The 70,297-nt window shown below is 55.5% G+C and overlaps 1 protein-coding gene across 1 annotated transcript; it reads right to left on the bottom strand.

The window, feature by feature from the left end:
* Positions 1-978: 978 nt before the first annotated feature.
* Positions 979-40,736, bottom strand: LOC132507987 (maestro heat-like repeat family member 5). Its single transcript, XM_060127746.1, is given in 22 exon segments — positions 979-1,076; positions 1,229-1,303; positions 1,511-1,636; positions 2,027-2,174; positions 2,417-2,572; positions 3,133-3,270; positions 3,272-3,310; positions 6,961-7,104; positions 7,773-7,893; positions 8,355-8,406; positions 8,409-8,491; positions 23,818-23,897; positions 24,671-24,793; positions 25,414-25,517; positions 25,520-25,556; positions 29,830-29,882; positions 31,397-31,664; positions 32,838-32,866; positions 32,869-32,916; positions 32,919-32,981; positions 34,097-34,278; positions 40,696-40,736. Coding segments are annotated over 22 exon segments (2,208 nt in total).
* Positions 40,737-70,297: the final 29,561 nt, after the last annotated feature.

Here is a 70,297-nt window from a genome sequence, read left to right on the forward strand (position 1 = left end):
TGGAGGGCGGCCGGCTGGGGTCCCGAGAGAGTCACCCTGGGGGGAGGCCCTAGGGAGGACTCCGGCAAGGGAGGGTCTCACAGGCAGGGAAAGGGCCCACCTGCCCATTGCACAAGTGGAAAGACCAAGACTGGGAGGGGAAGGACCTCCTGAAGGTCAGGTGGGTCTCCAGGGGCTCCCTGGGAGTCGGGGGACCCTTTCTAGACTCGGCCCTCCAAGGGGTCTTGGAGGAAGGTCTTACTACCCATTTTACAGATGGGACAGCTGAGACTCAGAGAGCTGAGACCCTCGCCTAAGGCCACACAGCTCATCCAGGATGGGCCAGGCCCACCAGGAAGGTCTGCCTCTGGGCCAGGCTGGTTCCGCTGCCAACCCCGGGTGCCAGCCCTGACTGGATTCAGGAGGCTAGAGATGGGGGTGGAGGGAGACCTTGAGTCGCAGGAGCTGAGGGAGACCAGCCACGGGGCCTCTTGCCCACCGTCAGCACCGCCCGTGACTATGGAGCTCTAAACCAGAGACAAGCTGAATGCCGTCGGAGTGCCTCGGTGAATGGCTGCACTCGGCAGGGAGCGCCGAGGGCCAAGGCCGCCCTGGGAGTGCCCTCCCAGCGCCCAGGACGCTGGCAGGCCGTGGCTTGGGCTCTGGCCAAGGGGAGCCCACCTGATCTCCATGAGGGGAGGGGTTGTCATTTGCAGGGCGCTGCACAGACTTCCCAGTTTGTCTCTGGGGGACACGGTCTCCCCGGCCTCACCCAGGCCTGCCAATGTCCCCTGGGGCTTGCCCGGTTCCCCTGGGGACCCACGGAATGGTGGGCAGGCAGCGTACAGGTGTGACACATCTTTGTTGAATCTAGATCTTTCTTTCAAATGGAAAAATGTTATGCAACCAAGCGCTGTGTGGACAGAGCAGGGCTGCCTGACACGGTGGGCCTGGGGCTGGGGGCGGGTGAGCAGGAAGGTGAGGGAGGACGGCTGGACGTCAGCGCGGTCCGGCTGCCATCTGCTGAAGGAAGGAGGACTGCCTGGTGGCAGGTTCTTGGGTGCTGGGCTCTGGGTCATTCTTAAGATCCTCAAAAGCTCCAGGAGAGGAGGGAGAAGTCAGAGGTGCCCCCTGTGGTCCGTCTGCCCACAGCCCCGCCCTGACAGGGCAGCGCCCTCGTTCCCACCTGGGGTGCAGGGGGCAGGTTGGCACCCAGACCCCACCTCCTGGGCCTTCCGGGCCTGGGTGCTCCCCTTCCCCACCCCCTCTCAGCCCCGCGTGACCATCTGGGACACGGCCTGGGGGTGGTGGCAGATGGTATAACCTGTGTGACAACCAGGAGCACGCTGGCCGGTGGAAGGGGGCTCGGACCCGCTCCTGACCCCTGAGGCCTCGCCCCCTCGCCGCCTTTCCTCTTGCCAGTGGCCCTCGAGCTCCAGCTGCAGTGGCGAGGCAGGCGCCGGGCGGGCGGGTGAGCTCAGGGCGCTCAGGCGGGGCAGGCCCGGGGTCCCCGAGCCCGGCCCCCGCTCACCCACGAAGAGCGCTGCCCAGGTCTCGATGTGCCGACAGCGGCTGTGCAGGCAGCCGAGGGCCTGTGCCAAGGGGACGCTGAGCCCCTCCTGGCTGTGGCTCATCTGGGGAGCACGCCTGTCACTCGCTGGGGCCAGAGGGCTGGGCCCGCACAGAGCATGGACCGGAGCCCCAGCCCCGGGGAGCCCGGCTCCTGGCCCCCCTCCCCTCCCCTGCCCCGCTGCGGCCCCGAACCAGGCAGCTCCAGAGGAAGTGGCTGGCGCCGAGCTCACCCCCCAGGCCAGCATGCAGGAGAGGGCGTGCCGCAGCCGCACCGCGGTGGAAGGCGAGCTTGGCCTGCTGGGGGGACCGCAGGGGAGGGCCCGGGCTGCGGTAGGGTCTGAGGAAGCCGCAGCGTGGGCGCAGCCCCTCCTGGGCTCCTTCCCGCTGCCTGTGAGGCTGCGCTCAGCCCGCCCACCTCCCTGGCCGTGGCACCAGGCCCCGCTTAGCCCCTATTGGCTTGGACACTGGCCGCTACTGTCCATCTCCCGGGCCTCTGGGAGCTCCAGGAAGGCCAAGCTGCGTCTTAGTGGCCTGGCGTGGGGCACGGGCTGGTACACAGTAGGGCTCAGCCCATAGCTCAGCAAGTGCAACGAACAACCTGAGCCCCGACTGCAGGCCAGGCGCTGGGGACACAGCAGTGAGCAGGACAGACAGCGTCCTGGCCACAGATGGCACGGCCACGTGTTTGCACGTGTGTGTGAGTGCACGTGTGTGCACATGGGGAGGGGCAGGGAAACCAAGGAGGGGGCCAAACCTGCTGCCCCAGGGAGCACCCCCTGCCATCTACAGACCCCCGGCCCCCTGCCCCCTGCCACCCGTGGGTCCCCAGCCCCGCCAAGGCGAAGGCCCATCGGGAGGCACTGACCGTGACGATGGCCCGGCAGCTGTCCTTCAGGTGCAGGAGCAGGGCCACCATGCTCTGGTGCACCTGGGTTCTCAGGCCACTTAGCTTTCTGCCTGTCATTGATGCCACCAGCTCCCCGAACAGTGCCATGGCCGTTGCCTGGACTCCATCCCTCTCCTGCAAGGCAGAGGCTCAGGGCCAGAGCCAGACCTGCCTGGGGCTCCTGACCCTCCGCTCCGTGGTGGGGACGGGGCTCAGTCCCCTCAGCGGGACCCTTTCACCTGGGCTCAGGGCTCTCAGGGACAGGGCTCCCGGGGAGGGTCACAGGCCATCCTCAGGGACCTAAAATCGTTTCTCTCTCATGCTCACAATCACATCCTGACAACCCGAGTGTCATGAATGCAGCTGGGGGGGGCGGGGCTTATCCCTCTAATTTCCCAGTGAAGGAAAATCTGCCATTGCAAACGTGCTGATAGGTCAGGAAGGTGAGGACAGGTGGGTTGGAGAGACTGGATGTCGGCGCTAGTTCAGCCCCATGGAGAGGGGCGAGCGCCACCTGGTGGCCTCCAGGCTGGCCCACCTGCGCCGGTGCACACCCAGGGAGCTGCCCTGGACCTCCACCTCCCTGCCCCAGCTGGACCGTGGCCTGGGGTCCTCCCCGCCTTCGAGGAAGGGAGCGGGGGAGGCACAGGAAGGGCACGAGATGGGGGCACTCGCCCCTCCCTGGGCGCACTCACGTCGTCGGAGAAGGAGTGGGCGTTGATGGCGATGCCAAGGCTCTGGGCCTTTGTGCTGTGTGCGCCCAGGCGGTGTAGCACGTCCGTCACGGTGCCCATGACGCGCACCACCACCGGCTCGCTGCTGTGGAAGAAGCCCGTCGAGGAAGGGCGGCAGCAGTCCACGGAGCAGGCGTCCCTCGGGGAGGTGGGGCCAGTGGGCAGTGGGACCCCTGCCTCTGCACACACCCCGCACCCCAGCCCTGCCGGGTAGACCCAGAGCCAACACAGACTCTGCCCTTCCCAGACCCCCATCCAGGCCTGGGCACCTGCACTGTTCCCTGCACCCTGCTGGATCCCGCCCTGGCTCTGCCCAGGAGGGAAATGAGCTCCGAGCCCTGGTTTGTCCTCTGGGAGCTGTGGACAGACTGCGGACAGACTTCTCGCCTCTGAGCCACTGGGGGTCCTCCTGGGGTTAGGGGAGCATTAGCCCCGGGCTAGTTGGCTCCCAGGTCCTTCCTGTCCGGCCCCGTGCTGGCCAGAGGGCCCCCACCAAGTCCTGGAGACCACCCTTCCCTTCCTCCGCCCCACCCTGCCTTTACCCCCATTCCTGGCCTCTCCATGGGTCAGAGAGGGCCTGGGGGGCTGGAGGAGACAAATTTGGTCAGGTGGGCACACACTGAGGTCGCTGGCGACTCACATCCTGGGGAGCTGGGTGCACCAGTGGTGGCTTCTATGTTGCAATGACCATTTCCCATGTTTACGTTACTTTAAAAGAAAAAGCTAAGTTCATTTTCAGCCCATTCTTTCTGCTCCTCTTGTGGGCAGGATGCTCATGAATTGTCTGGATGGACATGTCAGAAAGGGACACGTCAGCAAATGGATGTTTCCCACCATCAAGCCCCTTATCAATGACTTGTGCAAACTAGGCTGATTTTACAACCTTTAAGCAAATTTTAGGCAACTTCATTGGCTTCCTCAGCTGTGTTTAGTTTTACAGTATTAAATTCATTTCAGTGACACACACTTTCTGAGCACCAGCTGGGTGAAGCCAGGGTGCTGAGACCCAGGTCTGGCAGTGGACTGGACAGGCAGAATGGATTCTAACGGGAAGGACCCAAAGTTAAACACACAACATGGCGTGTGTCAGTCAGTGACGAATGGTATGATACAGCAGGGCAGGGGTGGGACCGACTGGGGTGGAGGTACCAGCAGAGGTGGTGGTTATGAAGGGTTTTAAAAAATTATTTTATTTTATTTATTTATTTATTTATTGGCTGTGCTGCACAGCATGTGGGATCTTAGATCCCCGACCAGAGATCGAAGCCTTGCCCCCTGTATTGAAAAGCGGATTCGTAACCAATGGACCACGAGGGAAGTCCCTAAAGTTTTAATTTTAAGTAGGATCAGAGCATTTGTTACTGAGAAGGTGAGAGCTGAGCAAATTCTTACAAAGAGGTGCTGGAAGAGCTTTCCAGCAGAAGGAGCAGCAAGTGCAAAGGCCCTGAGGCAGGAGCACGCCTGGGTGTTTGTGGGGTTTGTTGATTGGCTGAACGACCTTACTGTTTGGGGCTGGAGCAACTGGACGGGTGGAGCCTCCATCACCTGAGATGGGGGCTGCAGGAGGAGCCTGTTTGGGGTGAGGGGTCCGTTGTGCACAGGTTGAGTTTGAGGTGCTGCTAGAATCCAAGCAGTTTGAGGGTCGAGGCTGGAGTTCAGGTCCGCGTTTGGGATACAGGTTTGGGAGCAATTGGCCTATAGGCGGTACATAAAGATTGGAGGATACCACCAAGGGAGCAAGTGTAGACCAAGGAGAACGGCGGGAAGGGGTCCAAGAACAGGAGGAAGAACCGGTGAAGGTGACACGGCACCACCTTCGACGTGGGAGGAAAACCAAGTGAGGGAGGGGTCCTGGGGCCAAGCGGACGGAAAGGTCACCCAGTCACGTGTGCTGACGGGTCCACTGTGGGGAGGTCACAGGTGACCTGAAAGGGAATGGTTTCAGGTCAGCTGTGGGTGGGAGGCGTGCTAACTGGAGTGTGTCTGCCTTCCTTCGATGGCTACATTTGCAGCGTTTTCAGTTGAATTATTTCATTAATATGTAGGCATGACATTGGTAGCATCTTCTAAAAGCAAAATAGAATTTCTAACAAGGACAGACATGGCTGGGCGCCGGTCCTGAAAGCAGCATGCAGATTTTCCATGTGATTGTCCCGTGACTGTCGAGTAGCTTTTAACCTAGTTGTCTGGATCCCCTCCCCCGACGTGAGCAGTGGGATTGGTGGAGGGGGCCCTCCTTCCGCCTGCCGAGCTGGCCCCCTGTTCCCTGGTAAGAGGACCCCTTTGTGGCAGGGGTGGACTTCCCTGGCCTCCTCGCGTGACCACTGGAGCAGGAGTGAGTGATCAACTTGCAGGTCGCGCCTCAAGGGGCAGGGTGTGCCTGCTGGCTGGAGTGGGCATGGTGGTGGCCGCCCAGGCCCTGCAGAGGAGGGCAGCACCCAGAATGGAGCACAGCAAACGAGGAGCCTGCTCCCCTGGGGCGTGCAGAGCAGGACAGCCACAGCGGCGGGAGAGAAAGGCACTTCTACCGTGTGTAAGCGGTCGGTTTGGGTCTTTTGCGTGTAGCTACTCTCCGGTCTCCCAGTGCACACACCGGCACCCAGTTAGTGCGATTTGTGTTTGACGGTAGACAGAAGTGGACAGTCCTGCGGGGCCGTTTGTTCTCATGGGCCCCAGCGGAGGGGGCCTCTCTGGCGTCTAGGGCAGCGACCGCGGCCCCTCCGTCAGCCCTGGGGCCCGCTCCATCCCTGCCCCGTTCAACGTGTCCCCACAGAAGCAGGTCTCCTTGGCCGAGGGGCTCAGGGTGTGTTGTCTCCCCCAGCCCTGCTGCGGCTGCACCCCCCCTCGGGAACCATCCACCTTCCCTAGCCCTGGCCGTCCTGGTCTGGTAGCCCCCTCTGCTCTGTCTTCTTTGTTCCTGCAGGTCCACACTCAGTGCGGAGTAGAGAGGAAGCACATAGACACTTCCTACTGATTGCCTGTCTGGGAGAACACCTGGGGACAGGTGTCTGGATGGCTGACCACTGACAGAATGAATGAATGAGTGACAAAGCAAATGTGAATAACTGATTGAGTGAAGTGAATGAATGAAAGAAATAATAAAAGAATGACTCATAAACGAAGGACCCAAGGAACAAGTGGGTGGGTGGATGGATGGATGGACGGATGGATGGAGGGATGAATGGCTGACTTTATGAATGGATGAGTGGGTGGATGGATGGATGGAGGGATGGAGGGATGAATGGCTGACTTTATGAATGGATGAGTGGGTAGGTAGGTGGATGAGCTGGGGGGCTGTAGATGGAACGGCCAGACCCCCTAAGGCAGCATTGCAGGCCTTCCCTTCTGCCTCTTTGGCAATGTTCCAGCTGTTCATTCATTATGGGATGTGGGTTGCACGGTGATGGGGGCAATCGGGAGGGGGTGAAGCTGAGTCTGCAATGACCGGGGGTACCCGCCCATACGATTCTCAGGGGAGGCTCCTGTCTGCGGGCCAGCCTTGGGGTGCCACCTGGGGGGCTCCTCCTAGGTGCTTGGAGGTCTGCAGGAGCGCCCGCCTATTCCCGGGTGTGGTGGAGGCAGCGTCCTTCGGGAGTAGATGCCGCACCCCTCCCGCGGCCCCGCCAAGAGGCCGTCACCAGCGCCATTCTGCAAGTGAGGAAACCGAGCCCCAGCAAGGTGATTTTGTGTCCCTAGAGCCGGGATTCCAACCCAGGGGGCCTTGTCTGCACCCCGCACACCTGGCCGCTCTGGGGGTTGCTCCAGCCACGGCTCCCCTCACCCTCTTACCTTCTCTGGGTGGAAGAGGATGTTTCCCAGGACCTACAGGCTCAGCACGCAGACCTCAGGGCTGGGGTCCCTGAGGCTTTGGGCCAGCATGGTCAGGGCGGCCTGTTTGGGGAGCACCTCCAGCAGGGCAGGGCTGTAGAGGAACTGGGTGGCCCCCGGGGCAGGCGGGGCAGTCCTGGCATCCTCTCCTAGGGGCCTTCATCTGTGTCTGGGAGCAGGGCTGTAGGACCAGGGCCTGGCAGGTGGTTTGGAGAGCGTGGCTGACCTGCTCCCTCCGGGTATCTTGCTTAATGGGTATTTGAAACCCACCTCCAAGCTGGTTCGATCCTTCAGTGTATAGCTGGGGAGACTGAGGCCCAGAGGGGGAAAGGTCCTTGTCTGAGGTCACACAGTGAGGCTGGGAGCAGCGTACATCAGCAGCCTGGCTCGTGGGGCGCTTGGGGACAAAGCCCCGTGGAGGGAGGCCCAGACGTTCCTCACGCGGGGTGGGGTGGGAGAAGCACAGGCTTTGATTGGGGTCTCCTTCTACTCTTTCACTGCCCTTTTGGCTTCACGGTCCCAGGGGTGGGACCTCGAGTCAACAGGGAGCAGGGTGCGTGGAAAGACAGTCCCCCCAGGCTTCAGGCTGAGGGGGCGCTGGGAGGTGCGGACCCAGACAGAAGCCCCCGCCCGCAGGCCCCAAGGAGCTGGAAGCGGGAAGGGGGGGTGTGAGGAGTTTGTCGGGCAGGTGAGGTCCTGGTGTGGTTCTGGCGGCGGCTGAGGCAGCCGGACGAGGGGCTCAGGCTGTCTCTGAGGGGCTCCCCTCGCCACACGCAGGTCCCCGTGAGGATGACGATGGCTGCCCTCCTCCCCCGCTGCTCCTGGCTCTGCAGGCTGGGTAGCAGCTGGGTGATCAGCGCCGTGACTTGCTTGCAGCGGCTCTGCACCATGGCCCTGGGCACAGGCGAAGGGCAGGGGCAGGGCGTGGGCTTGCGGACACAGCCCCGTGTCCCCCTCCCCACACACCCCAACCCAGGGGCCAGAGGTGTTGCTGAGCGTGGGTGGGCACATCTCTCTTCGACCGTTTCCTGCTCCCTTTGCACCCACTGGCCGCCCACTGGCTGCCAGGCCCGGGCTGAGCATGGGATGGACAGGGGAGCAGATTTGGCCCTTGTCCCCTAGGAGGCCTCAGGCCGCGGAAGGGGCCGGGGGAAGACGCCTGCATCCTAGGCTTCCAGCGTGTGCACGTGAGACGGGGGTGGGGCGCCCGTGCTTTCCGTGCCCTGCGTGCACACGCGTGAGTCCGTGGGGCTGTGCTCGCAGGCAGGCCCTGGAGGTACGGAAGTCCACAGCCTAGCCTTCTGGGCAGGGGTGACCCGCGCAGTGTCCTTCCCCTGGCCCCACCCTGCCCCTACCTGGCGAGGAGGCCCATGCCCTGCGGGTCGGTGTGGGTGGTGGCGAAGAGTCCCAGGCTCCCTGCAGCTCCAGGTGGGCGAAGTCCTGCCAGTGCCCGGTGGCGGGCAGCAGGCTCTTCAGCGCCTCCAGCGACGTGCTGCGGCAGCACAGAGGGGTCCCCAGCCAGCCTCGCCCTTGGGGAGGGTGCCCAGCCGTCGCAGGTGGAAAGGTGCCTTGTGGTTCCCGTCTGCACTCAGGGCCCGGCAGCACTGGGGCCTCCCGGGGGCATCTCGTTCCCGGCCTCCTTCAACAGAGATGTCGGGGCGTGGGATGGGTGTGCGCCCGGTGGCGGAGCTGGAGACTGGAGGGGGCCTCCTGGGAGGGGCGGGTCCAGGGGGAAGCTCGAGACAGGTTTGGCACATGGTCAGTGTGAGGTGCCCACAGCTGGCTTTCCAGGGCTGGGGCTGAGGGGACAGGGCTGGAGAGAGAGCTAGGGGACACCGGGGACAGGTGGCTTCCCCAGTTGCAGGGTGGAAGGGGCCCCAGCAGAGCCTCGATGGACCCTGCCGTTTAAAAGTAGAGCTGAGAATGCAGAGGGGTCCCGGCAGGGCAGGAGGACCGTGGGGGTGTGTGTCACGGGGGCCCAGAGGAGGGTCCACCTGCAGCTCCTGAGGATGCGGGGAAACCAGGTCCACCGGCCGCGTGCTTGTGTGGACTCAAGAAAGAAAGCTGGACCCGGAGCACGGCGGGACGGGGTGCGGGTCAGGGACCGTGCTGCCCGTGCCCCGTCCGGGTCACACAGCCTGGCCAGGCGCCGCGGGCTCCAGACCTGCACGGTGGTGTCGAGCCATGGGCTCTGGGCTGCCCCGGGCCCTGCAGGCAGTGCACGGGCGGAGGGCCCGGGAATGGCCCGGTGGCCTGTCTCCCTGCTTAGCCACCCCGCGCCTGGTGGTGTCACCTGGACGTGTAAGCGCCCCCAGAGTGAGGCTGTCAGCTTGGACCAGGCACAGCTCTGATCAGATTTGCAAATCCAAATGAGAAGGGATGAAATGCCCTCTGTGAAAGTCCCCAGTGGGGCCGACTCAAATGTCAGCTGGCCTGTCATCTTGGCCCAAAGCCGTGCCGCTAAAAAGAGGCTGCGTTTTCCGGGTCACTGGCCTCAGCCAGAGTGATGCCGGTTGCAGGAGAAGGCGGCTTCGGGCACACTGGCATTTCGTCTGCTCTGTGATGACTCTCGGAAGCTTCTGGTCCTGGGGCACGTTGGGCATCTCCTCTCACGGTCGCTGTGTCCCCGCACCACAGCAGGGCTTCTGGAAAGATGGCATTTGGCTGATGTGGGCATTCTTGGGACTCCCTTGCTGACTCTCGGGGTGAACAGCATCACTTGTGGGGCCGTAAAGCCTAAGACCATCCCCAGCCCAGGACCCCGGGCAATGCACAGGGACTCTTGTTGCCTGAAATCCATGCAGCTCCTTGACCGACAGAAGACGGAGGCCCTCGGGTCCGAGCCCGGCCATGCAGGACTCCCCTCCCTTCCTCCTGGGGTGAAGCCGTGCTCTCCTTCAGCCTCACCCCAGGGATGCCTGGCGCAGAGCGACTCTGAAGGTGAGGGAGGGCGGGAGGGCGGGCTGCAGGGGTGCAGGGAGCCTGCGGGGTTCACACAGGGCTAGGGCTTCCTGTGCACCAGTGCCACGGGACACGGACCGCTGTTGTCCCGGGGGGATGAGGAGATGGAGCGTGGCCCTTTCCTTCCCTCCTGGTGTCCCCCAACTGACGTGAGCTGCAGGAGGCGGCTCTGTCTTCTCATCTTTGTACGTCGCCCCAGTGCCGACCGGATACTGTCATTTCCGCCGCACGGAGCCCCCTGTAGCGCCCCACTGCTCTGGGGCTGAGCCGTGGGGTCACCTCCTTCCTGTCCCTTCCTCTTTGGGGTACCCCTGCCTGGAAGGCTCTCTGCCCTCCTTTCCCCACCCAGTGAGCTCTAACCATCATTCAGGTCTGTCCTCAGAGGCCTCAGAGGCCTCTCCTTCAGCCTCACCCCAGGGATGCCTGGCGCAGAGCGACTCTGAAGGTGAGGGAGGGCGGGAGGGCGGGCTGCAGGGGTGCAGGGAGCCTGCGGGGTTCACACAGGGCTAGGGCTTCCTGTGCACCAGTGCCACGGGACACGGACCGCTGTTGTCCCGGGGGGATGAGGAGATGGAGCGTGGCCCTTTCCTTCCCTCCTGGTGTCCCCCAACTGACGTGAGCTGCAGGAGGCGGCTCTGTCTTCTCATCTTTGTACGTCGCCCCAGTGCCGACCGGATACTGTCATTTCCGCCGCACGGAGCCCCCTGTAGCGCCCCACTGCTCTGGGGCTGAGCCGTGGGGTCACCTCCTTCCTGTCCCTTCCTCTTTGGGGTACCCCTGCCTGGAAGGCTCTCTGCCCTCCTTTCCCCACCCAGTGAGCTCTAACCATCATTCAGGTCTGTCCTCAGAGGCCGGGTCCTCAGGGAACCGCATGCAGGGGGCGCACCCCAAGGTCATCCTTTGCAGAGGCTGTGCCTCTCCTTCAGGGCACTCTCCAGGGTGTGTCATGCATCACCGGGCTGTCACTTGACCCCACCTGCATTTCCATGGGGCTGAGCTCCTGAGTGCAGGGATGGCTCTCTGGTGACTGAGCACGGTCTGTGACACAGCAAACGCCATCCGTATTCATGAAATAACGAGAGCAGGACACACAGGACGCTTAGCAAGTGTGGGCCAAAGAGTACATAAGCCGTTAGTCCTTTCCCTCCTCTTTTCGACCAAGAGCTGTGGGGAGCACAGAGTGGGAGGGGGACCGAGGCTGAGGCCAGGGGCCAGGGAAGGAGGCAGGTCCGAGCAGGGCCGTGGGGACTCCAGACCAGGGCAGAGCACCAACCTTCCCGTCTGTCCCTTCCTGCTCAGGAATCCCTGCTCAACCCCTGGGAAGTCACAACCCCCATGGGTCCGAGGAATCAGGAGGTCCTTGGGCCTGAGACCACGGCACCCCAACTGGGCAAATCGAACAGAAGACGTTTGGGCTGGGGTCATGATCTAACCCTTAACTGAGGTCCCAAGTGTTGGTCACTTGCATAGGGTCACCCTAGCATAGAGGCTACCCAGTCCTCTGCGGCGCCTGACCCGCACAACACCTGGGGAGGGACCAACCCCATCGCACAGAAGAAGAAACCAAGACCATGAGATGGAGAGACCAGCTCAGAGTGCTCACAGTGGGGTTAGGAGGAGATCTTAGATCTCAGATCCAGGCCCCAAACAGCATATCATTATTAACTGCTTATTTGTTCCTTGTCGACTGCCAAAACCCAGGACTACGAACAGTGTTTTAAATAAAAGAGCTTTAAATTACACTTAAAGCTTTAAGTCGAAAAGAGGACTAATCAGGAAGTGAGAAACAAAAGGAAGCACCCCCGTGCCACAGTGAGAGATGACTGAACATTAATTTTATGTGAGCTTCCTGGCAGCCAGGGCAAGAAGGAAAATATGTTGGATTAGACCTATAAGTGGATGAAGGGAGTGTCTTTGAAATGAAGAGAAATGAGATGTCCCATTAGAGTTAAAGAGATTCAGCCCATAATGGATGAAACGAGAGGAATGGGAAGTCCTTTGTGGGGCAGGGTGGACATTGCCTGGAGGAGGACCTTGCTGAGAACCAACCAAAGCAGGAAACGTCTCTAAAAGAAGGGGTTTTGTTCACCAGAGATGCAAAGGAAAGGGAGAGTCCCAAGGCAGGGCCGTCCACGCTTGCTCCTTGCCTGGCAGGAAGCCCTGCCAGACCCTCACCTGTTGCTTCCAGGGGCCGGCACAGCTCAGCAGGACGTCAGGAACCTCAGAGGCCCAGGACTGGTCTGACTCTGCCTTGAGACTTGCGTGGCTGCCACAGGTGTCCTGTGCCACCCTCATGCTGCCGGGAGCACCCACAAGACAGTGGGCCTCTCGGTAGTGAGTGCCCAGATCCCTCTTCGGCCCCCGTCCCCCTTGTCGGTACCACCACATCCACCTAGTGTCAGACCTGGGGCCACAGTGACGCGCCTGGGTGGTGCTGCCCTCTGAGGCCCGGGAGCGGCTGCTGACCTCGTCGCTGTCCTTGATGGCTGGCGGACATCACTGCCGATTGGCCTGCTGTGCTCTCGGGCCCCTTGGGGTGGTATCCGCATTGCCGTTGTCCTCTGGGCAAGGGGCCCAGGTCCCATCCCAGCTCCAGGGAAGGTGTGGGAGACAGTCAGAGCCCCACATGCCCCTGGCCAAGGCAGTTGTTTCAGGGGTGGGCCTGTGAACTAAGCTGGGCCAATTAGAGCCAATAGACATGCCCAGGATGGGAGTCTGTCCTGTGGTTGCTGGGGCCTCGCCCTTCTCTTCCGGGAGGACCCGCCCAGAGAAAAGCCAGGACCTGCGAGGTGGGAGGGGGGAGGGCTGAGGCTGCTGGAGCATCTTGACACAGCTGAGCCTGAGCAGAAGGCCCCCTGGTGCTCCCCGTGAGGTGACAGCCATCCTGTTCTCTGGGGGAGCCCTGTGTGAGACAGACATATGTCCCTGCTCCCCGGAGCCCCCATTATATGGGGCACAGATGACAGCTGTAGCTGGGATGGGCTGGGGGAGAACACAGCAGGGAGGGAGGAGGGCTGCTGTTTTAGAGAAGATGGTTGAGAGACCACAGGAGGTGAGGCTACTGGGGGAAGAGCACCCCAGGAAGAGGGCGCAGCAGCTGCAAAGGTCCTGAGGCAGGAGTGTGCTGGGTTTGAGAAACGGCAGGAAGATGCTGAGGCTGGAGCAGAGGGTGTGCATGGATGGTGGGGGCTTGTGGCAGGAACTGAGGTCCTGGAGGAGACAGGCACCCAGCTGAGGAAGGACCAGTGGGCCACTGGAAGGGTTGGGCCCTTCTCAGAGTTAAAGGGGGAGGAAGCAGGGAGGGTTCTGAGCACAGGCGAGGTCTGACCTGACTTAGGGGTGGAGGGCAGTGGGAGGGTGGTAAGGGGGAGAAGGGGAGGCTGGACCTCATGGGGCGGGGGAGGGAAGCTGATGGACCAGGCAGTTCATCATAGCTTTCTCCTAACGCTCCTGTTTCTGGAAGGGGAACTTTTTAACAGTTTATTAGGGAAGATTCATGCATTTTGCATGGTTGATTTGAATAAAAAAGGAACTTGGTGCACATTCGAATTCAGAAGCAATATGAGAGAAGTGACAGTTTTTTTCAGTGAGTGTCTTGGGGAGAGCTGTTAAAACTGACAGCTTGTGTGAAGCTCATCATAATACCAACAAATGAAAGGAGGTCGCCCCGCGGCTTTTAACGTCTCGCTTAATGGATTTCTCCAGATACGCCGCAGTGCAGAGGAAGGCAAGCCCGCCGGCCCGGGCCATGACCCTCCCACAGGGGGCCAGTCCACACCGGTCAGGAGCGGGGTGGGGGGAGGCTGACAACTGTCCAGCGCATCCGAGCGAAAACGTGCCGGGGTCCGGCGCCCTGTGCAAGGGAACCCGGAGGGCGTCTGCCTGCAGGGGCCGAGTGGTGGCTGGGCAGGCATCCCTGCCGTCCTATGGGCTCTAGCTCAGCAATGCACAGACATTCTGTGTGGCTCAGAGGAAGCCTCCTCTCCGGCCTCTGGCCTCCTCACCTGGCCTATTCCCGCTCAGCCTTTAGGGCTCGCCCTACAGTCACTTCCTCCTGGAAGCCTGCCGTGGCTGCTTCCTCCTAAGCCTGGGTTTCCTGGGGTCCAGCTCCCCTGGCACCAACCTGGGTCAACTTAGGGGCCATCACTGGTGTGTGCAGAGCTTTTCAGTGTCCTTGTGCCCATTTTGCACGTGAGGAAACTGAGGACTGGAGACAGGATGTGCTCTGATCAGGGCCCTGCCTCGTAACGGGGAGATGGTGCAGGTCAGGCCTGCCTAGTCCCATGGCCTTTCTGCCTGGTCGGGGGGAAGCATGGCCCTGCAAGACTGGGGGAGGCAGGGGGCACCGGGGCTCTCCAGTGTCAGTGACCATGACGGCCCTCTTGTTTTCTTTGTTTCTTTGGGCCTGAGTGCTGGGTGGAAGGGGCTGGAGGGGCAGGAGGGACCCTGGAATGATGGGGTGTGGGCAGGGAGGGCATAGTTGGGGGGTTTGATGAGCTGCAACCCCCAACTTTCAGAGACACCCCAGGGAGGCTGCCCTTGAGCACTGGGGAGGCCACACCAGTCCCATCTGACCCTGGATGAGTGGGCTCAGAGGACTCTGGGAGATTCCAGAGTGAGGTCACCACCCACCTAGAAGTGGCATCTTTGCAGTGAGAAGGGCCTGAACTCAAATCCCTGCTCTGCCCCGTGCTGACTGGGTGACCTTGGCCAAGTCACTTCACCTCTCCAGGGCAAAGCTGCCTCGAGGGGCTTAGGTGAGATGGTCCCCAGGAGCGAGGGTGCACAGAGGGCCAAGGCTTCTATTCTACTCCCTGTGGGTGTCTGTCACTCAGTTGGCACCTCTGTACTGGGCACCGTCACGGTCAGGCAACGTCCCAGGGTACTGGGCAGAGACAGAACCAGTAAGAATCCTGGGCGTGACCCCCCTGGGGTTTGACTTGGGCAGCAAACAATGGTGCGTCAGACACTACCCCACGTGCATAAAGCAGGGCGGGAGGGGGCATGGCAGGAGGGGGTACGGCAGGAGGATGCATCTGGGCGTCCTCGACTGTAAGCAGGGCAGTCGGGAGGCCTCCGCTAAGAAGGGGGGTGCCTGCGGAGACCTGAGAGCAATGGGAGAGGCTGCAGCTCTGAGATGGTGGTCTGCGTGGCGTGTTCAGGGCCAGTGTGGGCGGCGTGGCCTGAGCAGCGGAGGGCAGGAGGACAGTGAGGTCGCGGGGCAGCCTCACGACTTGTTGGGTGCAGTAAAGGTTTTGACATGGGGGCCACTGGAATGTTTGGAATGGAGAAGAGACGTGATCCGACCTAGTTTTAAAGGGCCACTCTGGCTGCTGGGACGGAGGGGCTGGAAACGGGCCAGGACGCGCAGTGAGAGCTCGTTATGTCCTAACTACGCCTGGGCTTAGGTGATATTTAAACCAGGGGGCTGGAAGTGGCCACCAGGGCAGGGAGTGTAAGTGAAGATGGGGCCTGAGGCTCAGCCCTGTGACCCCTGCGTTAAGAAGCCAGGGGCACAGGAGGAAGCAGCCAGGAGGCTGTGCAGGAGCGGCTGGGCTTGTGGGGGAGGAGCCAGGTGAGGGGGGGCTCCGGAAGCCAAGTCAGGAAAGTGTTCCCAGCCCAGGAATAAGCCCACGCAGACCTGGTCAATTGATTTACAACAAAGGAGCCAAGAACATGCAATGGGGAAAGGACAGTTTCTTCAACAAATGGTGCTGGGAAAACTGGGCAGCCACGTACGAAAGAATGCAACTGGACCTCTATCCTACAGCACACACAAAAATTAACTCGAAATGGATTAAAGACTTGAATGTAAGACCTGAAACCATAAAACTCCTAGAAGAAAACCTAGGTGGTAGCTCCTTGACGTCAGTCTTGGCAATCATTCTTTTGGATCTGACACCGAAAGCAAAGGCAGCAAAAGCAAAAATCAACAAAGCGAGACAACATCAAAGTAAAACGCTTCTGCACAGCAAAGGAAACCATCTACAAAATGAAAAGGCGACCTAGTGAATGGGAGAGAATATTTGCACATCATATTTATGAAAAGGGGTTAATATTCAAAATACTTGAAGCACACACAACTCAATAGCAAACACAAACAAACAAAAACTCCCCACACAATCCGATTAAGAAATGGGCAGAGGATCTGAATAGACATTTTTCTAAGGAAGACACACAGGTGGCCAACAGGTACGTGAAAAGATGCTCAACATCACTCACCATGAGGAAAATGCAAGTCAAAACCACAATGAGGCATCATCTCACACCTATTGTCAAAACGACAAGAACTAACAAGTGTTGAGAAGGATGTGGAGAAAAGGGAACCCTTGTACACTGTTGGCGGGAATGTAAATTGGTGCAGCCGTTATGGAGAACTGTATGAAGATTCATCAAAATACTAAAAAGTGAACCACAACGTGATCCAGCAATCCCTCTTCTGGGAATTTATCTGAAAAATGCGAAAACACTAACTTGAAGAGATATATGCACCCCCACATTCATATCAGCATTATTTACAATTGCCAAGACATGGAAACAACCTAATTACCCATCAGAACATGAATGGATAAAGAAGATGTAGCATATATATATAATGAAATATTATTCAGCCATAAGAAAGAAGGAAATCGTGCCATTTGAGACAACATCGATGGACCTTGAGGGCATTAGGTTTAGTGGAATAGGTCAGACAGAGGAAGATAAATACCACATGATCTTGCTTACATGTGGAATCCAAAATGAAAACAAAACCCAAAGCAAACAAACAAAGACTCAGCTCATATCTACGGAGAACATGCTGGTGGTTGCTAGAGGTGAGCAGGCAGAGGTAAGCAAAATGGTGAAGAGGGTCAAAAGGTACAGACTTCCAGGTATAAAATAAGTTAAGTACCGGGGACGTAATGTACGCACCGCGACCGTAGCTGTTAACGCTGTATGGTATATTTGCAACTTGCTAAGAGAATAGCTCACCACAAGGACAAAGTATCTGTAACTATGAATGATGATGACTGTTAACTAAACTTACTGTGGTGATCATTTCACCCCACCACCCCTCCCCCCAAAAAAGAAATAAGACAGAGAAAGAGTTCCTAGGAGTGAGAGTGGTTGCCATGAAGACACAGAGGAACCTGAAAGCATGTCAGAAAGTGACAGAAGCCAACCTGAAAAGGCTACGTATGGTATGATTCCAGCTCTGTGACATTCTGAAAAAGGGAAAACCATGTAGACAGTCAAAAGATCAGTGGTTGCCAGGGGTTTAGTGGGAGGGAGGGATGAATAGGCAGCGCACAGGGGGTTGGGGGGCAGTGAAACTAACCTGTATGATGCTGTAATAGTGAATGCTTGTCACTCACTGTACATGTGTCCAAATCCCTAGCATGTACACCCCCAAGAGCACACTGTAATGTAAACTATAGACTTTAGTTAATAATAATATATCAATATTGGCTCATCAATTGTAGCAAACATACCACACTAAGGCAAGATGTTACCAAGAAAGGAGCCTGGCAGGGGAGGGAAGTACATGGAACTTTGCACTTTCTGCTTAATTTTTCTGCAAACCTAAAACAGCTCCAAAAAAAGAAAAGTCTATTTAAAAAAATGGAAAGAGACATACAATGCAATACTAAGGAAAGGAAAACGGGTGTTACTAGATTTAGATTAGAATAGACAATCAAGATCGAAAAATCTACATTAATATCAGGGTGGTGGAAAAAGGTCTCCAAAGACTACAGGCAGCATGATACTCTTTATATAAAATTATTGAAACTATAAAATGTTTTTAAGAATATGTTTAGATGCAATCTCACTATATAAAAAGAAAGCAAAAAAATGAGAGTGGATGAGCCAGGGGGATGGAAGCAGTGACGGTGGGCAGCCCTGTCCTTAGATGTAGTTCATAACTAGGGCCCTGGCTTTTGTACGGGTGACAGCTTCACAAGTGTGCATTCGATTACTGAGAAGAATCCTTGCTCTAAGTAAAGAACTAAATTAAAGCAGGCCGTGCATAGAGCCGTGATGGACGAGTGTGACAAAGCCAGGATTATTCCTAGTCCAGCTTTGAGGGCCAGGGCAGTAAAAGCAGTTGCCCGAGGGTGAAAGAGGAAAAAGAGAAAACGAGGAAGCTGGGCAATGATTCTAAAAGTTATGTAGAAATGCAAAGGGCCAAGAATGGCCAAGACAGTCTTGCGGAAGGAGGAGGGGGAGGCCTTTCTGGATCAGGGGAGGTGAATTAATATAAAGTTGTAGGAATGAGAACCTTGGGTGTTGGCCTAGGCACAGACAAGCAGAGCAGTGCCGAGCAGGGAGAGCCCAAAGGCAGGTCCTTAGCACACAGCTCTTTTTTTTTTAAAAAATGTATTTATTATTTTATATTTATCTTTGGTTGCATTGGGTCTTTGTTGCTGCGTGTGGGCTTTCTCCAGTTGTGGCTCGTGGGCTCAGTAGTTGTGGCACGTGGACTTAGTTGCTCTGCGGCATGTGGGATCTTCCCGGACCAGGGCTCGAACCCATGTCTCCTGCATCGGCAGGCGAATTCTTAACCACTGCGCCACCAGGGAAGTCCCTCAGCACACAACCCTTGGCTGCAGGGAGCAAGCACCCAGAGCTGCAGGAACAGGGTGGGGAACTCGATAAAGGATGCTGGACGTTTAGAAGAAACTGGAGCCCGATTAGCACCTCCATGATGTGGGTGGTTGGAGGGTGAATGAGAAAGGCAAACTCTAGGATTTTTATAAGGTAATGTCTGAGAATGAATGATGGAACTTGGAACTCCTTTTCATCAAAGGACCTAGTAAGGGAGCGAAAGGAAAGCTGCAAAGTGGAAGAAGATATTTAACATAGAATCAGCTGAGACCTTGTATCCAGATTACTGTACATAAAGAATTCCTAGAAATCGATAAGAAAAAGAGGGACGACCCAACAGAAAAATGTGCAGGATACCTGAACAGGCATCACCAAAGACGCCGTTCCAATGGCCAAAAAGGGCATGAAAAGATGTACAACCTCCTTATTTAATCAGCAGAGTGAAAATTAACATGGAAATATGATTAATACTACCCACAAGATTGGCTGAAATTTTGATGGTTGACTAGAAAGTTGATGTTACGTGTTCGTGAGGAGGTAGAGCAACAGGAACTCTTCAAAAAATACTGTGGGAATGAGAGGTGGGTTAAGTACTTTAGAAACATTTTGCCTCATATGTTAGTGTTGGCGCCATGCCTACACTATGGAAATTGAATGCAGATGTGCCTCAGAGCACATGTATGACCAAATTCACAGCAGCGTGAACCACAGACCTAAACCCAAATGTCCATCCATAGTAAGAAGGGTACCTGGTGTTCATAGGACGGGATCCTACACAGCCACCAAAATGAATGAACTCCAGCTATATGGAGCATATCGGGAGGAGGCTTAAGCACAAGATGTTGAGGGAAAAAGCCAGATAATGAAGGAATACTGGAAGGGCTCATATCGCACCATTCTGTTTATATTTTAGGACACGCCACCATTATTTCACGCACTACTAAGAAAGAAAAGGTATCCAAGATGGGAGTCTAATAGGGGCCCCACCAAAAAGGTTGGACCCCAAGGGCTGTGTGTACAGTGTCAATGTGATAAAGCAAAACAAAAGGAAATAAAACCCCTGCCTTGCAGAAAGAACAGCGAGAAAACCGGTGTCACTGAGCACACTGTGGGGGAGGAGGATGGCGCTCCTGAGAATACAAACCACAAAACCCACTTTGGGGTCTGAATAGCACCACCCTTGTGCCCCCCACCAAACACCCTCCAGCAGAGACTTTTAAACTTGAAGCGGTCTCAGGATAAGAGTGCCCCCCGGGGGACTGAGAACCCTACATCATTCCAGGTGTGAGGCACCATCAATATAAAATGTGCTCCCACTTCATAGATGTTGATGTGTGAAAAATGTGCTTCTTAGAACTGAGGAAATAAGGTATAAATTCCAATACAGATAAAACTGAACTATAGACCTGGGCAGCTGAGGACAACGGTGGCTGCCTGGGTCCCCCCCCCCCCGCCCACCTCTCAAAATTTCCTTGAAAAACAACACAGCAGGAAGAAGAGAAAATTAAACCACACAATGTGACCTCAGAGAACACCCAGACTTCAACACAGTACAAGCAGAAGAGAGCTCTGCCAGCCCCGGCCTGCAGTCTCTCACACTCCCACCCCACCCCTGTTCCACCATGAGGCTCTGTGGCAGATAAAAGGAGGATGAGAGAAACTATGGAGAGGGGAGGAGACAGGACTTGGCAACAGGGCTCAGAATTGATCTAAATCACCTTCAGGAAGACAAAGTCCATCTTAAGTCTGAAAATATGAAACAATAAAGAAGAAAGACACCAGCTAAACCAGAGCACTGACCACAAGAAAGGGACTGAAAAGAATGTTCATTTGAAGGGCGGCATTCAACACACACAGCTTTGGGGAGAAAAAAAGGGCAAAAAAGAAAGAAGTACCCTTTGAAATTGGTTGGTGAAAGGTAATGGCACAAAAAGGAAAAATTTAAGGTCCTACAAGAGAAAAAGGACACCCCATACTGGAGGATACATAATCCTTTCACCTACCACCAAAACTAAAAATCTGCTAAGTTACCTGGACTTTGGTATACTGACAGAAGAGGGTGCCATTGAACTTGAAATTCTACAAAACAGTCTAATAGTGTTGCATATAAACAGGAGAAAAATTAATAGACCCATAGAGTTACTGCAAAAACCCCTGGAAAACAAAAGCACACATCCAGGGCTTCCCTGGTGGCTCAGTGGTTGAGAGTCCGCCTGCTGATGCAGTGGACACGGGTTCGTGCCCCAGTCCGGGAAGATCCCACATGCCGTGGAGCTGCTGGGCCCGTGAGCCAGGGCCGCTGAGCCTGCGCGTCCAGAGCCTGTGCTCCCCAACGGGAGAGGCCATAACAGTGAGAGGCCCGCGTACCGCAAAAAAAAAAAAAAAGCACACATCCAATGAGAAAATTCCTCCCCTGAAAAACAACCATGATTCAGATAAAAGTGTAAGACAGCACCCCACATGCAGGCCAATATACTCAAGCAAGCCTTTAAAGATATGAAAAACCACCTTGAATTATAAATGCAAAAAGGACCAAAAAAAAAAAAGCCTCTAATAAGAAAGGAAAAGAGAGTTGATTGAATTCAGAAGTGAAAAAAAGAATTCAAGGTGCTCAAGAGAGAGAAGACTCAAATGAAAACTAGAAAGGGGCATTGAGGAAAAGTAGAAAGACCACCAAGAGAATAAAGATGAAATTAAGAGACGTAAAAAGGGTCACAGAGAAAGTAGGAGAAATGAAAGACAGGCAAGGAAAGACTAGCATTTGAATTACTGGAGTCTCTGAAGAAGAAAAACAACAATGGAACAGAACTACTATTTAAAACTATAACCAAGAGAGAAATAGGTGAGGGAGATAAAGAGATACAAACGTCCAGTTACAAGATAAATAAATCACAGGGATGAAACATACAGTGTTGGGAATATAGTCAATAATAATGTAATATTTTTGTGTGGCGACAGATGGTAACTAGACTTATCATGGTGATCATTTTGAAATGTATAGAAATATAGAATCATTATGTTGTGCACCAGGAACTAACACAGTGTTGCAGGTCAATTATACTTCAAAACAAACAAACAAACAAACTCATAGAAAGAGAGACCAGATTTGTGGCTACCAGAGGTAGGGGTTGGGGGAGGGGGAATTAGATGGAGGTGGTCAAAAGGTATAAACTTTCAGTCATAAGATAAAGAAGTACTAGGGATGTAATGTACACCATGATTAATAGAATGAACACTGCTGCGTGTTATATATGAAACTTGTTAAGAGAGTGAATCCTGAGTTCTCATCACAAGGAAAAAAATTTCTTTTTCTTTTCTTTTGTATCTAATGCCATGGTGAATGCTCACTGAACTTACTGAGGTCATCATTTCATGATCTATGTAAGTCAAATCATTATGCTGTACACCTTAGACTTATCCAGTGTTGTATGTCCAATTATGTCTCAATAAAACTGGAAGAAAAAAATTACAACCTAGAGAACTTTCCAGAAACAATAACAACAAAAGACTTAAATCTACATATTCAAAAGACTCACCGGGTACCTGGGAAAATTAACACAGAATGATCAATTCTGAGACATTTCTTAGTAAAATTGTTATATTTCAAAGATAAAGATAAAAGTTCCAAGGTCTCCAGACAAAAAGATCAAATAACTTACAAAGGCAAAAAAAAAAAAATTTTTTTTTTCATCAGACTTTTCAAAAACAAAGCAAGGCAACAATTGAGCAGCATTAAAAAAATACTTAGAGGCTTCCCTGGCAGTCCAGTGGTTAACACTCTGTGCTCCCAATGCAGGGGACACGGGTTTAATCCCTGGTCTGGGAAGTAGGATCCCACACGGAGCATGGCATGGCCAAAAACAAAACAAAAGACAAACAATAAAAAAACTTAATAAAAGAAAGTGTGAACCAAGGACTTTATATCCAGCCTAACTGCCCTTCATAAAAGAACCTAGGGTGTTCTGAATCCATGAACCTTCTTGAGGAATCTCTCAGAGGACAAGCTTTGTCAAGCTAAGAGATGACTAGAAATCTTTGGCAAAGGGACTTCGGGTGAGTGTGTGTACTCAAAACAAATGGAAGGAGGAAGGTGGATGACTACACTGCGAATTTTGAAGTGTGCAAATGAAAACAGAAGGAGAAGGGACGAATAATCTCACTGGTTGTTATATGGGCAGTGGATGGGAGTTTAAGGATATCAATAAAAATGAGTAAACCAGATATTAAAAGGTTAAATAAGAAAACAAGGGACTAAGGGCATTAAAATAGGTTAGGAGTACAAACATAGCAACTAGAACAAAAATACAACCCTTCCTAAATTAAAAAGACTACTAAAGCTCAAAGAATACACATCTCATAGAAAAAAAAAACAGCAAATAAAACACGTGCAATTACAAAATATGATGACAGAGTTGAGATTCAGCATAGCCGTCATATCAATAAATGTGAATGGACTTAACTCACCTATTAAAATAAAAAGAGTTTCAATTTGGATTACAGATCAAGACCAAACTTTATGCTATATATAGGATGATACCTAAAGCAAATGGATTCTGAAAGGTTAAAATAAAAGCATGGGCACATCCATACTGGGCAAATGGGAAAAAATAGGAGAGCAGAGGCAGTGATGCTGATAAGAAAATTCAAGCCCTCAAAGCATTAACTGTGACAAGGCAGGGCACTTTTTAACGCTGAAAGTCACAATTCATAAAGAAGATATAACACTTATGAATATGGGCACCAAATAACATTATGAACCTTATGAAGTAAAAACCTTATGAAGTAAAAACTACAGGAGATGGAAGGATACGTAGATAGAAACACATTAATAATAGGAGACTTTAACACACCATTCTCAGGACAAGGCAGATCAAATGGACACAAATTAAGCGAGGAGGTAGAAGACCTAAACACCACAATCAGTAAAGTAAATCTTACAGGTATATAGCAAGTCCTACACCTGATAATAGGAAAAAACACCTTTTCAAGTGCCCATAGAATCTGGGGTCTTACCATGAATGACTGCTCTGACCTTGAGTGTCTGGGTGGGTCAGCTCACTCTGGGGAGTGGCTGTGCCCCAGTGGCTCTGGCCTCCATAAGCTGCCCACCTCCCACCTACTGTGGCCTGCACTGGCTCAGGTCCCTAGCCCTGCCCAGTAGGGTGTTGCTGTCTGATGTCTCCCCGCTCACTGTCCTGCTGGTACCAAGCCTGAGCTGTGAGGCTGCTGTTTGATGCTGAGCAAGGTCCCGTGTGGGGTTGGGGAGCCTACCAGAGGCTGGAGGTGATGTGGATGGCCTGGTGGCGAGTCGACGCGCACAGCGTGTCCTGGGGCTCCTTCTCCATCAGAAGCTGGAAATCCCAGGTGAAGGCTGAGTCACTCACACCTGGGCCTATGTCACTTCCGCCACCAAGTCTCAACCCTGCCTAAAGACCTTGGTGCCCCGCACCCCTGTAACCCCCAGGATTATGCTCTAGACCCTCACCTACCCAGGTGGGTCTCTGTGGCCTAGCCCCCACTTAGACAACTAGAGCATAGACTTTAGAATAGACAAGTCATGTCTGAATCCTGGCTACCCCCATACGAGTTGCATGACCTTGGGCAAGTCTCCAAACTGCTCTGAGCTTCTTTTATTCACAGAAAACATGATGTTGTTGCCCTTGTGTTACACATGAGGCAAGGAATGAGAAGCAGAGTGTCTGAGTCCCAGCAGGGGCTCAGTAAATGAGAGCTGTTATTATTTTTATTATCACTATATAATCGTCCATCACTTGTGTGTTTCCTCCACTACCCCAGGGGTTCTGTGAGGCCAAAATCTCTAGTAACTAGTGGTGTGAGCTAGGTCAGTGTTAGCAGAATGGACGGCGCTGGCCTTTCTGGGTCTCAGCCACATCAGCTGTGCAGCGGATGTAACTGGCCAGCTCAGGGTCCCTGTAGGAACCAAGTCATGTGGGGGCCATGGATGTGCTTCCAGGTGTGAAAGCCTGAGGGGCTTGTACACGCTCTAGAAATCCAATCAGCCCAACCTTTTCCAGTGGGTGCCTCTCATGAATGTTGCTCCTCTGAGGGAGGTGCCCCCTCTGTCCCGGGAAGCCCTTCCTCTGCCCCAGGACCTTGCACTCACCATCAGACACTCGAAGAGCTCAGAGACCTGGGAGAGCTCGTAACTTTGGGCGCCCTCGTTGCGGCTGACAGCCCCCACCAGCATGAGGATGGCCATGAGGAAGCTCTGCTTCAGGGTTTCGTCCTGGCAAGGGGTCAGGTGGTGGGGCAAGGGGGCGGGGTCAGGGAGTGGGAACACCAGAGGGGCAGGAGAGCCACAGTCACATGTGGCAGCAGGGCCTCCGCTCAAGGGGGCTCAGCAGAGGCCTCCAGCTCTGGGGCCATGTAGCTGGGTGTTTTTTTGACGCGGGAACCAGTGATTCTGTTTAGCAATGCGAATACGTCGATGATGGTTAAGCATCAGGAGGTGCCTGTAGGAAGCTCAGTGTGCAGCTTCTCGTGATGTGTGGCCACCCCAGGCCCAAAGGCCTCAAGCGTGCGGTGGTCTCACAGGCTGCATAGCCCCTCAGAGTTACCAGGGTGGAAGCCCCTGGTGCAGGGTGTAGAGTCAGGGGACTGTCATCACAGGCTGTGATGGGCAGTCACCCGGACTTCCAATTCCCCCGAGTGAGAGCCCAGGGTTTTCTTTAAGGGGGGCGGTGGAGGGAGGGGGTCCTCACGGAAGCCCATGAAGCCTTAGGTGGGAACGATGGAGTAGGAGCCCAGGGTGGCGGGGGAGTGGGGAGGTGGGCTTCAAGGCCCTGGAAGGTCTGGAATTCTCAGACCCCGGTTCTGGCGGGCTCTGGGGGCCACGGGGGGTCACACCCAGGAGTTGTAGTGGAAGAAGAAAACCATCCGTGACAAGACGTTGTCCACCCACGGGAGGATGCGGGTCTTGGCCTTGTCCGCCCTCTGGCCACGGGCCAGGAGGTGATGCTCGCCCACCTCCACCGCATGTCCTCCGAGTTCTGGGCACAGAACAGCAGGCGGATTCTTAACCACTGTGCCGCCAGGGAAGTCCTCGTCCACATTTTTGCATGCATTCTCAAGTTCACTTCTCTATTTCTGCTCTGAATTTTATTATTTCATTTCTGCTGCTTGGTTTCAGTTTTTTTAAAAATTTAATTTAATTAATTTATTTTTTATACAGCAGGTGCTTATTAGTTAGCTATTTTATACATATGTGTATATATGTCAATCCCAATCTCCCAGTTCCGTTTAACTCGCTCTTGGTTTCAGCTTAACTTGCTCTTCTTTCTCTAGTTTCCTCAGGTGGATTTTTGGGAGAGAATGAGTCTGCCTAGTACAGGTTGTTTCCAGTTTGAGGCTCTTATGAGTAAGGCTGCCGGGAACATGCCTGTATGTGTAATTTTGTATATGAATGTTTCATGCCTCTGGGGTTAATACCTAAAAGTGGAACTGGTGAGTCATAACTGTATAAGACAATGTCGATTTTCCAAGGAGGTTTCACCATCCCACCAGCAGTGTGAGTTTCCCCGCCAGCATTTGGTCGAGTCTTTCTCTTTCCTTTGAGCTCTGTCCTGGGTGGGTAGTGGCAGCTCCCCGGGTTTTAATTGACATTTCACTGAGGATTCAAGATATTGACTGTTGTTTCTTTGGCTTTTGGTCATTCATATGCCTTCCTTTGTGACATACTATTTAAATCTTTTATTCACTTTTGCAATTGGTCTGTTTGTCTTTTTCTCCCTGATTTTGTAAGAGTTCTTCATTTATTCTGAATACAGTCCCTTGTCAGATATATGTCTTGTGAATATTTTCTCCATGTCTGTGGTTTCCCTTTTTTCACTTTCCTCATAGTATTGTTTGATGAGCAGAAGCTTTAATTTAGATGAAATCGAATTAATCTATTTTTTTTTCTTTTTATGATAAGTGCTTTCTGGGTCCTAAGAAATATTTACCTATCCCAAGGTTGGCGAGATTGTCTCCTGTGTTTTCTTCTAGAAGTGTTTTCGTTTTTTTATATTTAGGTCTTGGGTCCATCTCAGAATTAATATTCGTGAAAGGTTAGAGACAGGCATTAAAGTTCTTTTTTCCCCCTAGATACGCAATTATTGTAGCACCACTTGTTCAAAAGACTCCCCATTGAATTGCTTTGGTACCATTGTAAAAGAAATTAATCGACCATACAAGTGTGGTTTTATATTGGAGTTTCTATTCTGTTCCATCGATTTATTTGTTTAATCTCTGTCAGTTCTCACTGTCTTGTGGACTATAGCTATATAGGAAATCTTGAAATCAGGTAGTGTAATTCTTCTAACTTTGTTCTTTTTCAAGATTGTTTTGGCTATTCTAGGTCCTTTGAAATTTCCATATAAACTTTTAACTTATAGATTATGTTTAATTCTATAATAAAGTTAGTTGGGATTTTGATTGGCATGGCACTGAATCTATAAATCAATTTTGGGAGAACTGACATCTAAACATTATTGACTCCTGTTATCCATGATCATATAGCTCCATTTATTTAGGTTTTCTTTAATTTCTCTTTGCAATGTTGGTAAAGATCTTGAACATATTTTGTTAAATTTATCTGAGTCTTTTATGTTTTTCATGTGGCTGTGTCATTGTGTTTTTAAACCTTACTTTCCAATTGTTTGTTGTTAGTATATAGAAATTCAATTGACATTTGCATGTTGATTTTGTATCCTGAGATCTAGCTAAATTCAATTATTAGTAATTAATAGTTCTAGCATTAAAAAAAAACTTTCGTGAGATTTTCTGTGTATGCAATTATGTTGTCTGCAAAGAAAGATGGCTTTACATTTTCCATTGCAATCTGTGTCTGAGTTCCCGTTCCTCATACCTTACTGCGCTGGTTAGGACTTCAGTGCAACGTTGACCAGAAGTGGAGAGGGTGGATATCTTTGCCTTATTCTGATCTTAGCGGGAAGGTGTTCATTTATTTGTGACTAGGTATGTTAGTTGTAGGGTTTTCATAGATGTCAGTTTCCTCCTATTCCTACTTTGTTGAGAGCCTTTCTCCTTGTGATATTGTGATTTATAATAAAAATATATATTTGGTCTTCATCTCTATTTTCATCTGGCACAGAACTTCTAAAACCCTTTCCTAAGTGATTGGAGCAGTAAAGGTGTCTTTTGTTGTTCATAACAAGCCCGGTTCCACTTTTGGAAAGCCCTTAGGTAACCACAGGATGGGGGCAAGTTGTCAGGGAAACCAATCATGGTTAGAGGGTTGGAACTTTCATTCACTCCTCAACTTTCAGAGAGGGGAGAGGGGCTAGAGATTGACTTTAATCACCAGTGGCCAGTGATTTCATTAATCGTGTCTATTAACAAAGCCTCCGTTAAAAGCCCCAAAGGACTGGGATCTGAGAAATTCCATGCTGCTGAACATGTGTGGACGTTTTTGTATATTGCCGGATTTATTTTGCTAATATTTTGTTAAAGACTTTTGAGTCCATCTTCATGAAGGATATTGGTCTGTAGTTTTGTTGTAACGTCTTTGTCTGGCTTTGGTGTCAGAGTTGTGCTGGCCTTATGAAAACGTTTTGGAAGTGTTTCTTCTTCCTCTATTTTCTGAGAGAATTTGGATAGAATTGGTATTACTTCTGCCTTAACTTGTGATAGAAATTTAACCAGCAAAGTATCTGGGCCTGGAGTTTTCTTTGTGGGAAGGTTTATAAAATATGACTCCAGTTTCTTTAATACAGGACTTCTCAGACTTTCTGTTTCTTCTCGCGTCAGTTTGGTAGTTTGTGTTTTCTAAGGAGTTAGTCTATTCAATCGAAATTGCCTAATTTATTGGAATCATATTTTATTACCATTCCATATTAAAGGATGTGCAGTGATATTGTTTCTTTGCTGTTACTGAATATTTTTTATTTTCTTGATCAGCCTATCAAGGAGCTTATCATTGTATCAATCTTTTTGAATAACCTGCTTTTGGTTTTATTCACTCTCTACTGCTTGTCCGTTTAAAAAATTTCTTTGATTTTTACTCTACTTTTTATTATTTTCTTCCCTCTACTTACTTTGGGCTTAATTTGCACTTTCGGGGATAGTTTCTTAAAATGGAGGTTTAGGAATTAGATTTTATACACTTTTTTCTTTTCTAATATAGGCATTAAAAATATAAATTTCTTCTAAGCATTGTTTTTTGTTGAACCCCACAGATTTTCAAAATTTCATATTGTGTTTTACTTATCATTCAGTTCAAAGTATTTTCTAATTTCCTTTGTGATTTCTTCTTTGACCTGTGGAGTATTTAAAAGAGTGTTGTCTAACTTCCAAATATTTGGAATTTTTCCAGATGTATGTTTGCTATCGTTCTGTAATTGATGTTCTGGGCAGAGAATGTACTCTGTTTGATTTCAGTCCTTTTAAATTTATTGAAACTTGATATATGGCCCAACAAATGATCTATCTTGGTGAATGTTCTATTTACATTTGAAAGGAACGTCAATTAGATCAATTTGGTTAATTACGTTGTTCAAGTCTTCTGTGTCCTTGTGATTTTCTGTCTCATTTTTCTATTAATTACTTGTATTGCTGCTGCTGCTGGTGTTATTTCCACTAAATGCCATTTAATTACTACTATTCTGCTGCTACTATACGATAATAACTAATGTGGGGAGTGAGGGCTTCCTGTCTGTCAGGCACAGTGCCAAACACTACGTGGATTATTTCCTGTCATCTCACAACGAACATTTGAGGTTGGTACTTTTACCCCCATTTGACAGACGAGGAAACTAAGGTACGGAGAGGCAAAGTAGGTCATCCGACACGCAGCTGTGATTGGTTGAATCTGGACTTAAACCCAGGTCTGCCAGGGTCCCATGTCCTTTCACGTGGTGTGTGGCCGGAGATGGGCCAGCATGACGCCATCCTCGGCTGTGGCAACTTCAGTCCACGCCGACCTCTTCTTTCCTCCCTTGGTCTCAGATCTGGCCTCTGCATCCTCTCTGGGCCCCTCAGTCACAGATCCAGCCCCCAGGGTAGGTGGGAAGGACACTTACTCTGTGCCAGGTGCCTAGAGACCAAGGTTCAAATCCCAACTCCACAGAGACCAGTCCCATGACTGTGGTCAAGTCCCCTCCCCTCCAAACCTGTTGCTCATCTGTAACAGCCTCGCCCTGCCTCCCCCTCTGTCCCCTCCCTCCCCCTCCCTCCCTGATCTCCTCCCTCCTCCCGGGGCTGAGCGGGTGCCTCCCATCCCCCATCATCCCGGCAGAAGGGCTTGTGGCAGAGCTCCCTCCTTACTTGGGCCAGCTGCTCTTCCCAGCAAGCCTTCTCTCTCTCCTTGAAGATCTCCTCTGTGGGACGGAGGACGGGTCCCTGGAGGCCAGACCTGATGTCCATGGCCAGGATTGGGTCTTGGGCTCCATCTCCCCCATCCCTTGGAGACGACTGATGTCCTGCCTCTGCCTATTCTGGCTCCATTGGGGAGGTGAGCTCAGAGGATGGCGAGCCAGAATTGGGCTCAGGGTCCAGAAAGCTGGTCTGGAGTTGTGGCCCTGCCACACTTGCTGTGTGACCTCAGGTAGGTCACGTTCCCTCTCTGGACCTCAGGCTCACCAATGGTAAATGGAGGGTTCCCTCTGGGCATGGTTGCTTGGGATGTACTTGGGTCCCCTCAAGGGTGGGAAAACGAGGCTCAGAGAGGGGCACATTGGGAGGCTGCAAGCTTTTACGGAACTTTGGAAACCCAACCTCAGGGGGAGCGGCTGCTTCAGGGATGGCCCTGGGGGTTTCGGAGGTCACCCAAGGCAAAGAGGGACCTCCACCCAGCCTGCCAGCCCCAGGCACGGGGTGCAAAGCTTAGCCAAGAGTCCACACTCCCAAGCACAGCCTCTGAGGCCTGCCCGCCAGGCTTCCTTGTAGAGAGCAGGGCCTGCCACCCCCCTTTCCTCCCCCTGACCTCAACCCCTCGCCGAGGCTGCTGACCAGCTCCTCCCTAAGGCCCTGAGGTGTACTCACACCATTCCCTCCTCAAACTCCTACTCATCCCTCAAGGCATGGCTCAGACTTGGCTGCCTGCTCTGGGAAGCCCTCACTTATGGCCACCGGGGCCGCCCGGTACCTCCCCCGCTGGGCAGAAGGGAGCTCAGCTCATGTTTGTGAACGGATGAATGAGTGAGGGATGAGAGTTGGCGCGTGCCTGCCCGGGAGGCTGTGAGCTCCTGAGGGCAGAGCCGGGCACATGACAGGCGCTCCGTGTTTGCTGTCTTGCATTAGCTGAGCCTCATGCTGGCAAGACCCTTCCCTGTAAGTCCTCTCTGGGGGCCCTCAGAGACCCCCACTATCCAGGCGGTCCTTCCAGTGGCTCAGAGGCAGCGGCTGCTGAGGAAACACAGAGACCTGGACCCCACAGGCCCAGGATGTGAGGCTGGGTGACCCAGGCCCGTCGCACAGCCTCTGTGAGCTTGGCCTCCCCGTCTGCCGGTGATCCGGGGAGAGGACCACATGGCAGGGCAGGCCTGCCTCCTGGGCTTCCTCGCTCCGTCCCGATTCTGTCCAGGCCTGTTGTCGAAATACTGACAGCGGGAGCACGGGCTAGTGGGGATGGGCAGTCGGCTAGCCGCTGGTGCCCTACCCTGGGAGTCCCGAAGTGGCCCAGGCTGGCCGAGGGGAGATGGGCTGCGGGAGTGCTCGGGCCATAGCCCATGGCCCTCTGGCACGGGGATGCTTCACTGTTGCACAGCCTGTGTGTGTCCCGCGGATCAGCAGCCCTGCACGCCCCCTCCTGCTCTCTCCTCATGACCCCCCCTCCCCCTGCTGGCCTAGGAACAGAGGGTGGCCAAGCCCAGGCCCTGAGCACGGGACATACCGTTAGAGGTCAGGATGCCCATCACGTAGAGGAGGTTGCGGTGCGGGAGGACGCCCGACAGGACCTCAGTCTCCAGGTGCTGGGCCACCAGCCGCCAGCAGTGCCTGCCAGTGGCCACCAGCACGTTGCTGGCCGCATCCCGGTAGCCCTCCTCCAGCTCCCGGGTGCGGGCAGAAAGGAAGAGTGGTCTGGTTTGGTGGGCAGGACGGCTACCATCCACCCGGTTTTTCGATAGAAAACTGAGACCGAGGAAGGCCGACATGCATAGCTGGCAGGTGAAGATCGGGTCCAATCTCAGGCTCAGAGCTGCACGTGCCTGTCAGCATCCCCGGTCCGCTGACTGGTCCAAGACCCGTCATCATTCTTCTTGCTTCTGAGCCTTGGCTCATGCTGTACCTCCTGCCTGCCTTACGGTTCCCACTTGCCCTGTCTATGCAAACCCTAGCCCTGCATTTGTGGCATCTGAAAGTGAGGGGGTCTCTGGTCTCTCCCCACGTGATGCTGGTCCCTGTGATGCTGTTTGATCATCCCATGAAATTGTTATATCATTTATAAATTTTTAAAAATTTATTTATTTGTTTTATTTATTTATTTTTGTCTGCGTTGGGTGTTTGTTGCTGCGCGTGGGCTTTCTCTAGTTGAGGTGAGCGGGGGCTACTCTTCGTTGTGGTGCGCGGGCTTCTCATTGCGGTGACTTCTCTTGTTGTGGAGCACGGGCTCTAGGGCACGCGGGCTTCAGTAGTTGTGCCACGTGGGTGCAGTAGTTGTGGCTCGCGGGCTCTAGAGCTCAGGCTCAGTACTTGTGGAGCAAGGGCTTAGTTGCTCCACGGCAATATCTTCCCGGACCAGGGCTCAAACCTGTGTCCCCTGCATTGGCAGGTGGATTCTTTTTTTTTTGCGGTACGCGGGCCTCTCACTGTTGCGGCCTCTCCCGTTGCGGAGCACAGGCTCCGGACGCTCAGGCTCAGCGGCCATAGCTCACGGGCTTAGTTGCTCTGCGGCATGTGGGATCTTCCCGGACCAGGGCTTGAACCCGTGTCTCCTGCATGGCAGGCGGATTCTTAACCACTGAGCCACCAGGGAAGCCCCTCCATTCATTCTTTTATTCACTCATTCATTAAAAAGCCAGACAGAGCTTTCCCCCAATCATCTACCCAACCATCCATCCCCTGTGACTTTAGGCAAATCATTTCCCTTCCCTAAGCCTCAGTTTCCTCATCTCTGGGGATCATAATAATCTCATCGAGAGACTGTTCAGAGGATGGTGCACACGTATCCGTCCACTTTCCTCCCTTCCCCCTTGGCTCATTGGACACATGAGATTGACTTGCCCCAAATCATGGCGCTGCTGTCTGGAGGAACCAAGGTTTGATCCCCCTTTGGGGTCCAGGCCTTCCCTCTGCTCCCCACGCCTGCCCTGAGTGGCCCGAGCAGCTCCCACATCCAGGTTGTCTACAAAGTAGTCATGATGGTTTCCAGCACCAGATTGGGGTCCCCGTGAGCCACGTTCTTGATTTTTCGATGACGTACTTCAGGTGGAGGGGGTCTGAACTATTCAGGTCCCGGAGCGTCTTGAAGCAGATGGTTAAAGCAGATGGCAAGAAAGTGTGAGGATCGGTGTGCTGTAGGAATGTCACATTGTGCTAACAGGGCTGGGTGGGCAGCGAAGGGGTAGGGCTGGGAATGGGAAACAGTGATCTGAAAGGGAGGGCTGGGAACTGAACACACTGGGAAATCCTGGGCCTCCTGACTGTTCTGTCAGTCCTTCCGGGGTTCAAGGTAAGATGAGAAGCAAGAAAGCAAGCAGGGAATGCATCCTTGTTCACCCATGCGTATTTCCATCCATTCACTGATTCATCCTCCTTTTCATGCATCCATTTACCCATTCATCTATCACCCACCTATCCATCAATCCATCCATTAATAAACGTATCCATCTATCTACCCATCCACTCATAAATTCATCTATTCATCCATCTACCCACTCTTCATCCATTTAAAAATTCATCTACCCATCCATCCATTTATCCATCCATCCACCCATCCCTCTGTCCCTCCATCTATTCATTCCTTCATCCTTTCATCCTCCATCCAGTCACCCAACATTCAATGATGTTCATTCACTGTGTGGTCATAGGGCTGTGTGTGCGGCTTAAAGGGGAGTCAAGGCCCAGCTCTGTTCTGAAGGAGCCTCCAGCCCAAGGGAGCCCTACCCAGTATTGGTGGACTTTAGGGAGTTATTACTGGGGAGTTGTATAAAAGGCCCTGGGCACACAGAGGGGGAGGGGTGATAAATCCTGACTAAGGTGGAGAGTCGGGACTGTCTTCTCAGAGGAGGTGGCACTTTAACTTGGCCTAGAAGGATGAGGGCAAGTCATCCTTTGAATGAGGGGAAAAGCATTCCAGTGAGAGGGCCAGGGGTAAGCTGAGGTTCTAAGGTGTGAAAGGTGCTGAAGGAGAGTGGAGGGTGGTGGGTGAGAGAAGGCATTTTGGATGGTGCCTCAGGAGACATGAAAAGGCCAAGGAGGATGGGCAGGAGGCTCTGCTGAAAGCTGCACTATGTCCACACCTCTTGACACCCCAAGGTCCCAGAGAGTGGACTTCCTCTGGCCCTCGTCCCCAGGACTTCTTTGGGTGGAGGGACTGAGGGGGTCTGCTGGAACCTGACTGCCCTGCCTGAGTCCTGGGGCCAGTGGTCACCTGCGCTGTAGGCTTCCTCCATGAGTGTCTTGTGTTCCTTGGGCACCAGGGCGGCCTGGCTGCTCTGTGACTTGCAGAGCAGGACGGTGGTGGGCTGCATCCATCTGTCCCTGGGGGCAGAATCCTGAGGCACATTTATGTAAGACTGGTTCTTCGTGGATTCAGAGATGTGGGAGGAGATTCTGAAATGGAAAAGGGGCTCCTGGGTGTGTGCGCCTGAGTGCCCTTGTGTGTGTTCATGGATGCAGGTGCAGTAGATGCTGAGAGCCACCTTGGTCTGGATCAGGCTTGGCAACAGTTTTCCATGCACCCACCCTTCTGTTTAATAGACTGACTGAATCCTGGGAGGAGGGCAGGGGTCTGGAGGCCCAAGGGACACGGTTGAGTGGGCAGCATCACCTGTGGGCCTGGTGGGGCCTTGTTTCCCAGCAAGTGTTGGTGGGACAGACATGGCTGGCAGGAATTAGAGGGCTCAGGGTATGGCAACCCCTCTTAATACTAATATTAAGAGGGCCAAGCCCTCTTAATATTGAACTATGAAATGTGTGTCAGATAAAGTCACTCAGAATCCTCCCATGGTTTCCCACTGCACTCAGAGAAAAACCCAAAGTCCTAAAAATGATGAAGATGACACTGGTGCTTCCATCCAAATGGAGTCACAAGGAAAAGATTCACCCTCCTGCCTTACATAACTGGAAAACTGGAAAAAATATACAGAACCATGAATAACAGATATTAGGCAGAAAGCAGGGCAGGACAATGATTCCTGATGGATGGAAAACCAGCGAGGCTGGCCCCAAACTGCTGCAGCTTTTGCTGCCTGAAAAATTTCTAATTTGCAGTGCAGGCGGGGGGAGCCCAAGAAAACCTAGTGGTCTACTTGAGTTGAGGAAATAGAGGTGGAAGTCTGGGGAGGCCAAAGTGGCCAGAGTGTGCAGGGAAGAATAATAGCAGAGAGCTGCCTAGGGAGGGACTGTGAGCTCTGGACATTTTCAGAGCACCCCCTGCCCCCCAAGTCTTTCTCTGCATGCTGATCAGTACACGTGTGAAAAGAAAGCACCCGAAGGAGCAGAGGAAACAATTCTTGGAGTTTACACAGTCTGAGAGTAGTTCCTGTTTTCATCAGCCAGAGTGGAAAACCTTGTAATTCATAGGGCATTGGTCAGAGTACTATGAATGGTATTATCTCAATAGTGGGGAAAAATTTCAGCCCTAGACAAGAATGCTTTGGCCTGCCCTTATAAAGCTTAAAGGAATGCCTCGAAAGGACCAAATTGTTTTTCAATAATTTAGTTATATGCCAGAACAAAGCTCAAGAATATTTATAAAGTACAGGAATATCCAGTACCCGAAAAGGTAAAATTCACAATGCCTAGCATTGAATAGAACATTACCAGGCATGCAGAAGCAGCAAGAAAATATGACCCATTATGAGGAGAAAAATCAGCAGATCAAAAACAACACATAAATGACACAAATGAGAGAATTAGTAGGCAAGGACTTGAAATATTATTATAGTTATATTCCATATTTTCAACATGGTAGATTAAAACATAAGCACACTAAGGAAAGACATGGAAAATATAAAAAAGCTGAAAAACACAATGCTTAATATTAAGAATACACAGAATGAGTTTAACAGCAGATTAGACACCATAGATGCAAAAATTAGTGAACTTGAAGACACAACAGAAACTATCCAAAAATGTAACACTAATAGAAAAAAGATTGAAAAAAAAAAAAAAGAAGGAACAGAGCATCAGTGAGTTGTGGGACAACTACAAAGGGCCTATCTGAGTCCTCACAGGAGAAGAAAAGAGGACAGAGAAATATTTGAAGAAATAATATCTGAAGTTTTCAAGTTAATGAAAACCATAAACCCACAGATCCAGGAAACTCAGTGAACCACAAGGAAAAGAAACATGAAGAAAACTACACTAAGTTACATTGAAATAAAGAGGAAATCTTAAAAACAGCCAGAGGAAAAAAAGATACATTTTATACAAAGGTATAAAGAATGAGAGCCATAAGATTCAGAATTAGTTCTTGTCAGAAACAGTGCAAACCAAGTGACAGTGGAGTAACATTTTAAAATAGAAAAGAAAAATAGAACAAAGAAGAGATGGGACAAAGAGAAAACAAATCGCAAGTTGGTAAAATAGAAACCAATAATAGAAAGAGAGATGGGAAATCCCCAAGCATTTGGAAACTAAATAACATATTTTAAAATAAGGCACAGGCCAAGAAGAAATCAAAAGAGAAAGTAAAAAGGATTTTGAACTGAAGGAAAATAAAAACACAACATATCAAAATGCATGGGTGCAGCTAAAGCAGTGCTTAGAGGGAAATTTATAACATTAAAATTTATAGTACTAGAAAGGAATAAAGGTTTGAAATCAATGACCTAAGCTTCCATCTTAAAAACTAGGAATAGAAGGGCATATTAAAGCTAACACAAGAAAATAAAAAGTAGAACAGAAATTAATGAAATAGAAAACAGGAAAACAATAGAGAAAATCAACGAAACCAAAAGCTGATTCTTTGAAATGATGAAAACATTTTTTTTTTCTGGTATGCGGGCCACACGTATTTTGATAAAGGCAAAAAAGCAATTCTATTAAGAAAGGATAGTTTATTCAACAAATGGTGTTGCAATAATTGGATATACACATGTTAAAAAAAATCCCAATTTATACTTCACTACATACATAAATTAACTCAAAATGGATCATAGACCTTAAAGTAAAACCTACAATTCTAAAACTTCTAGAAGAAAATATAGGAGGAAGACTTTGTGACCTTGAGTTGGACAAAGATATGTTGTATATGACACCAAAAGCACTATCCATGAAATAAAAAATTGGTAAATAAATTCATCAAAATTAAGAATGTCTGCTTTTCAAAAGGCAGCTATAAAAAAGTGAAATGATAAGCTTCAGACTTGGAGGAAGTATTTGCAAATCACATATCTGATAAAAGACTATATCTGATATATACAAATAACTCACCAAACAAAACAAAACAAAACACAAACAACCTAAGAAAATACAGGCAAAAAATTCAAATAGACATTCCACTAAAGGAAAAAAGCAAATGGCAAATAAGCCCATAAAAACAGCTCAACATCATTCCCCATGAGGGAAACCAATTAAAACCACAGTGGGATATCAATACACATCTACTAGAATGGATAAAATAAGAAAAATCAGAAAATACCAAGTGCTGGTGAGGATGCAGAGTAACTGGGGTCTCCATCATTGCCAGTGAAAATCCAAAATGGTACGGCCCGTGTGGAAAGTAGTTTGGTACTTTCTTAGAAAGTGATACCTACATTTACCATCCAAATCAGCTATTCCACTCCTAGGCATTGACTCAAGTGAAATGACGACTTCACACAAAAATCTGTACACGAATGTTTAGAGTGGCTTTATAATAACCCCAAACAGAAAAAATCCAAGTGTCCTTCGACTGGTGAATGCATAAACAAACTGTGTTACATTCACAGAAATACTACTTAGCAATAACAAGAAATGAATGTATGTAAATAAAAAAGAAATACTGTAAGTAAAAAAAAAAAAAACAAGAACCAAAGAAATAAGAACAAAAAGGATCCCCTCCACCTCACTTCCTTCTGCTCTTTCTTGCTAACCCCGTCCACCCCAGGTACAGTGAGCTCCTGAGGCTCCGCAACCCACCAGGCACACTTCTGTCTCAGGACCTTTGCACTGGCTGTTCCTTTGGTCTGGGGAACGTCCTTCCTTCAGAGAGCTGCTCGGCTCAGTCTAACACCTCCTTCAAGACTTTGCTTGATTGTTTCTTTCTTGATGAACTTCTTTAAAATCTGACCCTCACCCTGCACTCTCTACCCTCTAAACTTGTCAATTTCTTTCCATATCCCTTTTCACCTTTTAACATCATATAACTCACTGTACCATGTCTGGTTTATTGGCTGTCTCCCCCACTGAAATGTAAACCAGGGGCAGGGCTCTTCATGTCTTGTTTCCAGCTGTGTCCCCAATGCCTGGAATAGTGCCTGGTATGCTTAGCAGGGGCTCAGCAAATGTTTGTGGAACGAATGGTAGAGCGATGTGTCCAAAGCAGCCATCAGCCCTGCCTGGATCTTCTGCGGACAGCCCTGGGACAGCCCTCCCAGCTCGCTCGTTTCCTGGTGGTCTGTCCCCTGCAGCCTCCACACCAGGATTAGCTGCCCGAGCCCTCTCCAGCTGACCATGGGACTTTGCTCTCCCCTCTGCCCAGAGCATGTGTCCTTCCTCCTTGTCCCTTTGTGAGGCTGATGTGAAGTCAGCCTTCAGCCTTCCTGACTTGGTAAGAGCATCCTAAGGTGTGTCTCCTGGCTCCCCGGCTGACTGATGGCCCTCCTTGGCTCTCCCTGAGCTCCTTGGAACCCTGGTGGCACCACTGACTAACCCCTGGTTCTTTGCCTTCCCAAGTTTCCCTGGGGATGTGCTGGCTGTCCTGGGTCCCCAACGTGTCCCAGGGCAGGCCCTGAGTAAAGGTCGACTGAGCGAGTGAATGAGTGGATACTGCTGAGAGCATGCTCCTGGGAGGACCTTCCTTGAACAGCGGGACTGTCCTCCTCCCGTCCACCTGGAGCTGCGATCAGCAGTCCTGCCTCCTTCAGCTCCCTTCCCACGTGGTGTCCCTGCTTGGAGTGGGGGCCCCTTCCCCATCCCTTGGCCATGCCCAGCCTGAGGACCCTCCCCCCCCGCCATCTGCCTCTTTGGGGACCAGTGACCGTGTGGCCAGGCAGGGGACACTCCCGGGGTTGCCCGAGATGTTGCTTTCCTGCACGTCTGAGCTGGTGACACAGAGGACTCAGCCCTGACCAGGGGACTTGCTGGGATGAAAGCGTTTATAAAGTGCAGGGAACAGAGACTGGGTCGGGGGGGCACTTGGCTTGGGGGTGGCTGACGGGCTCTGTAGTCCCCGAGCCTGCACAATGCCCTGAGTGGCATCCTTCCTGCCGCCTCCACTCACTCAGCGAGTATTTAGCAAATGCTTATGGTGTGCCGGGCACCACTCCAGGACCTGGGGGTTCAAAAACACCCAGGACCTGGGGGACAAAAACACCCAGAAACTCCTTCCCTCGTGGCACTTATGTCCCAGGGACAGTGAGAAGGACGAAGGTCAAGCCGGCCAGGGAGTGGGTAAGCTGTGGAGGTTATTTTCAGCAGGTCAGGGAGGCTTGGCCGTAAAGTAGGCACCCAGAGTGGGTGCTGGATGACTGAATAATTCAGTGGTGAATGAATGAAGGCATTCTGGGAACAGGGCAGCTCGCCCCTGCCCGGGAAGGATGGGTGCGTCCCTTCCCGTCACCTCTGCCCCGCCACCCACCTCACCAGCGCCTCCACCGCCACCAACGAGGATGGCCGTGTGTTGGGGACTTGATCATGTCCACACTGTCCTCACACCAACCCTGCGGGGTGCTGAGACACAGAGAGGTTCAGTGACCCATCCCAGGACACACAGCCTCTGCGGGACAGTGCACGTTCAGATCTGCCCAGCTCTAAAGCCTGCATCCCGGGGACGTGGCCACCGGGGCTCAGTGCACGAGCCCTGCTGGAAGGCCCTTCTTCCTACAGCCTCTCAGAAAACCACTCACTCCCCTGCCGCTCCTAGTGGGCTGAGCCATTCACGCAGAGCCTGGTCTCCCTCTGCGCCCAGGAGGGGCCTCGGGCGGGTCAGTGATGGCCACAGCCACAAGCGAGACCCCTGTCTCACCACAAACACGCATCCCAGCCCCACGGCGACCAGGACTGGATGTATTTTTAAAGACAGAAAAACAGTAGGAACGCAGTTAGCAAACAGCTGCAGGAGGAGCGTTTTCTCGCCATAGATGTGATGCAGGATGTGCCGGGGTGAGGGGGGAGACAGGCCTGACAACGCAGGCAGAAGCAACAGTGCAGAACAGAGGAGCTGCGTTCAGAGGCGGGTACGGGCTGCTGCCCTGGGGACAGCCACAGGGATGGGAACACAGGCGGGAATCCCGCCCTGGAATCCCCCACCCCCACCCCAAGGGACGGCCTGGAGAGCCATGCCTGAGTCCCCACAGAGCGCACCCTGGGCTGGGGGCCGAGGAGGCCGGGGAGGGAGCCTTCAGGCCAGACTCCGACCTGCAACTGGACACGGGAGGTGGAACTGCCCTCGTGCCTGCCTGGGGCGCTGGGGACACGAGACCAAAGTCCCCAGAGGAGCCTTCCTTGGTGTACGTTCCTTGAGTCTGTTAGGTCATGGGCTGCTGTATCCTCTCGATGAAGTCGAGGTTCAGGGAAGCAGTGGACAGTCTGTCTGTCGTCTATCCATCCGTCCACTCGTTCTCATACCTCTGGTTCCCACAAGCAGTCAGCAGCCACAGGTGGCGCGATGGCAAAGGCTGTGTTGGGATTCGAGTACCCCTTTCCACATCAACCCCCAGCCTCCTCTCCACCAAGTCAAGGGGACCTCAGCTGCTGGGCCCCTCTCTCGGCTCAGGGCCTGGGGGTCAGCTCCCTGCTGCCCTGCAGGGGGTGCTCTCCTGGAAGACCACATGGGGGTCCCCTCCTGGGCTCCCACGTGCCCCTGCCTGGCGCTGGGCTGACCTGGGGCTCTGGAACCTGGCTAAAGAGGTCCTGTCGGCCATGGTGTGGCTGTGTGGCTTTTCTGAACGCGGCCCGTCCCTGTTGGGGTGCGGTTGGAGGTGCTGCCAGCTCTGTCCTCATGCCCGGCGGAGCAGTCCTATCTCTGGGCACGCCCTCCGCCACCCCAGCCAGCCCTGACCTCACCCCTGAGGTCACAAATGTTCCAGCACCCAGCACACCTTTGCAGGAACAGTGCTGTGGAATCGAGCACCGTGTTCTGGGCACAGCATGTGCGCGTGTGTGTGTGCATGTGTGTGTACACCTATGTCCCCAGTGTGGCCTCGGGCCCGGCCTCTCCACCTCTGGTTCTCAGTTATCTCCTTCTGGACACCCATGAATCTGGCCCCAGCTGACACCTTGATGCACTTTGAGACGCCCCAAGGCAGAAACCCGGCTGATCCCTGCCTGGATTCCCAGCCCAAGCAATTGTGAGGCAGTAGATGTGTGTGGTCTGAAGTCCCTAAGTTTGGGGTCATTTGTTCCATAGCGATACATAGTAATGCGTGCCCCGTGCCAGGGAAGAAGCGGCAGAGCTGGGACTCTGTGTGGCCTCCCAGCAGAAGCTGTCTCTGGGCGGTTCTGGAGCGGAGTTCCCGCTTGTGGGCCCTGGTCCAGTTCCATGGCTGCAGGGGAAGCTGGGTCCAGGAGGCAGACCAGGACTCCCAGCATGGACCCCTGTCACCACACTTGGCTATTGGAGGCCCTACCATTGAGGAGGCCCCAGGGCCCGTGGGCTGCTGGTGCCTGGACCTGCTGCTGGGCCAGCTTGCTCCGGGGCCATGGGCATCTCCCTCTGCCCAGCCAACCCCGATCTCGAGGAGTCCTTGTAGCCACGCTGTGCCCGCAGCCCCTGCATCCTGGAGATAGTCATGAGGGGACCCGGGCCACCATGGGGGAAACCACAGAGAAAACGGGTGGCCACCGCCCACCGCCGAGGCCTTGGGGGTTCCGGAGCTGGCCCAGGGTTCAGACCCCAGTTGTGGTTCTGCTGGCCAGATGACCTTTCGGAGGCCATGACCCCTTTAGAAACAGGGGTTGGGGCTTCCCTGGTGGCGCAGTGGTTGAGAGTCTGCCTGCCGTTGCAGGGGACACGGGTTCGTGCCCTGGTCTGGGAAGATCCCACATGCTGCGGAGCAACTAGGCCCGTGAGCCACAACTGCTGAGCCTGCGTGTCTGGAGCTTGTGCTCCGCAAAAGAAAGGCCGTGACAGTGAGAGGCCCGCGCACCACGATGAAGAGTGGGGCCCGCTCGCCGCAACTAGAGACAGCCTTTGCGCAGCAACGAAGACCGAACGCGGCCAAAAATAAATAAATAAATTTATTAAGAAAAAAAAAAAAAGAAAGAAACAGGGCTGGCAATGCTCCCTCCGCAGCTTGTTTTGAGACTTAAATCACTTTTCCCTGAGAGGTGCTTGGCACGAGACAGACGGCCGGTGCAGCAGAGCTGCCGGAGTGGGCGGCCTCACCAGGTCTAAATGCGACTGAACTTCACGACCTTCCGTGAGATGCGCATCGTGGATTTGCACCCGTGGTGGGGAGGAGACCAAGGCTGGGAGGGGCGAGGGCAAAGTAAGCAGGAGGGCAGGTTTCTGGAGGCCTCGCCAAGGCCGCTGGAGTCTTCACCTCACCGCGCACCCAGGAGCTGGGAGCTGGGACTTTCTCCAAGCTGTTTGCTCAGGTCACTCTAACTGGGGGTGGGGTGGTCCCTGCACGTAGCCCAGTTTGCACTCTCCCATCCATCCGGCACCATGCAGGGGACTGTGGAAAACTGGGTCCACAAATCCACCTGTGAAGGAGGGTCCCTGGGAGGCCCGATCCCTTGCAGGGCCCAGAACAGGCATCTGGTGGTGCCCCTTCTCTGAGAGCTGTGCCCTCACGCCTCCAGGGTGTGCCGCCCGCAGCCTCTCTGCCTGGTGGCCAACAGGCTTGCGTGACTGGGGCTTAAATTCTCAGCGATTTTGAGAGCTGGTTGTTAAATACTGCCGTAGAAGCTTACAATTCAATGGACTCTGTTAGAAACAGAGGTAGTAAGTACCCCGAACTCATCACTTCCTGCTTATTGGACTATATTTCACTGTCACCTATGTCCTAGAGATAGCCTCTAGCTGTGTCTGTGCCTATATATGGTGAGGTACCGTGCATCTCTGCCAGACTCCACGTGCTGTGCCATCACATTGGCAGAGGGAGATCAGCCGTGGTGGGAGCATTTACACCAGGGCCATGGGCAGCACTGCCAGTCAGGGCCTTTGATTTCTTTCTTTCTTTTTTCTTTTTGGCGAGTCATTGTTGGACATCGACAAGGCTGACTGGGCAAGGTGGGCCAACCAGTTCCCCCCCTTAGGAATTTGGAATTGGGGCCAAGAGTGAGGCGTTGAGGTTGGGGTCCTCTACGGCTGCCCCCCCTCCTCAGGGTTCCAGGCAGAAGGGAGGAGAAAGTGGGGTACAGAGAGAGGCTGGGCCCCGAGGGGGATGAGCTCGAGGGACGAGCTCAGGGGATTTCGTGGGTCCTGGCCCCAGACCTTCCCCTTGGGCCTTCTGGGCTCTCGGAATGCACTTGGATTACGGTCAGGCATGTTTTCTGCAATCTCGTTTCCACAGGAGAACTTTCCAGCAAGCCCTGGATGGGTAATGAATGAGCTGCCTTAGAGGAATTGCACTCGTATCCCTGCAGGGTTCCAGGGACGCCGGATGTTGGGAGGTGGGGGGATTTGAGCATCACATAGGGGGTGCGGGTGGGAGTGGGAGTGGATGAGTCTCCTCTGTGGACAGACATCAGCCCCAGGGGACACGGGGAGGGACACCTGTTGAGACCTGGGCTCTGACCCGTGTCCATCTCCCACTATCCCTCACCACGTTTGAAAATGGTAGTTGTCAGGGTTGCAGGTCCCTGGCTGGGTCATGCCGCATGCCTGCTTCCCCCACGAACCTCTCAGGAATTGGGGAGCACCTTCAGCACTGGGGGAACCACCTCTGCTGGATGTGGGCTCCCAGCCTGGTGGCCACTTTTCACAGCAACCTGGGAGCCAGATTGCTCACCACCCTGGGATTGGGATGATGCTAAGAGAGGGTCGGGAACTGACTGGAGGTCACACAGCGGTCGGTGGTAGAGCCAGGTTCAAATTCAGGCCCTCAAACCTCAGTTCAGGGTGAGCATGGTGCCCACAGACCATGTCACACCCGCCTCCCCAGGGTACCAGGCCCTCCCCAGAGCAGAGCTCACAGGGGCCTCGAGGCTGCTCTCGCCCGCGCCTCCCTGTTCCGCCGGCAGATGGCGCTGCGGGCCCAGGCAGGACCCGAGGCGGAGGGACACGAGGGGAGGGCGGAAGAGACGTTCCTGCAGTGATGGGCTCTCCCCCTCCCCGCAGCCCTCCCGAGCCCAGACAGCAGGTCGTGGGGAGGGGGCCCTGGCATCCCACCGCCCAGGCACCTGGCACACCTCGGGGTGTGACCGCGCTACCCCCTGGGAGACGGCAGCTCTGGGTAGAGTGTCGGCTCACTCCCACCTCCGAGCCTTTGCACAGGCCCCTCCCCCTCCTGGGCTCCCTCCAGCTCCGGCTCCTGCCGGGAACCTGACAGGAGGCTGCAGTTACTAACCCCAGAGAGGAGGGGGCCTGACCCAGGGCCCAGCAGACCAGACCCTGCCCGGCTACCCAGCCCCTGTCTCTCTGCCTCCCTCCCCTCCACCGCAACTCAGTTCCCAGCTGCAGCCAGGTCGGCCCTCTGAGGCTTGTGCAGTGCCTTCCTCCTGGAATGCCCTTGACAAAGATTCTTGGGTTCCAGAACCTTCTCCCGGGCCCATCTGTGCACTTCCTCATAAAATACTGTTCCAGCAAGAACCCCCCGCCCCCGCCCCCCGTCCCCTGCCCTCCCCCCTGAATCTGATCAGGTTCCTCATCCTCCACCCTCCCCCAGGTGAGGTGTGAGCACCTGGCCTGCCTTCAGTGAGAATCCTGGTGCATCGATTTAGCTAGAATCCCCCTTCTCCTGATATTTCCTCTTAGTAATTTTCCATCTATTGACCGCCCCACCCCCGCCCCGCCCACACCCCATCCTGCTCCTTGGCCGTAAATCCCCACTGCCCCTGCCGTATTCAGAGCTGAGCCCGGTCTCTCCCCCGTACACCCCCATCACTGTGGTCCCTGCACCTGTAGTGATAACCACCCTTGAATAAGTCTGCCATACCATCTTCAACCAGTGTCAGCCCCGCCCGCCCCCACTTTCCTAAAGAAACTCTTCGCCCTTTCCTATTCACCCTTGGAGAACCCCAGCTCAGGTCACCTCCTCTGTGATGCCACCCCTGATTTCTCTGGGCTCCCATAGCGTTTACTGTCGCTGCGGAGGTTGGTTCAACGTGAACTCTGAGCTCTGGGACACAGGGTGGTGGAGGCTGGGGCACCTACAGGAGGGGCCAGGCAGACAGACTCTCCCTCCTGGATGGTTCCCGGGAGCACAAAGTCTCCATCAGACCACTTGGCATCCTCCCGCGATGTTTAAGGCCACGGAGCGCGCTCAGCCCAGCCTCAAGGAGCACAGCTGGGATTCCAATCCTGGGCTCTAGGACTTCCCGGCTCAGGGAGGCCCTGCCCTGCTGCGTCTCCTGTGGGGTGGTGGTCAGGGCCCCCGCCTCACAGACCCACGTGGTCCCTGGGGCGCGGGGGCAGTCCGTGTCCTGCCAGTCCACCCAGGCCCACTTGGTTCTGCCCATGCATGCCGTCCTTACCCGCCAGAACCCTCCCTGACCCTGCCTGGCCCTGCTCTAGGCAGCCTTTGCCCCTCCCAGCCTTGGGGATCCCCCGTTGTCCCTTTCTCCCCACTAGACCCTGTGCCCCACGAAGGTGGAGACCCGGAGGCCCCTCCCTGCCGCGTTCTAGCATGTAGTAGGCACGCACAGAATGCCTGCTGGGTGAAAGCAGCAGACGTGCCCCTTTGAAGAGGCTGCCCAGGGAGGGGTCCTGCCTCATGTCTCTGGGGCCCGTGGAATTGGGGGACAGAGTCAGCAGGGCCCCTGGGCCCCCATGCAGGCGCACTGCCGGGGGGCGCCTGCTCAGCTTCCAGGCTCCCTCCTCCCTCCACGCCAAAGTAAGAGGGGGAAAAAGGCCAAAGTAAGAGGTTTTCTCCTCCACTTTCTGAAAATGAGATTTTAAAAATAACCAGGAGGCGGTGGCATTGCCAGGAGGGGATTATGTGGGGAGCGGGGATGGCGCGGGCCTGCCTGCCCCTCCTCCTGGGTGCGCCTCAGCCTGGACCTCCCACTCTGCCCCTCCCTCTCCTGATGGGGGAGGTGGGAGGGAAGACCGCAGCGGGGGAGCTGCTGAGAAGGGAGGTGACCGAGGTGGAGGAGGAAGGAATGCTTGGGCTGGGACCCCAGGTCCCCACTGGCCCCCCCACTCTCCCTTGGTGCACTGCTCAGCAGCCACCTGGCCTCCTGGGCTGTTTCTTGTTCCTTGGGGCACTGTGCTTCTTGCTGCCACAGGGCCATTGCACGTGCACGTCCTCACACTCTCTTTCCCTCCCTTCATGCGACATCCCATCTTTACCCTCAGCTTCGATGTCATTTTCCCGAGAGGCTGACCTTGACTACAGGATGGTCTATGCGTGTTCCCCCTGTCACTGCCGACCTCACGGTTCCCTGACAGTCTCCTCCCACATCCTCATCATCATTGGGGTTTATTTATTGACTTGACTCTTACTTCTCTCTCCTGCTGTGAGCCCCTTGGGGTGGGGGCTGAGGAGCAAATGATATAGGTCTCTCCCACCCCCATCCCCTGGGCTCTTCCTATTTCTGTAGTTCAGGGCCAGCCCCTGTGTTTCTTTGTCTGAAGTGCTCTCTGGCTGCTGGGGGAAGATGCCAGGCAATCAACTCTCCTGGGAGCAGCACTTAACTCATGACTGATGGGGTGGGTGGGTGACAAGCCCCTCACCCCTCAGACAGGACGGCCCAATGAGACTGAGCCCCAGTGGCTCCCAGAGGTAACCACTTAGTTGATAACACCCTTGATCACTGGCCTCCTTCTGTCCCTACCACGTGCGCTGGGTTCACTTCCCACATGACCTCCTGTCCTCAAATCATTCCTTAGGGCCTGGAGCTAGGCTGAATAATGACCTCCCAAAGAGATCTATGTTCCAATCCCTGGAACCTGTAATTGTTACCTTATATGGCAAAAAAGGGCTTTGTGGCTGTGATTAAGTTAAGAATCTTCAGATGGGGAGATTATCTGGATTATCCGGGTGGCCCCTTAAAGCAATCACATGCATCCTTATGGAGGGAGGAAGGGGGAGTTTTGACACAGACGGAAGAGGAGGGGGCCGTGTGACCACAGAGGCGGGGATGCCAAGGGATGCTGGCAGCCACCAGGAGCCAGGAGAGGGAAGAGCAGATTCTCCTGGGAGCCTTGGGGGGAGCACGGCCCTTGCCTGCATCCCCAGCGATACTGTTCTGAACCACCAGGGGCGCGGTGATTGTCACAGCAGCCCTGGGAAGCAATACCATGTGCTTCGGGGGGAGCCCAGACTAACGCGCACTGGGTCTGTCTTAATTACGGTGACAGGCTGGCAGTTGTCCCTGCATACGCTGAGCACCTGGCCGCCTAGGTGTGGACTACATCCCCCAGCCTCCCTACAGCCAAGAGCGACCACGTGGCTTAATTCTCACCCTGGCATTTGATTTGAGAAGTGAAGGGCACAGTTTTTTTTTTTTTTTTTGCGGTACGCGGGCCTCTCACTGCTGTGGCCTCTCCCCTTGTGGAGCACAGGCGCTGGACGCGCAGGCTCAGCGGCCATGGCTCACGGGCCCAGCCGCTCCGCGGCATGTGGGATCTTCCCGGACCGGGGCACGAACCCGCGTCCCCTGCATCGGCAGGCAGACTCTCAACCAGTGCGCCACCAGGGAAGCCCCCCCTCACATTCTTAAAGGAAACTGCTGGCCTGTGACTGCCCCCCACCGCCCCCCAACCCCACCCCGGTGAGAATGCGATGGGGGCATCAGTGGATAAGACCACACCCTTGAGGGGCGGAGCCACAGCTGGAAGGAGCCTGGGCCCTGGATGCCCTGGGGAGCAGGGCTGCCTCGGACTGGACGCCTGGACACCTGGACGGCTGGACAGCTGCAGGAGGGAGACCAAGGCGCCACCTCATTGAAGCTGCTGTACTGGGGGCTCCTTGTTGGCACAGCTGAGCGATCACCCTACTACACCGGGGTTGAGCGGCACTAACAGGCCTGCCCTGTCTACAGTGCTCAGTGACCATGTGTAGGATGAGAATGTCAGTATCGGGTTTCTCTCCCGCATCGGCCCCACCGAATGGATAGCGAGCCACCACCCGGGGCTCACCAGGCTGAGCTGAGCTGGTCCGATGCTTGCCCCCAGGGCCGGTGCTTGGTGGCCCACGTCACTGGAGCACGGAACCGTGGACAGCACGGCCGGTGCTGTGAAACACAGGCATCACTGGCCCAAGGCTGCCTTTGAGGCCCGAGGGCTGGCTGTGCTCCCGCCCACCAGCGCCTTGAGGGCCGGGTCCTCAGCCTCCTGGGCCTCCTCTGAGTCCCAGCCTAGGGCCTGGCTGGGCAGGGGCTCCGGAGGTGCTGGGGGGTGGGCGGCAGCGAGTGCCGGGCAGGGTATCAGCCCTGTATGGGGGCTGATGGGGCTCCGGGCCGTTGCTTCTCAGGACCCCCAACGGCACTCAGGACCCGGGCCTCCCTGGTGGACGTGGGACCCAGAACTGGTCCTTGGGGCTCGTGCTCATGCCGGGGAGCACCCTGGCCATCGTGCCGCGGGCCCACACAGGAGGGTGAACGGGAGGGCACTGTGCCGTCCTCTCTTGCCAGCTTGGGGCATACAGGGGCATTCTCTTCATTCCCTGTGCTGCCTCTGTCGTTTTGTTAGTGAACGTAGAACGTACTCACAAGGGCTTTCGGAGGAGAGCTGGAGATTGTCCGGTCCCTCTGGGGCCCTGAGGTTCAGAACAAGCAGGGAGGGATTCCTGGGGCCGATTAACCTTGGCGGGTCGGTGGGGTGGGGACGGAGGTCTCTGACTGCCGGGGTGGTGTCCCGACTCCTGAGCAGGGTCGGTTAAGCTGTGGGAGTGTGGGGGAGGGGGCCCTGTGCCTGCTGACCCTCCCCCTCCCAGACCCAGCCCACTTCCAGGTGGGGCTCCTTTAAATGCAGGGTTCTCTGCGTCCCCAGACGGCCCGCCCCCAGTCTCCCGGGCAGCCACGGGTAAACAAGCCTGACCCCAGGCTAACGACATGGCTTCCCCCGGTTCCCAGGCTGCTGACGTGGCTTCCCCCGGTTCCGGGGACCCCAGCCTGGCAGGTCTGCCCCCTCGTCCTGTAGCCACTCCAGGTGAGACGCGTGGTGGGGGGAGGGATGGAGGAGAAGGGGGTGCCAACGGCAGCCGGGGCTCTGAGAAGGTGGGAGAGGCGGCAGTGGCTCCGCCCCCTCTTCCTGGGGAGCGGCTCCTCCAGGGTCGCTGACCAGGGCAGGGCCAGGGTGGGGGCAGAGACCTCATCCCCTGATGGTTCTTCCTGCTGTCCTGCAGCCGTTGGACCCCGAGCCTGGAGGTGAGCCAGGGTCCTCCTCACTCCTCAGGGTCCCTTCCTGTTCATTCTCTGGCCCCCCTCCTCCACCCCCTCCCTAAAATCCCCGTGCTGGTCCCAGGTGCTCAGAGGCGCACACCCACTACGCGCTGGGGAGGGCAGCCATCCACGCCCACCGAGGGTCATCCTCCTCCCCGCCTTGAAGCTTGGACTCTGGCCACTGACCCTCTCTCCATCTCTGCTGTCATCACATTGGTGATGTCCTCCTTCTCCTGGCCCTTCAGTCCCCCCACCCAGCCACCTACACCCCGGTCATGTCCTTGGCCTTGTCAGCATCCAGACTGCAGCCGGGTCCTGACCCCGATCTCAGGACCAGGACCTCAGCACTCTGTGGGCGGAACAGCAGTCCACTGTTTCTAGCCTGTTTCCCGCCTCCTCCCGCCTGTCCTGCTCCCCCCGCTGCTCACCGTGATCATCACACCCTCACACACACCCTCCTCCCCGGGCCCTCTCTCGTTTGATGGTCCCAGCCCCACCCCCCGCCCCCCAGCTCTCCGCCTACTCCTCGCCTGCACCCGTACAGCTGAGCCGCCGAGCTGCGGATGAACTCAGCCACGCTAACGCTCGCTTTAAATTCCTGACTGCAAGCTGCAGGGGGACCTGCGTGAAGAGCTGCGGGTCCCACTGCTTCCCTCCTCCCGTCCATCCCTCCTCTCTCCTAGCAACCACCTTGCACCTCCCTCCACAGCCCCCATCCCTCTCTCCCTCCTCACATTCAGTTGCTGGCCTTGCTCTCACTCTTTCACAGAGAAAGAAGATTCCCACAGGTTCCCGGCACCTCGGGCGCACCCAACCGCACCTGTGCCCTCGGCTGCTTCCTGCACCACCCACCCCTCTCCCAGCCAAGGCCAGCTTTCCGCTCATCCCAGCCTTGCCTCCTGCCCATGGCCATGACCCCGGCACCTCTCCACCCTCCTCTTCTGCATCCTGACATTTTCTCTCTTCATGAGGTCTTTCCCATCGACATAAAATCATGCGGTTATATATCCTGTCTCCTGACCCCACTTCCCTTTTAGCTACCGCCCTATTTCCCTGCTCCCCATTTTTAGCAAAACTCCTGGAAAAGATTATTTATACTCGCTGTCTCCCAGTCTTTCCCTCCCATTTGCTCTGGAACCCACTGGACCCAGTCCCTCAGCTCCAGCACTTTGCTACAGCAGCTCTGGTTGGGGTCAGGGATGACCTCCACACTGCTGAACCCGAGGTCAGTTCTCTGGTCCCGCTGGACATGACGCATGGGCGGCGCATGGCCTAGGACCTTCCCTCCTCCTCGCTTGGCTCCCAGAACCCCTCGTGCTCCCAGCATCACTGCCGGCTCTACCTCTTCTCCCTGACCTGGTGAGGGTAGGGCCCAGGCTGACTTCTCAGGCCTCTTCTCTTTCTTCTCACGATCTCATCCAATTCTGTGGCTTTTTTTTTTTTTGCGCGGCTTGTGGGATCTTAGTTCCCTGACCAGGGACTGAACCCGGGCCCTCGGCAGTGAGAGCGCAGAGTCCTAACCACTGGACCGCCAGGGAGTTCCCTGTGCCTTTCAATACCATCTCCCCGGGGTCTGTCTATCTCCAGCCTGGAGCCCCACCCTGCCTCAGCTCCAGACTCTAGCTAACTGTCCTCTGCACCTCTTCCCCAGCCTGTCTGCAGGTATCACCTGTTGACCCCCATCCCCAGGCTGCTCCTCTCTCAGTAAATGGGGCTTCCCTCCTCCAGTTGCTCAGGCCAGAAACCTCGGTGTCTTCCCTTTTCTCCACTCCCCGCCCAGCACCAGCCCCTCCATCAGCAGACCCTGTGGGTTCCACCTTCAAGACACGGTCAGAATCTGATCACTTCTCTCCGCCACCCTGGCTGGGCCCCCAGCCCCTCTGCCCTGGATCACTGTCCTGGCTGCCTCACGGTCTCTGTGCTGCTGCCCTTACCCCTCACCTGTCTGCACCACAGCCACCAGACTCACCTGGCTAAGTGCAAGTCAGAGGGTGTCACTCCTCTCCTGTGCCCCGGGGCCCACTCCTCTCCTCTCCTGGAGGCCCACCCACAGTTCCCCTCTTCTCCACAGCTTTTCTCACCTCCAGCCCACAGCAACACCCCAGAGCCCCTCCCGACAGTCCACCCACCTGCTGGTACTGAGTGTGAGGCCAGGCCAGCGCTTTGGGCACCAGGGCAGGGCTGTGCCTCCAGTTGCTCACCCTGGAGGTCTCAGGGAGGAGGTGTCCTGGTGGACAGGGCAGGCTGCCTGGGATGGCGGCTCCGCCATTCTGCCCATCAGAATCTGAGGCTCCTGCAAGGCTGCCCTGGATCTGTCCAAGGTGCTGAGTGCTATGGGCCCCAAGCCGGCCCCTCTGGCCTCACACCCTGCTCAGAGCCAGTCCACCACCTCTCCCACCTGTGTCTGCGGCTCTGGGAGCAGCTGCTTTGGTGTTGCCTGTGGGACTGAGCCACGAAAGCACTTTCCAGTGACAAAGAGGTTCGTCATGGCCTCACCTGCGAGGGCGGCAGATCAGGCTTGTTGTTTCCAGTTTTCAGAAGGGGAAACTGAGGCTCAAGGAAGTTAAAAAACTAGTCCAGGCTCTCCCAGGTGGAAGGTAGGACCTCTGACCCAGGTCTGCCGGCTCCTGGCCCTGGCGCGGGAGGAGCTGAGTGTGTGTTGTTCGCAGCTGTGGTGGCGCCTGGCACACAGTAGTGTCCCAGGGTACTTGTGTGAAGGGAGGCGAGTCCCTGTCCAGAGGCTGCTGAGCCAGGTGGGTGGTCACGTCACGCTCCGGGGCTGCGAGTCCGTTCAGTGTGTGTCTCCTCTGGGTCTGCATCCTCACCAGTAAAACGGCCTGAGTACTGTCACCCCCTCGCTGGGGTGCTGGGAGGAGGACCTGAGAATTCATGGCCAGAGGTTCTTTCATCGCCTCCTCCAAGGCCCCCCAGTCCTGCCTGTCCCCGGGGAGCTGCCCGGTCTGTCCTGTGTCCCCTGAGGCTTGTCTATACCCAGAGAGGGCCCATGGCTGCTTCGTTCAGTTCAGTACACCCAGAGCTAAGGCTTTGCTGACGGCAGGAAGGAAGGAAGGAAAGGTTTCCTGGACGAGGGGCCCAGAGCTGGCTCAGCAGCCCAGACAAGGTGTGGGTGTGGGACAGCAGCCTGGGCTGCTGCCTGGGGCCATGGATGGGCTTCAGGGGCGCAGGGACCCCAAACCAGGGCACAGTGCCGTGTCTATACACACGTGATTCTCTGAGAGCGGACCCCGAGATTTCACCAGACCCCCGCAGCCTGGGAATCCTCGTGTGGGTCACAGAGATCAGAGATGTCCCCATTTCTCTTGGGACGTGCTCCTGGGGTGGGGGTGGGTGCTGTCCAGCAGGCACAGGCCAGCCCAGCTTCCAACCTGACCCCTCTCCCGGGTGAAGGTGCTCTGCCCGCTGCGTCCCAGGGTCGCTGCACCCAGGCAGGGCTCCTCCCCACCTCCATGCACAAGGCCCTGCATTGGCCCCGCAGTGTCCGCCCTGCTGAGTGCTCATCCTGTCCTTGTCCTAGTTCATCCTGGATCTGCCCCGACCTCCAGCTGGGCCGCCACGGTCCATCCTCTGCAGGGGCCCAGGATCGACTTTCAACCAAGAGCCACCAGGTCACCCCTGCCCCAGTCCACTGTCTGGGGATGAACCCATGTCCACAGCAGGCCCTGTGTGGTCCCGCCAAACTATCCGGACTCCTCTCCTTCTGGAACTTTCCACCCAAATAGTATTTAGTAGCCATACTCTACACCCTTAGGGCCTTTCTGCCCCTCCTAGCTCCTTGGTGCTGTCCCTGGGGATGCGCCTCCCCCGCCACTCTCAGCCTCCACGTGGCCTCTCTTGGTCTTCACGGTTCAGCCAGGTGGCGGGTTCTCCCTTCTTCTCTTTCCTCGCCACCCTGACAGTTTCAGGTGGTCGCGTATCCCAGCCGCTCCGTGACCCCTTCCCGCAGGTCCCGCCGCGACCCCGGAGCCCCCGTTCCCGGACATCTACTGCGGGGATGCACAGCTCTGGGAGGCACACTTCCGCGGCATCGGGCGCGCCTACTGTGCGCTGGGCAAGGAGGACGACTTCGCCATCCGCGTGCTCACGGAGGACTTCACGCTGCCTTTTCCTTTCGCCTGGCCACCGGGGCCCGACCCGGCCCGCGGGCCGCTCTTCTACAACCCGCACGACCGCACGGGCTTCGACTTCCTGCTGGGGGGCCCCGACGCGTCGCCCCCCGCGCTGCTGCGGCCCCTGCACAACACGGCGCAGGCGGCGGTGCGCAAGCGGCGCCTGGAGCAGCTGGCGCTGAGCTATGCGCGCACGGGTGGCGGACCCCGGGCGGGCCTCGCGCCGCTCCTGCCCGCGCCCACCGCCGGCAGCGCCTTGCCGGGGCCTGTGGGGCCTAAGGCCGCCTCCCCCGGCGGGGGCGCCCCCAGGCTGGGTTAGCACGGTCCCCGAGAAAATGAATAAAGAGTGCCTCTGCTTCTCCTGCCCCGAGGCTCTTTGCCGGCCACACCTGGACGGGCATCTGGTGCCAGCTAGACCCCCGGGGCCGCCCGGGGGGGCCAGACGCGTCAGCGGTGGTGCGGGAGGTCCACTTTGTCCCAAGGGGATAATGAGTGAAGGGGGGTAAGTGGGAAAGGCCGCGGGGGCGGGTTGGCCAGGCCAGGAGTGGAGTGGGAGGGAAAGGACCCGGGATAGCGGGGGTGGTGGCCCTCTGGGGCCCGGCCACTACCCTGTGGTGGGCATTAGCGCTCCCATCCTGCAGGTCAGGACCCCAGGTCCCGGCTCCTCCGGGATGCAGCTGGGATTTGGTTCCCGTGTGTCTGATTCCAAGTTCAGCAGGCTTCCTGTTTTCCATGACAGAGGGGCATCGGGATCTGGGGTGGGGGATAGGTGGAGAGGCAGAGGGAAGGGCAACGGGTAGCAGAGCAGAGGGGAAGGGACACCAGGAGTTGGCGCACAGGGTGGGTGGGGGAGGGGATGTGACAGGGAAAGGGATGCCGGGGTGGGAACATCACAGGCACAGTCCCCAGACTGCTGCTTTCCTGCTGGCCATCCATGCTGGCTCTGTGGAGAAGGGCGTGCCTCCTGCCCCGCCTCCCCTTGTGGGGCTGAGAGAATTGGCTGGGCCAGTACGGCCTTCAGTGACCTGGCTTCCCTCCTGGGTGCATCTCCCTCTGTAGGTGACAAGCCCTGGCAGGGTCCTGTCTGCTGCGGGAGGCCAGCGGCCAGGCAGAGCCGCTGCATGGGGGACCCCAGTGGCTTCCTCCTCTGACCTGTAGACCAAAGGCCTGGGCTTCCTCTTGTTGGGGGTTTGGATTCCAGGTGTGCAGGTGAGGTGGGGCGGGCTGGGAGGACGCATTCTCACTGGAGTGCGGATGGAATCAGAGCTTTTCTTCCTTTCTTCTAATCCAGGAGTTATTTATAGCTTTCTGGTGGTGGGCAGAAATGGTTTCTCCAAAGTCTTGCTTGGTTTGCAGGAGAACCGGTGACAGGAAATGCGTAGCTCTGGAGGAGAGGGGCTCAGGCTCTCCAAGAGGGGTCCTCAGCTTCCCTCTCCTCTGCCGGTGGCCCCATAAGAACCCCAGCCCTGCTGCAGATTCCTTTCCTCCTGTGGACTCGTCTCTCCAATTTTATAGAGACGCGCGATGGTTACGCTGTAATCCTTACGCGTGTGAATCCTGATGGGGTAGCGGCAATAGCAACAGTAGGGATCATGTATCCTACGTTGTGTATTAATTGTTTGGGTTGCCCCAGAAGCAGTCCTGAAACGTAGATTTGAGTGCAGTGGTTTATCTGGGAGGTGACACCTGGAAACACAGGTAGGGGACGGAGGAAGTGAGACAGAGAAAGGAAAGAAACCAATAAAGGGCGTGATGTACAGCTGGTTAGGCCTGTGGGCGACTGGAGGTCCCTCTGGAGACCCTGGGAGATGGCGTGGGGCATGCCTCACTGCCATCCCACCCCGGGGACAGGGAAGCTAGTGGGTTTTTTTGTTTTTTTAATTTATTTTTGACTGCGTTGGGTCTTTGTTGCTGTGCGTGGGCTTTTTCTAATTGTGACGAGTGGGGGCTACTCTTTGTCGTGGTGCGTGGGCTTCTCATTGCGGTGGCTTCTCGTTGCAGAGCATAGGCTCTAGGCGTGGGCTTCAGTAATTATGGTGCCCAGGCTCAGTAGTTGTGGCGCACGGGCTTAGTTGCTCCGTGGCATGTGGGATCTTCCTGGACCAGGGCTCGAACCCATGTCCCCTGCATTGGCAGGCGGATTCGTAACCACGGTGCCACCAGGGAAGCCCCGGGAAGCCAGTGTTTAATCACTACCTCCCTTGTCCTGTGGGGACCAAGCACGCACCTCGCCTGAAAGCAGCAGAAATGGGGAGTAACCATTTAGAAACTTTTACAACAAGTTGTCAGAGTAGTTTTATGACTGTAAAGTGTAATAAGAATTTGGGGTTTATATTTAGTATATTCTTTTATTTTTTGTTGCGGTACGCGGGCCTCTCACTGCTGTGGCCTCTCCCGTTGCGGAGCACAGGCTCCGGACGCGCAGGCTCAGCGGCCATGGCTCACGGGTGCAGCCGCTCCGCGGCATGTGGGATCTTCCCGGACTGGGGCACGAACCCGTGTCCCCTGCATCGGCAGGCGGACTCTCAACCACTGCGCCACTAGGGAAGCCCTAGTATATTCTTTAAGTAGAAATTTTTCTAGAAATGTAGTTTATGAAAGTATTGGTCTGAGACAGATTGGAAATAAAAAAAGACGGTCCTTTATCACCACTAGTTTGAGAAGCACTGACCTAGGGGAGAAAGACCCCACGTAAGTAACCTAGTAAAGGAACAAATGTGATTTTAAAACAAAAGCAAAACAGCCGTAAGTACTATGAAGAAAATGAATAAGGACACAACCCCATTTCAAACAGGCTGCTCATGAGGGCCTCTCGGAGGAGGTGGTGCTTGAGGTTGGAAGAGTGAGGAGCCAGTCATGTGAACCTTGGGGGAGGGCACTCCAGGCAGAGGGGACAGCCTGGGCAAAGGCTGGGCAATAAAATAAGCTTCAGGGCTTCCCTGGTGGCGCAGTGGTTGAGAGTCCGCCTGCCGATGCAGGGGACACGGGCTCGTGCCCCGGTCCGGGAAGATCCCACATGCCACGGAGCGGTTGGGCCCGTGAACCATGGCCGCTGAGCCTGCGCATCCGGAGCCTGTGCTCCGCAACGGGAGAGGCCACAACAGTGAGAGGCCCGCGTACTGCAAAAAAAAAAATAAATTAAAAAAAATTAAAAAAAGCTTCAAGGGTCACAGGACTGGACGGGGCTGTGAGGCCAGAGCTCACTGAGCAAGAGGGAGACTCACTATTCGGTGAACGGCCTCCCCCTTACGGGTGCACAAGGCTCTCGAATCCCAAAGCCCTTTCACATTCACTGCATCATTTCATCCTCCCTGTAGTTCCGTGAGGTCAGTGGATGGAAGAGGACCCTGGGGCCTAGAGAGGGGAAGGGACGTGCCCAAGACTGTATGCCAGCGTGTTATTAGAACTCCACGTGATAGCCACAGAAGGCCTGGCTTCAACAGGCTTAGACCACGAAAAATTCAGAAATGGTTCATGTAACTGGAAGGTCCAGAAATAAATTGAGCTTCAGGTAAGGTTGGATCCAGGGGCTCAAGGTTTGATCTAGCCCTCAGAGTAGCTGCCTCATGGTGGCAGCATGGCTGATGCACCTCCTGCCTTTTCAGTCTCCCTGGCTGCTGAGAAGGAGAGAGGCCACTGGTTTCCCAGAGCTCTCATGGAAGAATGAACCTGCCTGAAGCCCCAAGAAGCCTCCCTGAATGGCCTGTTGGTCCAGTAAGGTCATGTACCCACTTCTGAACCAGAGAGTACCCTGTATTGATTGGCCTAGGCATGTGCTTCCTGAACCAATCCCTGTGACCAGAGGGTGGGATTACCTTGAATGGATTCTAAGAACAAGGCCAGGAACACTATGGTGGACCGGCTTGAGGTGGACGGAAGAGATGGTGGGGAGATGACCGCTGTGTCCATCATAGCCAGGAGATGTGAGCACTGGGATCTGGCCCCAGGCCTGACTTTTTCTGCCAAATCACACATTTCCTCTTCCAATTAAATATGCTGTTCCCAGGGAGAAGCTTGGTCACAAATGGCCACAGCAGGTCCTCTGCTGTTTCATGTGAACCAGGGTTGATCATATAATTTGTCTGCTGACCACCCACTCAGTGCTGGGTCCAGTGCTAGGGCAGAGCATTTGGAGAGGGAAGACTTCCTGCATCAAGAAGCCCCTGGGCTGGGGGTTGGGAGACATCAGGACATCTGCTCGTTGCCCCTTAGACGCGTGTCTGGGCAGTGCCTTCTGGGACACAGGGTCTCTTGCTGCCCTCCACCACAGGGAGAGCCATGGAGCCCTCACCTTGCCCTTTTTGCTCTGGCTGCTGGGATGCTCAAAGCACATCTGTGCCCCGCAGCTCTAACCTTCCTCAGGCATGATCTCCCAGGCAGTGTGCCTCTCCCTCTGGCTTCACTGTCTTATCCTGGGCTGGCTTTCAAGTCTTAGGCTGAGGAGTTAGAATTTTAAGAATGATGCTTCCAATTATTTTTGGAAATTGGAGGGAAACACTTTCTTTTGAAAGTTGCAGACCCCGGATTTGGAGGGAAACACTTTCTTTTGAAAGTTGCAGACCCCGGATTTGGAGGGAAACACTTTCTTTTGAAAGTTGCAGACCCCGGATCTGGGTGGCAACCTTTCATCCACACCGTCCTCCCATTGACTTGCCAGAAGGTTCTGCTGTCTTCTCGGAACCACGCCTGGTGGTGTGCACTGAGGATTGTGGCTACTGTGTCAGGGGCCGACTGCTGTGATGTTGGGCCCTGCTACTCCCTGGGGTGGGCAGCAGCTGCAGTCCAGGCTCGGGGGACGACGGACCTCTGCTAGGACACTGGGTCCTCCACCCACCAGCCTGGGGCTTCAGCAGTAGGTAGGAGCATACGGTGGCTCCGGGCGGGTTGCTGGGGGTGGAGGCGGGCGATCCCGTTGGTCTGGCCCCTGGGTCGGCCTGGCACGTGGTGAGAGCCCACAGAGAGGCAGATGATTCCACCGGGATCGTCCACTCTGCCAGCGGCTAGCACTTGTTCCCTTGTCTTCACCCAGGTTGGCCGCCCCTCCTCTGTCCAGGGTCCTGTTTCTCCACCCTGGAGCCCAGAACACACCTCCTCTCCACCCCGCCTGCTCAGGGCACTGGCAGCCTCGCCAGGTCACTCGCATCACCGCTGGTGCAGCATCACGTGGGGCAGGGATGTGACCTGTAAGCATTCACTTGGGGCCTGTGCTCCTAGAACCTGCTTGGCAGCAGTGGGAGCTCTGAATGTGCGAGTGTGACCCGGGGCTATAACCTTGCTGAGCAGGGGGGCTGGGCATCTTGGGGGTCCCCAGGAGGAGGGCAGGAGTCAGGGTAGAGGGTAGGTTCCCTCTACCTCCCAGCCACCGTGGTGTTCCCAGGGAGGCAGGAGGCTTCACGGCCTTCCTATCCAAAGGAGGCGGCTCCCTTTGATCCCTGGGCTGCTGGGAACAGGGGTCAGGCACCGCCCCCCCCCCCCCCCCCCCCCGCCTCTGCTCCAGTTTCCTGGGAACAGACTCTGAGAAGCAGTGAGGATGTTTAATTAATTGCAATTACAATCTTCAAAGGAAGCTGGGAGTTGAAAGTTGTTCCTAATTTTACTGTGTTATGATGTCGGCCGGCTCCCCAAATTGATAGTGTTAGAATTTCCGATGGAGGATTAATTGAGTTGCTGCGAGGACCACTTTGTGTCCCTCCCGCTCGGCTCTGGCTCAGGAGTAGGGCTGTGGGGCCAGGGCCAGAGCGGCTCCCTGCGGCCACTAGTGCACTTCACCAAATGCCTCCTGTCCTGCCTCTGGTGCTTCCCCGGGTGGCGGCTGCTCTGCCAGGCCCCTGCGGTTGGGTGGGGTCGCTGACCGGTGCTGGCCAGCGAGTCGCGGTAACCATGCCATCTGTCCCTTCTGGGCCAGAGCGCTTCCTGCCAGGGCGAGACCCCCTGGAGTCCTTTTTCCCTCTGCCACGTGACCGGTGGCGCTGGGGACAGTGCCTCCTCCACCACCCTGAGTCCCGGAAGCACCTGCAGCGTGGGTGAGAAATAACCCATTGTTGCCCCAGCCCCTGAGATCTGGGGGGCTGTTTCCTCCGGCAGCGTAAGCTAGCCTCTCCCACTGACCCAGGCAGGAGCAGCTGCAGAGTGTGCAGGCTCAGTGCAAAATGAGACGGGGTCGGGGGGGGGGTGCCCTTGTTCAAAATTGGTTAAATTGTAGGAGGGCGACAGCACAGCGTTAAACCAGGCTCATCCTGCCCCGAGGCACCTTCTACCTCTTTCCATGGCGTCACCGAGCACTTGACGGGCTCTCTGCTCTGGGACCTGGCAGGGAGTGAGGCCAGGAGCCCCTGCCCTGCGGGGTGGGCGGCGCAGGCCCACGGGGTGCTGAGAGGCTCGAGGGGCATCGACGGGCAGGCGGGGGATGGAGGCCATCAGAGAAGGGAGATTTGATCAGAGCCCCCAGGGAAGGCGAGGGGGGAGGCAGACTGGGGGAGGGGAGCCCAGGTGGGCGGAAGTGGAGGGTGCCGGCTTCTCCTGTGGGGTCAGGAGCTGATTAACGGGACTTTGGCTTGTCCCATGGGTGGGTTTGGAGCAGAGGAATGACACCATCTCATTAATACTTTGAAACATGCACTCGTAAGGGGGGTTGGTGATTTTGTCCCCAAGGGGAAAACCTGGTTCTTGATGGGGTGGAGGGGGGAGTGAAGAAATTTTACTCTTTATGCTTGAAGCACAAATACGCATACAGTACCTGCAGAGGTGCACAGTTCGTCTGTGGCATGAAAATTTCATGGGGGGCAAATCAGGAAAACGTCTAAAAAGACTCCTTAGGTGTTGGGGGGAGATAACAAAAGAAAGGCTGAGAAACACCAGTCTAGAAGGATCGCTTTGCTGCCAGGGGTTGAAATAGGTTCGGGGGCAGGCTCCCTGGAGGAGGGGAGAGCTAGAGTCTGTTGCAATACTCCAGCTGAGCCAGGCATCTCGAGCGGAATGGGGGTAGCGCCAGTGGGGTTTCCTGAAGGTTAATGTGAACAGAGAGAGGGAGAGAAGTCAGGTAGGCCCAAGGTTTGGGCTGGAGCAGGAGGAAGGATGGAGTTTCCGTCCCCTGGGATGGGGAGGCTGCGGAGGAGGCCATCTGGGGAGCCTGGGGGACCCCAAGGAGGTGGCAGGCTCAGCACGGTGGAGGCCTGCAGGCAGATAGGCGTGTGGGACACAGGCTCAGCACGGAAGGAGGACCTGCCCGGCGCTGGCAGAGATGCTCGAACAGCCTGGGAGCGGTGCGCTTGGAGCCCCTCGGCTTGGCAGGCCCTCAGGCTTCTCATCTGTGAAATGGGAGCGCTGACACTCGCCCCCGAGGCTGGTTGTTTTCTGTGGGGTGGGGACTGTCACCAGCAGGAGCTGCTGAGGCCCATTTGAGGCCCCAGTTCTGGGCTGTTGCCGGGGCGATGAGTGTTCCCATGGCCTTTAATTACTGAATGCTAACGAGCCTTGAAATTAAATTAAGAAGAGGAGCTGACGCCCGGCATCCCTTCTCTCCCACCACCACAGGGTTAATGGGAATCCTGGGGACGGGGGTGGGGGGGGTCTGGGGGGCAGAGAGGGGGTGTGGTACGGCAGGTTTCACCCAGGAGGGTGCGGGCTGGAGGTTTACAGGGTATCCTGACATTCAAGGATCTGCTGGGCTCCTGTGGGCCCCAGAGCATCCCAGCCCCAGACCAGCCTGGTCCCATCGTTCCCCACTTTCCCAGTGGGGGAGATTAAGGTATGCAACCATGGCCGGGCAGGGTGACCAGCAGGTTTCTGGTTCCAAAGTCCATGCTTCCTGTGATGGCCCTGAGCCCTGGCCAAGCTCCCTGACCTCTCCGATCCCTGATCTCCTCATCTGCCGGACAGAGTGAGGGGTGCACGTTGCGGGGTTAACTGTCGTGCTAATTGGAGGAGAGGAGGGAGGTGTCCGCGCTCAGCCTGGCCCCAGCTGCAGGACTGCCGGCATCTCCCTTAGCCATCGAGGTCTTGGGCCTGGAGCCTCAGGCACCTGTGTCTGTGACAGACGAGTGTCCCTGGGGTGGGCCTTAGTCCTCTGACCCCCACCTTGCCATCAGTCACCGGCCACACTGGCCTCAGCCGGTTCCCAGACCGAGAGTGCTGGAAAAATTCCCCAGGAGCTCCCTCCCTCTTGTTCAATTGGTGTTTGTTCCAAATGCGTGAATATGCCATCTTCGCCCACCCCCTCCAGGCAAACTTCTTGCCCTTCTGCAGCCCGGTTCTACATTAATCACAGCTAATTGCTAGCAGGAGTCGTTTATGTCAAGAGCCATTATTCCTGGGAGTAAAGAGAAAAGAGGCTGCCTTTCAGGAAGCCTGGCGTTGCCTGTTGCCAGGGGAGGAACCATGCCAGACCCTGAAGGGGTCCCCAGCCTGGCCTGCCCAGCCCACTCCCCACGGCTCCAAACTGCGTGTGACAAACGTGGGGCCTCTGGCCTCTGCTGAATATTCAGGGAAATGAACACCTCCATCATGCTCACGAGGTTTTCTGAAGTTGTTGTGGGTTTCCTTGAAACCGAGGAGAGTTTTTTCTCTTTTTCCTTTTTTGGCAACAACAGCTGGGAATAAGTTGACACTTTCTAAAAACTGCCGCTTCTTGCTTGGGAAGGGAGCAAGGGGGGCCCCCGCTCGCCGAGCCCCCAGGCCAGCCCCAACCTTGCACACCAGGACGGGTCTGTCCCAGGTTCGCTGCTGGGAGGTCAAGCTGGGCGGGGTGTCGGAGGGAAGGGGTGGGCTCACCTCCCAGGACCCAGAGGCCGCTCAGAGGGCTTTCTGCACGTTTCAAGTGTTGAACGTTGTTTCTGTGTTTTCCTTTTTATCGGGTCTGAAATCAGTTTATTAACTGGAATATGTCTGATGTGTTCATCCTGCCTGAGGCCACACCTGTGAAGACTGGGGCGTGAGAACAGGTGTGCAGAGCCCCGAGCGCGAGTGTGCATGTGGGTCTGTGCACGTGGGTGGGTGTGCAGATGTGAGCCCGTGCTCGTGTGTATGCATGTGCACATGCATCTGTGTATGTGTGCAGGCGTGTGCATGTGTGTGTGTGTCTGTGCTCACAAATAACACAGAGGCCTTCACAGTTCCTGAAGCCCCGCCCCCCTCGCCCCGCTCTGTCCCCCCAACTCTCTGAGCTCTGTGATTTTAGGCCCATTTTGCTGATGAGGACACTGAGTCTGAGAGAACCAGCCCAGCTGGGACATGTGTCCACAAGGCCCCTCAAAGGCGCAGAAGTCGCTGCTCGGAGGGGCTGGGGGGTGGGGGGCAGGACAGCGTTCTGCAGCCCCTCCTGCCTCCTTCCGCCTCTCCCTTCCCTCCTGGCTGGTCTCTGCCCTCTCACCAGCCCCACCCTGCCCAGTGGGGCCCGGCCTTGTCCTCCCTTTAGGCCTTCTCGTGGCTACTGCGCCACTCCCGCGCTTCCGCCCCCTGTACCAGCACCGCGTCGGTCTCCCCACCTCCGGGTCTGTGCTCCCGGGCGAGCACCTCTAAGCCCACAAAAGCTCAAAGGTGAGGTGCAGGTGCTGTGCCCCTGGGCCCCGTGTGCCCATGGCCCCGGGGAGTCAGTGACTCTTCCCTCACCCCCATGCCACCACCGGGCGCCCGGGTACCTCCCCGCTCTCCGCTGTCCACCTCTCTGGCACAGGTAGTCTCCTGGTCGCGCCCACCTACTTTGCACACCTCCTCCAGGAAGCCTTCGTGGATGCTTCCACACCCCGGGTTGGGATCCCCCGGGGTTCTCCCCCGGGACTGTTGTCACTCTGAGTGGTCCTCTCTGCTGTGTGCCATCTTCTCCTGGCAGGGCTGAGTCTCGCGTGTCTGTGTGCATGGGGCCAAAGCAAACGCTCTGTGGTCTCCTACGTCGGTGCGGTGACCCGTGGACTAGAGCCTTGGCTAGAGTTGGAGCCCCACCTCCAGCCCTCAGTGCTGATTCCCGCTGCGTGTCACTGGGGGGATGGCAGGTAGGTCCTGCGCTGTGGCTGATGCTGCACCGTGGGTCCGGGCTTCCTCTGCTTCGGTGTTGAGAAGATCCTGAAGCGAGTTCTCAGCCCAGCCAGACATGCGCCCTGATTGATTGGTGATGTCTGCCGCGGGTGTGGGCGGGGAGGTGGCCGCCTGCATCCTGCTGAGGCCAGCCAGCTCTTGACCTTCCCTCCTACTGCAATCCACCTGAGGGCAGGGTCCTGAGGCCAGGTCTCTTGTGTCTGTAAGTCTGTCCTGGCACAGGGATCTTGCCCAGTGGCTGAAGGAGGCCAGAGGAGTGGGGTGGGAGAGGACAGAGGAGGAACAGCTGAGGCTGAGCCCCAAGGGTGAGGAGGGCGGGAGAACCGCACGCGATCCCGCCCGGGGCTGGGTTTAGCCTGGGTCCCCGCTCCTCACGCTGAGGCACTGGGGCAGGGGCAGCACTGCGTGGGCCCTGCACTCTCAGCTTTCCTGGCAACGGTGCCCCAGCCCCAGCCATTCTGGAGCCAGAGAGTCAGCAGATAGGGCGGCGGCACAAAACCTCCTGTCCCACGCGCGCAGCAGAGCCCCGCCAGGCTCGGCCCAGACCCCAGAGCCCAGACCCTGAGGGCCATTCGGGAGGCCCGACAGCCTCTCCCCATCCTGGGGCTCCTGGTGTGGGACAGCCCATGAGGGAGAGGACTCAGGACCCAGGCAATGGTGCCCCTTTCTGAATGCCCAGCAGCCCGACAACGACAGCCCAGCTTCTCCCACCTCCGTCCTCCCCACGCCCCCTTGTCCATGGGCTGGTGAGGCGGCCCAGCTCCTTCCTCACCGCCTGCCTCCTGGAGACAGCCTGGGCCTCCGAGTCAGAAAGACTCAGGCTCACACTCAGGCGTGTCCCTTATTAGCTGTGCCATCTGGGTGACGGTCTCCCGGCCTCTGAGTCCCTGTAAGATGGAGGTGCTCTGGGACCAAGCGCGGCGAGGAGTGTGAGATTGCAGACTGGGACCCCAGAGAAGTCGGGGAGCTGGGTGGGAAAACCGATCCTGCCGCCCTGCTGGGAGTCTCCAGGTCTCCAGGCATGCGGGGCCACCTTCTTAGCACTTCAGAGTCTCAGTGAAGGACCAGATGGTGTTTTGAGCATTTTAATAAGAGCTATTTGCAGTGTTGTCGCCATAAAAAAAATTCCTGCTTAATGAGCAAATGCATGTCAGTAGCGAGTTAAAGGCGCTTGGATGTTTTAAATATTATGTACGTTGTGTTCATGTTAACAAACCTGATTTTTAATTACACCGTCCCCTGCTGCCTGGGTGGGCTGAGTGAAGGGGAAGGGAGAAAAAAATCAGGCAAAACAAGCATGGTTTGCCGTCAGAAGCGACAGCCAGGCTCCCTGGCTCTCCCCTTTGCAGACGCGGCACTGACGGTACAGACGCCGGAGCCTGCCAGGAGCTCCGGGACGGCTCTGCCCTTGCTGACCTTCACTTCTCGGGCTCAGGCTGAGCCCTGGTCCTGGTCAGAGAGTGAATGCTGATCCCTGGCTAAACACTGAAGCTGAATCCTGGCCATATACCGAGCCCTGATCCCTGACCATAGGCTGAGCCCTGATCGCAGTCAGACATTGAACTCTGACCATGACCTGAGCCCCGATCCTGGGCACTAATTGAGCCTCGATCCAGCCATGGACGGAACACTGAGCCTGTTCACAGACTGAGCCCTTAGACATGTACCAACGACCTCACTCCCTTTGCTGGTGGAAACAGGAAGTCCCTTAAGGCTTCAGGAAGTCCTCTCCTTCTCCTTCTCCCTCCCCCACTGTGTCCTCAGTGCTGCAAAACGGGGGTCCTTCTTCCCTTTTCAAAGATCTCGCCTCCTGGGGTCCATGAATCCCAACCTGAGCCCATCACCTCCTCACCTACGCCTGCCCCAAACCTCTCTCCTCCTGGGCCACCCCTCTGGCCGGGGTGGGAATCCAGGCCCCGGCTACGTGCTGCCTTCTGTCCTCACAGGTCCCCGAGCCCCTGAAGGAGGGACAGCAGCTTACGTCTAGTTGTGTCCCTGACGCTGGCACTGAGCCTGGGAGGCAGGAGACTTTTATCACAGGTTTGCTGAATGCGCGAGCGAGCTGGCCTGGGATCTCAAGGGGCTGCAAAGGAGCATGGCTGGGTCGGCGTCCAGGTCAGCCAGGCCCGTGAAGAGCTGTGCCTGAGAGCACTGGGGAGGCTGGCCCAGGGCCAAGCTGAGGTTCACGTCCAGGTGTACCAGCGTCTAATCTAGTGCGCGTGGTGGACTCCGGCCTTCTGTGGGCATTCACGGAGCACCTGCTGTGAGCCGGCCCGTTCTAGATCCTGGCGACGTGCCGTGGATGAGATGCCATCCCTGCCCTCCGGGAGCTTGGGTCCCAGTGTGGGGAGACACATGGGCAGGTGGTCCTGGATAGTGAGAAGTGGTGGTTGGGAGGTGGGATGGAGGCTGTTAGGGTCGGTGGGGCAGCTCACACTTTGAAGAACCAGTGATGTGACATTACAGCTGAGCCTGAATGGGGAAGAGAGGTGCTGGGGACGTGGCATTTGGGCAGGGACAAGCAGGGTGAGTGCCCAAGGGAGCCAGGAGGCCTGCGTCCAGGCCAGTGTGTAGTGTTAGGCCCAGCACCATTGGTCTCCAGGCTTCCTTTCCACATGCGTACGGTGGGATGAAATTCACTCAGCAAATCCCATCTGCGTGCCGGGCACTGTTCCAGGACGAGACCCAGCAAACGAGGATCCTGCCCTCCTGGAGCTTACACCTTAGTTCATCAGTTCTCAAAGGTGGGGGGGGTCCCACGATGCTCTCAGGGGACCCACAAGGTCAAAGCCACTTTCACAATAACACTCAGATGTTTGCCTCTTTTGCGTTGGCATTTGCACAGATGGCGCAAAAGCAGTGACAGGTGAAGGGGCTGATGCTTGGGCACAGATCAGAGTGGTGGCACCCGGCCCTGTTCCCAGTCATGGGAGTCTTCAAGGCCGCACACGTGCAAAACGGGCCCCACAAAGTCAGCTGAAGTCAGCTTCACTTAAGACTCTGCAGGGTGGGCTTCCCTGGTGGCGCAGTGGTTGAGAGTCTGCCTGCTGATGCAGGGGACACGGGTTTGTGCCCCGGTCCGGGAAGATCCCACATGCCGCGGAGTGGCTGGGCCCGTGAGCCATGGCCGCTGAGCCTGCGCGTCCGGAGCCTGTGCTCTGCAATGGGAGAGGCCGCAACAGTGAGAGGCCCGCGTACCGCAAAAAAAAAAAAAAAAAAGACTGCAAGGCAATCCTTTCACAGTTGTAAGTACCTGTCTGTGCAAACGCTCTGAGGGGTGGGAGGTGCCCGCTGAGCACCTCTGCTGTGTCCACCACCATTGTGTTGGAGCAGAGCCCCGGGGCCTCTGTTCTGAGTTACAAGTTCAACTAGCCACATTTTCCTGGGAGAATGCGGTCCTGGTGCTCGTCCCCAAGTGCGGCCTCAGTACCAGGATGTCAGCGCTGGCTCTGCGACCCTGCAAGGGCCCTCCTGGGCCTGGGTCCTGGGGGCCACAGAGGACAGGCCAGCGGAGAATGAGAGAGAGCCGCCCACACAGCCCAGTGTCCCTGGGGGGGTCGTCACCTCCTGGGACCTGTGCTCTCATTGGGAACATGGGGTAGTTACACCCTCCTTGAGGTCTTCTCTGAAGTCCAGACTGTTTGTAAAGTGCTGGCATTTGTAGAGGTTCTAAAAGTGGCCCAATCATCGCTGGGAATAAGAACCTTCTCACAAACCTTATGAAATGGGCCCCAATAGTCTGTTTTCAAGGGGAGGGAACGGAGGCTCAGAGCGGGGAGCTGACCTGTCTGGGGTTCCAGAGCGAGCGGGCGGGGGTCGCTGCCCAGGCTCGCCACCCCCCTCCTTGGGGCCACACGGTGCCCCTTCCCTGCCTGCTCTCTCAGACCCCATGGGGTCCTCCCAGGCTGGTACCCCAGCCTGGTTTGTAGCTCAGGCCTTGCAGACCCGTTTCTCAGGGTGGCTCTCCCATCCAGGGCTGGCTCCGCGGCCATTGTCGTGGGAATTGCCCTCTCATTACCACGTGCTGCTGACTGCGGAGGCCAGGTCGGGTGGACAGAGGAAAGGCTGGCACTGAATGAGCAGGGCCGAGGGGCCGATGGCTTCCGGGTGGGCCTGGATGGCTGAGCACCTCCATCCCATAGGTGGCTGTGCGTCTTTCCCGTACCAGCCTAGAGTGGGGGAGCACGATGAGGGGCTGCAGGGCTGGCCTCGGGGGACTGGCAGGCACAAGGAATCAGCGTGGGGCTTAGGGGTTCTCGTGGCGCTCTTTGATTTCAGCCAGGGGCCCAGGAATGCCCAACGCTCCTGGCAATTACCGGTCCCCTCCCCAACCCCCGCACCTGGCATGACATCAGGTAAGCTGGACACGAGGAGGAAAGCAGGGTGAGGAACGAAGGGCCACTTGTTGACAGCTGCCCGAGTACCCTGTGGCCTGGGCAGGGTTCTAGTCAAGGCCAAGTGGGGGCAGGAGGCTGGGATGTGAGCCCACGCTGTAAAGAGGCTGACCTGCGCGGGTCAGGGAGCCTGGGAGAATTGGGATGGAAGCTGTGGGATGGAGGGAGTGTGTGGGGCAGTGTTCCATCAGGGAACAGCCTGTGCAAAGGTTCTGAGGTGGGAATGAGTTGACATGTTCAGGGGAGAGCAAGGGGTCTTGGGGCTGGAGCTGAGACGCTGAGGACCTGGGGGACGTTCACCAGGGGTCTTGGCCACGGCTGGGGATTTGCATTTTCCCGTGAGTGAGATGGGACCATGGAGGCTTTGGATAGATATTCTTAGAGGGTCTGTCTTCTCGTGGGTCACAGACCAGGGTGAGGGTAGGAGTGGGGACAAGGCAGCCCAAGCCTTGGACAGGACTCCACTGAGGGGGGGAGGCGGCCGGGCCTCCGTGGAAGGGCACGGGGGTTGCAGGGACAGACAGCAGCGGTTGGGGGCTCTTGAGGCAGGCATGGCACAGTGCCATGCAAGGAGTTCTAGCCTCAAGCTGGGGCTCTCCAGGCATCTTTTCTCACGGAGGCCTCACCCCTCTCCCAGTAGCCTTGATGGTGGCCTGGGCCTAGGTGGGGGTCATTGGGATGGACGCACAAGAGGCAGGATGGATTCAGGACAGGGACCCAAGGTGTCAGGATCTGTGGACAGGCAGACAGTTGAATGGGGGGCCGTGCTGGGCGAAGAGGGGTAGGCCTCAGGGTGGACACTGCAGCTGGCTCGGTGGGGCAGCAGGTGGGAAACACACCCGCACCCCTAGGGGAAGTCTTGGATCCCACATGCTGTCCCGTGGGCGGTCCTTCCCAACCCCTCAGGAGCCACCTGAGTCCCAGGCACCTTTTGCCAAACCAGGGGGCTTGGGGAGCCCACCTAACCCCAGGCTCATTGGAAGGTGGGCTCCTCTTCCTGCCCCCCTGGGCCCAGCGCGCCTGGGGTTCTGCATGCCTGTGGAGTTGAGGCCGCTGGCCAGGACATGGGCTGGAAGGCAGCCTGCATGTCGTGAGGTCACTGGGTTCCCAGCCCGGCCCTGTCCTTGACCTTTGAGTGAACTTAGACCCTCACTGCCCTCTCCGAGTGGCCACCTGCTAGTGAAGGGCCAGAGGACCCTCCAGGCCCTCCAGCCACTGTCTCCTGGGATTCTAAGACTTTCATGGGGCCTGAAATGCAACTGCCCCTCCTTCCGGTGGTGACGGGACAGGGCTGGCTCATCAGAGCTGCTGGAATGTTCACTCTCGGAAGGAACGTGCTGCACAGAAATAGCAGCCCGGTGCCGATGAACACATGCTGCCTCCTGGGGGGCGGTGGGGAAGGGGGGAGGCCCCTGACGGGCTCAGGTCTGGAGGCCCCGCAGCTCCCGGGGGAGGGTGTCTGTGTCGCCGGCACCGACGTGGAGATGGCAGACGGGAGCTGCTGCTTACGAAGCACCTACTGTGTGCCAGACGCTTCTGCGTGTCGTCTGCTGCTTCTCAAGGACCTGCCAGGTGGGTGCTACTATCCCTTCCCCCAGGTAAGGAAACTGAAGGGAGAGGGGCCAAGTGCTGGCCGGGTCACACAGAGGAAGGGGCAGAGCCAAGCTGGTTGGCCTGTGACCATAAGGGAGGTGGTGCTGCTGTTGGCGTGGGTGGGACAGACTCACTCATCTATCCATCCATCCACCCATCCATTCATTCATCTCCCTCCCTTCCTTCCTTCCTTCCTTCCTTCCTTCCTTCCTTCCTTCCTCTCTCCCTCCCTCCCCCCTCCCTCCTTTCTTTCTTTCTTTCTCTCTCTTTCTTTCTTTAATTAAAGTCTAGTTGATTTACAATGTTGTGTTAGTTTCTGGTATATAGCAAAGTGATTCAGTTACATACATATTCTTTTTCATATACTTTTCCATTATGGTTTATTGGATATTGAATATAGTTCCCTGTGCTATATAGTAGGACCTTGTTGTTTATCTATTTTATTTTATTTATTTTTGTGAGATCATAGTTCCCTGACCAGGGATTGAACCTGGGGCCACGGCAGTGAAAGCACCAAGTCCTAACCACTGGACGGCCTGGGAATTCCCTATCTATTTTATATATAGTAGTTTGTATCTGCTAATCCCAAACTCCTAATTTATGCCTCCCCCACCTCCATTCCCCTTCGGTAAACATAAGTTTGTTTTCTATGTCTGTTAGTCTGTTTCTGGTTTGTAAATAAGTTCATTTGTGTCATATTTTAGATTCCACATATACGTGATATTTGTCTTTCTGACTTACTTCACTTAGTATGATAATCTTTAGTTCCATCCGTGTTGCTCCAAATGTCATTATTTCATTCTTTTTCATGGCTGAATAGTATTCCATTGTGTATATATACTCCATCTT

This window comes from Lagenorhynchus albirostris, chromosome 17, assembly GCF_949774975.1.
Source record: "Lagenorhynchus albirostris chromosome 17, mLagAlb1.1, whole genome shotgun sequence".
Taxonomy (NCBI): Eukaryota; Metazoa; Chordata; class Mammalia; order Artiodactyla; family Delphinidae; genus Lagenorhynchus; species Lagenorhynchus albirostris.